At 42.0% G+C, this 70,001-nt stretch overlaps 1 long non-coding RNA gene across 2 annotated transcripts; it reads left to right on the forward strand.

Moving 5' to 3' along the window:
* Positions 1-242: 242 nt before the first annotated feature.
* Positions 243-24,871, forward strand: LOC135453235 (uncharacterized). 2 transcript variants are annotated; one of them, XR_010441800.1, is made up of 7 exons: positions 243-369; positions 9,859-10,054; positions 17,013-17,124; positions 17,854-18,051; positions 19,833-19,993; positions 22,301-22,604; positions 24,723-24,871. It is a non-coding gene; the product is annotated as an uncharacterized LOC135453235 (long non-coding RNA). The 2 variants fall into 2 exon arrangements; XR_010441799.1 differs by lacking the exon at positions 24,723-24,871 and having other exon boundaries at positions 22,301-22,819.
* The last annotated feature ends 45,130 nt before the right edge of the window (positions 24,872-70,001 follow it).

Consider the following 70,001-nt stretch of genomic DNA (forward strand, 5'->3'; position numbering starts at 1 on the left):
CCCGCCAGTTTCTGCACAAGGTGGATTTGCTCCCAAATTACTTTTTTGGAGTTTTTTGCATTTTTTCTCCAGAGCAGCAGAGGGTGAGCACTGAGCTGGGAACACACAGGCACCAGATACAAAGGTGTTGTCAAAGATGTAAAGGACCTGGTAACGAGGCCCCTATTTCTGATGTCAGCTCTGAGTTCCCAGGTGATGGAACTCAGCTGTGCTGAGTTTTCAAGGGTTGCCTGTTATAAAAGCTGAACTCCAGAAAGGCAGCTTGAGGTGTTGGATGCTGCTTTAAGGGCTCTCTGAGCTGACTGGAACAAGTCAGCCTTGCTCTGGATAGTCATAGGTCTCAAAATGCCTGAACTACATATAATACAGGTATTTTCCTTTTTTCTTTGTATTTTCCCATTATTTTTTCCTTCTGAACTCACATTGTTTCAGTATTTATCGAATATTGAAATATTGCTCCTTTGATATTATTGAATATTGAAATATTATTCCTTCTCTTCACACATGCTCAGATAAAATATCAGAGAAGAGTTTTTATCTTTCTTTCATGGTCATTTTTGAGGTTCTTTATATGGGTTTATTTTCTTATTTAAGACTTGACTCAATTCTCCAAGGATAAATCTTTCATGACTCACCTTCCTTGCCTGATTTATGTGGAACCAATCATTGCATTATCTTCTCTAATTACCTATTATCTTTATTAACTTTTATTTTCCAAGATAAAAAATATGTATGTTTACAAAAGTGCTTGGCAGTGCTGGAAGATAAAGATGGGAAAAGGAATGAGAATTAACACAGTTTTCTGGACAGTCATTTGTGAAAGCATTCATTTACACGAGCCTCCAGCAGAACTTGACTTGGAAGAGTTCTCAGTAAGAGATAAATATTGGAAAAAATTTTATTACATTTTAGTAATGGCACACTGGAAGCTGGGCTTCCCCCAGAAGAGTAGATTTAGCAATTAGCACAGAAATTGTGGGTAGATTGGCTTTGAAACTGCCCAAGCCTCAGGCAAAGTCCACAATGGCCCTGGCCTGCTCCCACCTTGCAGTGCTCACAGAAACCCTGACTGCCCTGCTGCTGTGACCTGCTCATTCAAAAAGCCACCAGAAAACGCTTTGCCCTTGCCTTTCCCCACTCATCAAAGGTTCTTTCTTCTCTGCCCTCCTCAAAGCCTAAAACCAGAAGGAAATTATGCACTCTCCCTAATTAATGTGGTGACTTTTACAGAAATAATTTGTGTCTCCGTGTCCTTCACTGCTGTGAGGCTCCCGTGCTCATTGGGTTTGCTCCTTCCCGGTCTGAAATGTTCGGCTGCTGCTTCCAGAGGTGGCCAGAACTGTGCTGAGTACTCCCAAGGGTCAGATGCTGAATTTCCAGAACTGGTGGGGTCTGAGTTTCTGCTGGAAGGAAAGGAACAGGGAAGGAAAATCCCAGCCCTGATGTCCAGCGTCACCCAACACCTCAAACACCACCAGCAACCACTGGGGTGCCTCCCACGTCCCTGCTGATTATTTATAAGGTTGTTTTTGTATAAAAATAGCTTGCAGGATCTGACTCAAGCTGAGAGCTGCTAATAAGATGCTGAATGAGCAATTGTTTAATGGTCTGACACAGTGGAAATTATTGTTTTCCCTGCTTCATGCTGTTAGCACTGATCCATCAAGGTTTGATGAGGTGGAGCTGCAGGTCCCTTTCAGACGTGCTCAAACTTTCTTTTTCCCAGGGGATGAGAGGTGTGTGCCCTGACCTGATACAAAATCTACACTAAAAACCACAAATTTCCTGTATCAGCCATTAAATGAGCAGTGTTTAAGCAGCAGTTGTGTTCTGAAATGCTCCTTCAAGGACTTGTTGGATCAGTTATGTTAAAATTGCACAGCAATAGTGTCTGTAATAGACTTGTGCTGGGAGAGGAACTTGCCCTCCTTAATGTATTCATGGAAAGCTACAGCTGTGGGTTTTGCTTTTATTCAGGTCAAGCAGGGGGAATCACTGCTGAATCAATGTACCTAACTTCTCCAACGCCCAAATTTACAAAGAATACATTCCTTCTAAAATTTCTATCTGCTTTTTTTTTTTTATTCAGTCTCACCAGAGCAAATTCACATAAGGTGAGCTTCTAAAAATACTGATTTTCTGCTCCCCTTGACTGCACAAGATATTCAAAAATTAATGGAAAAGTGACACCCGTCTGGCTTCCAGGGCATCACATTTATGACTGCATAAATTCTCCCAGGTCAGCTCAAAACCAGTTCAGGGTTAAAATCTCATCTAGTCACCTAGATTAAAAACTAATTTCTCCAAAGTATATCTTATATTAGAGCCTTTTCATGCAAATAAATAGCCAAGGGCCTCATTCTCTCCTTCTCTATTAGTTGTGCATGTCATGAATTTGAACAGAACATTTTGTCCTGTACTCTAATTACATGCATTATAAAGAAAAATCTATTCCTTGCATACATATTATTAGGAGCAGTGTGGAGGCACCATTCCATCAGGGTGGCCGTCATGGTGGCTCATGCTGATATTGACACTTTAATCATTTTGTTTCATAGGAGATTAAAAGTCATATGATGGCTGCTCCTCTGTGGAGCAGCCAGCGAAGCCAATTGGAGTCAATCTGTGCCTAAGTGCCTTTGCTGCTCTGAAAACAGAGCTGCAGTTTACAAAATATATTAGGTAATTATCAGTGGCTATGGAAGAATGATATAAAAAAATACTGGCCTGATGGCAGAGTAAATAGGGTTACTGTTAACAAAAAGTAAAAGCTTATTTTGCTCACAGCTGTGCTGCAGCACATGCACATGAGGGCTAACTTGGTTGTTTCCTAATGTATTCATGTGCATGATCATTAGCAGCTTCAATTCCTTTCACTTTATCTCACTGGAGAAGGATGGAGCAATTGATACACCAGACAGCCACCTAACACCTATTGCAATTACTGCTGCCTTTAATCACCTCCTTGGAAAGATGCTGAGAATTTCAATAAACATAGCAAAATATTAGACCTCTACCCTTTTGTTTATTTTGGTTTACAACAGCCTGAATTAGCTTCCCAAGGCAGGATGGGATTTAGCCTCTGTCTTTCAAGGTGCAGCCTGGGAATAAGGAGGGTTGAGCTCTTTCCATTTTTGGCTTCTCACAACACAAAGGGGTTTTAGAGCAGTGGATAATGCTCTCTGAAGATCAGTCCCCTGCAAACCATCACATGGGGGGCACCACAGATCTCCTTTTGCTTGGAGAAATGTTGGTTAGAATGAAATCCCAAAGGATCCTTCACGTCTCGAAGGACAGGACTGTATTCCTAAGAAGGCAGCATCTGAAATTCAGTGTGGGTCTTGTGTGAGTGCAGCTCCAGGGTGAATGTGAATAACTCTGTACCTGCACCAGGTGATATGGGAGATATGATATGTGTGTGTGATATATAACCTGACTGTCTCCATTGCTGTTGGTTCAATTTATTTCTAGTCTGGGACAGCACAAGAACCTGGTTATTTTTATTTTTTTTTAAATCACTCAATTTAGTCTTTTTCTCTAGTATGTTTCAGACATGATAAATACCCTGTACCTTCCAATGATGACCTTAAAAGTTGAGCAAGATCAATAACTGTCCACCAAGAAATTTGTAACTTGACTCCCTTGAGTGCTTTTCCTTCGATGGAGCATCTTGAAAAGTGTAAACCAGTGTTCAGTAACTGCCTTGTTACTGTGAGAGTGCTGTATTTGAGCCACAGATTTAAAAAACCCCATACCAATAATTGATAAAATCTCTTGTCTCTGGCTGAAATTCCTCTTGGAGTGGATAAAATGTAATTATTTTTTATCTTAAATCCCTCTTGGTGCAGTGCCAGGAAGGCACATTTCAGTACAAAAAGGGGAATCAGCACTGTTAAAGATTTTCACAGGTTCGTGGGGTTTTTATTGTGCAGTGTCAGGTGTGGATGGTCCAGGGAGGCTCCTGTCCCTGTGTGCCAGCTCTTGCTGTCCCTCTGAACATGTTCAGCAAAGCCCTGGCACAAGGGCTCACCAGGAGCTGGGGAGAAAGTTTTATTGCACACTGAATGTCTTCCTGCTGGAAGAAATATTCTGGCTGCAGCTCCCGAGCATTAACCTTTCACTTGGCTAAATCAGGCAGAATTGCCTCTGTGCTGTCAGTGTTTGCACATAGGAGCAGTAATTATGAGAGCAGGATCACTCCTACTCTCTAGCAGAGTGCAGTCCTTGAGTAAATGAATTGTGATTGGGAAACAATTGGATGCTGGAGATGTTTCTAAGGAGAGCACCTTATTGACATTATTTTCAAACTAACAGGACACATCCTTGCAGTGCAAATATTGCTTTCTTTTGCAAATGTGAAAGAGTTATTACTTACTGCTCTGTGAGAGGACAGACCTGCCACTGAGATAATGGCAACTTAGTGTTTTATTGTGAATCCTTCCACACAGACCCGGTGATGTTTATGATAGCAATTGCATAGACAACCCATTCTTCATTTCCAGCATAACTAAATTACAAGTGACAGCAATATAAAGCATGATATTTAATTGCCTCAATGAGCATTGACTTCCCTGAGCACGTATGATGCACTCCCTGGCTGGCACTCTCCAGGGCTATGTGTCATTCTGAGGGGCTGAGTTTTGGGGGTCCCAGCTTGACTCACTGGCAAGAGTTCTGGAAAAGCCTATTGTGAGAGAGTCTTTAAAACTGAACCTTTTGTGGAGGGTTTTGGGTGCTGTTCTCCATCCCCCTCTCCCAGGCTGTGCTCAGAGTGACCTTGGCAGGCACAGCAGAGGGGAGGAGGCATTGTCCCTCAAGGGCTGTGGTGAACCCCCTGCAAACCAGGAACGTGGGGAAGGCAAAACAAGGCAAAACCAGTGTGGCATTCACATTCTCTGAAAAAAATCCCTTCACTCAGGATTTTTCTCCTGGAAGCTGAGAAGCCTCAGAGAAAAGGGAAACAATTTTTATCTCATTTGCTTCTCCTGTGTTGTGCTCACATGGGGAATGTGTTTGGAGATAGTTTACCCACAGGTGATTGTTTCATTGCATTCTGGTGTGAGTTGTTTTCACTCATTGGCCAGTTGGGGCCAAGCTGTGTCAGGACTCTGGAAAGAGTCACAAGTGTTCATTATCTTTCTAGCATTCAGAAATTATCCATTCTGTATTATTTAGTTTAATATAGTGTAGTATTCTTTAATATAATAAAGTATTATAAAGTAATAAATTAGCCTTCTGACAACATGGAGTGTTGCAGAATGAGGCCTTTGTCGGGGATGAGCCATTTGTCGGTGAGGGGAGACTCGGACACTCAATATGAGTGATAAGCCAGTTCCATTTATTGAAGAGAGCATCAGACACTTATAGAGCAAGTAATAAGCTTATGAATATTCTGTAAGCCAAGCGATCTATTGGTTAAACTGTACCATCAACTCTTCCTCATTCCTTTGGGCCTACGTTCTTTATTTCCCACATCTCTCTGTCCACTTGTTATCATACCAGCTAGGCCCAAGAACACGCTATCTTGCAGGTGCAGGACTTGGAATTAGCCACGGCCTTGTACTTTTCCAGTCTCTAGTCAGCTAAATTCCCAACAATGGAGTCAGATGCATCATTCCTGCCTTTGTTGGGACTTTCCCAGCTAATACAATAAACCAGCTTAGAGGAGATGAGAAACTCTGTTGTGGGAGGTTTTCAGGAGCAAATCAGCCAAGGATCTGCACAGATCCTGTGAGAGGTTCCCTTCCCAGAGCCATTGATTTGGGCTCTGTGGAATTCCACACTGCTCCTTCAAGGATTCCCTTCCCTGACAGCAATTCCAAGTAGCCAAACGCATGCATAAGTGCTAAGAAATACATCTGGAAATTTAGAAATACATTTGCCCCTTTTAACCTGGTGGCCTGGGGGTGCCTCTGACATATCTGCAATCAGTGCAGCCAACTCTATTTTACAAATATTTCTCTAAGTCGATAAATCAGACATATCTCTTATTCATCCCAGACCCTTTAGGTCCTTCTGCAAGTAGAAATTCTTAGTATTTGGGAGCCCAAATCATAATAAAGCCTTCAGCTGTTTTTTTTATGAATTGGAAATTACTGGAGCTATAACTTTTAAGAGAGCACTGAAGTTTTAGCTGATGTCCTAAATTATTTAAAATCAGATAAAGTGTAGTACCAGTAATTATTTTCAAATTTAAAATGACACTTTTAGAGAATGTGTTGATGATGTCTTATGTTCAGGCTGTGCATGGCATGTACACAACACTGTACAGGTATAAAATTTTAGTGGCATCATTTAATAAATTCTAGTGTTTCTTTCTCTGTTACTACACCTGATATAAATATCTGATGTATTTTTATCTATATCAGATAAAGTCACACCTAAATATCTTAATTGGAAAATATTCCTATGTCAGCTTGTCTTACCAAGACCTCATTAAATGTGGATGCATGGTGGCCCATTTTGGCATGTGGATATATAAGATAATTTTATTTCAAGAGCACAGAGTTCCATAAATGTCCTCTAAGATTTATCTGCCCTAGAGACTGAGTTAGTTTTTGATTGATTTCTAGAATTCCTGAGTTAAAGATGCTTTAAAGTGATAAGCCCAGCTTGTACAAACACTTGGGATCCTATTAGACACAGAAGTAAAACACAAATAGTTTTAAACTGACTGATGTGGGTTCATTGTTTACAGATTTCTACATGGAAGGGATTTGTCCTTTTCTGCTCATTTCAGAGAGAAGAATTTCCTTCTGGCAGAATTGCTGTGGCCCTTATTGTGTTACTGGTGTGAAGTCCAGTCTGAGGACAGGTGAAGTGCCCAGCACTCATCATTGCAGTCACCAGTGCATTGTGAAAACATTGGGTGCCACTAGGATTGCACTTTTTTTGTCATGAAAATGAGGCATCAAAAATCTCCTGTGTCACAGACAATGTTCTGTTCTGACTGATGCTTTGCAGTTTTCTGACTTATTCCACTATTTTGTAATTCGATTCTCTGACTACTGTGCTCTCTTTTTGATTCAAAACAGGAAAGGTTAGAAAGTGGGTGGCAATTGCAAGCAGTCTGTGGGAAGAAAAATGTAGAATTTTTTATCAGTTGGATGTAGATCCACTGATTTTTTTGGATTCCTTTGGTTTAGTCAAGGTTGGACATATCTGCTGAGGACATGTTGCTAGAATGCAAACCAAATTCACACCACAGAGATTATTATCCAGAGAGATGTAGGCTGAGTGTGTCTGTGACAAATCTTGTCATGAGGAGGAGAAACAGAAGGAATTCACTGTGTCTGAATTCCAGGAGTCTTCAAAGAATGTTTTGACCCTAATGCTGTTTTCTTCTTTTTTGATGCTTAAGAGAGCTTCATCTTTCTTTCTAAGAAATAATCTTGGAGAGATGAATGGATTCAACCTTCTACTGAATTTTTCATCCCCATGTTCTACAGAGCAAAGAGATGATCCAGCTGCTACTCAGGAAAGTTTATTTGATGTAAAAACTACCTGGCTAAACCTCTAAACCTGAGGTTTAGAGGAAACGGTATTTGGAACACTGTTGCTGGGTTTCATCCTCAGCATTTCCCCCACTCTTAAAGTGGAGCTGCCTTATTTGGTTGGTGAAATTAATTAAAATGAATTGTTTTGGCAGCTGTGGTGCTCCATGCCTCACTTGGCTCAGCTGCAATGTCAGAGCATGGTGAGGGGGAAAGCCTGGCACAGAGAGATGGGAGGATTCATTCTTCCTTCAAACCCATCAGGTGATAAAAGATCCACCTTTTTTATGACTATCATTGGTGTGAATCTCCACATCAATAACACATCAATATTGGATATGAGCCATGCACTGCAGGCCAGAGGTGCAGGCAGGTTGTTTTTCACAGCAAAGCAATCCTGGCTGTGGTTAAGTGACCGTCTGGGCTGGGTTGGAGCATCCCTAGGACAGCACAGAGCAGCAGTTTGCTGGCAGAGTCTGATTCTGTGCATTCAGAGCCTTGGTTTCACAGCCTCAATCCTAGCAGCTCCTAGAAATTCTGAGTCTGGGAATCCTCTCCCATTTTTCTTCAAGATACCACTACCTTCAAGCAGAGAAATGCACTCAGGTTGAAAAATGCTCCTTATGGAAGGAATCTGCATTTTACATTATCTTCTTACTGAGGAGAAAGGCCTTTAGTTGGTGCTGGCTAAAGCTTCTTCAAATGGACAGCAAAGGTTTCTCTTGTCATGGAGGGACATTTAGCTGGTGCAGAAACACATTTGCAGGCTTGCTGTGAGCTGAAAGGGACATTTTGGGGTAATTCTGTAGGGGAGAGGCTGAGGGCATCTTCACCTCCCCTGACCAGGGCAATAGATCTCAGTGTAAGAAATAGATCTCAGTGTAATAAAAGAGATGCCCACAGAGATGGCTCCCACCTCTGATCTTGGTGGCTCTTGTCCAGTGGCTGAGTGAGAAACTTGCAATGAAGAATTTTATTGTCATTGTCATGGCTCTGCTTGCCATGGCTGATTCCCTTCAAGTTTTATAAAGCCTCAGCTCCAGACAGACACTCAGCCCTGGCTGTAGCTACAATGGCTGATGTCATTTGGCATTTATTTCTCAACATCTTCATCTGGTTGAAGACTTAAAACACTAAAATGATTTGTTCTTTGAAGCACTGACAGACTTGGTCATGAAATCATGGCACATGCCATAAATCCCCAGTGCGTGCCATTGTCAGAGCAGTTCTGCAGTTTTTATTTTCATCAGGATAAGAGAAGTGGTATGACCTGAAATCCTGGTGAGTAAGACCAATGGTGCTTTGTTGGACAGGCTGCTAGAAATGAAAAGACAAAAAATTCTTATTTCTTGTTTATTGTTTTATTTGCTGCTTTTAGTTAAGCCACCAGGAATTGTTGTGAGTTACAGTGAACAGCCCCAGTGCTGCTGCTGTCTCCTTGGCACTGCATCCCTGTCTCTGCTCTGGGGGTGTCAGAGGATGCAGTTTTTGCAGCCCACTTGGTCATTTTGATTTGTTACCCCTCAGCTGGGATCTCAGTTTCAGCTCACAGAACTGAGAAAGAATTTTTAAAGGTGGCATGTGAGCAAATTTTCTTGGCATTTAAACATGCATGTAATTTCTACAGGGCTTTGGAAGATTTTGCTGTAGCTTACAAATGTTGTAACTTAAAATGCCAACCTGATTGTAATTACAATGGTCCCTTTCTCATGTAAGCTGCAGAGGAAAATAATTCAATTTAATAAAATCACTCACTGCTTAAACAAATGGGGGAATAATTAAATGTAATGGATACTGTGGCTTCTGTACCAGTCTGTGAAGTCTCTAACGAAATCTGCAACTCCATTGTGAGGCAATGACAGATTAAAAATGAAAAAGAAAAGAACAGTAGTCATTACTTTTGTGATCTTCAACAAAAATGTGCTCTGCTCCATCTGCTAGTTCTGCAGCTGTGGTTAACTAATAAACAGTATTCCCAGCCCTGCACTAACTGCATTTGATGTGGCTGGTGCACAAACAAAGATGTCTTGGCAGAATAAGGTGCTTTATGATTTGTTAAAGAAGAGCAGCCTTGTCAGTTTTAGATTCAATGGAAGCAAAGGGGAAAGCTTTGCCTTTGACGTATGGAAAAGCAAACAAGCCAAAAAACATTTTACTCACAATTTTCTGAAACTGTAAAACATAATATAGAGTAATAGTAAGAACGTGCTGGAGGCTATGGAGGATTAACATCAGCTTTTAGAGCACCCACAAGCTGTGATTTTCATTTTCCTTTCCATTTCCAGGGGCTCTGTTGCATAAAACCAAAGACACCCCTGAAATGCTTCAGAAAACTTCCCAACTTACTCCAAAACCTTTGTCTTAGGTCTCTCATTGCTGTGGGTGGGAGGCAGCTGGCACAGACTCCTGGATCTGAAGGAAGCAGAGCTGCCTTTGGCCTTTTCCCTCTTGCTCCATGCTCACAGCCTCAGTGGAGATCCCAGAATTGTGAAGGCTGTGTCCAGGAGCCTTGCTGAACTGCAAGACACACGTGGCGTCCACTGAGAGCAGAACTTCAAAAGGTAGGTTCTATGCTATGCTTCTCACAATGCCAGCCTTTCTAAGGAAGTGATTGCTTTTCAGAGATTTTACCTCCCACGGCCTTGACAGGAATCACAAGTAACATAATACTGCGAAGCAGAATCTCTTTTACACAGATCAGCTGTGTGTTCTGTAGTTTAATCTTAATTACCAAAGTTTAAACCACTTGCATGTCTTGGTTCAGGGACACAGCAGATAACGCAGGTGCAAGGTTTCTCCTGCTCGTGTTATGCATGGATTGAAAGGTTGGTTTCAGAAGTTAATTACTCCATTGTTGTCACAGAGTTGTGCCTGAGCATCAGTGAGGTTTTCTCCTCACTGGCAGATATTGCTTTGCCAGAGTGGCTGTGAGATGTGCTGGCAGCCACAGGGCGGGTTCAAGCCTGGCACCAGGCTTTGAAATGCTGCTCTTTGAAATGAAAGGGAAAATGCTTCTCACAGAAAACTGCTCTGTCTGAAATACTGCAGTGCTGGCAACAGCAAAACGAGGAGGTGTAATTCTGCTGTCCCTTGCACTCCTTCTTCAACCCAGACAGAGAGGATTTATGTAACACCCAGTCTAAATGGAGATTTGGGTATTTCTTCTGAGAAAGAATGATTGTTGCCATCCTCAGAAACCAAAGTATTTACACTGACCTAGCAACATAATGAGGCATGAATAAATATTTGTTAGTACCTGACAGAAGTGAACAAGGGACTTTTACTACTTTTTGTAGAAGAGGTGTGACTGAAACAGGGGACAGTGAGTGACCAGGGCAGAGCAGGACAAGGTTCTGTGTTTGCTGGGGGCATTTGTGCCCCTCCCCAGCTGTCTGGGGCAGGACTGCCTTGAGAAAACTCTGCTGTTTCCCTCCCAAATGCTTCATTAATCTCCAAGCCTTCAGCTGCTTGCACCTGATTTTCTTTGCCCTTATGAATAGCTTTATTCAGCTCAGTGAGCCAGGACAAGTTTCGGACCCAGACTGCAGCTCCTGGGCTCTCTGTGGGTGCACAGAGATCCCCACGAGCAGACCCTGCCTGAGGTGACAGGGCCTCAACAAATACAGATGACATTGAAATTCTGAAATCAGGAGGCAGATGGGGAGAAAGTCTATTAAAAAAAAAAAAAGGCAAGCTGAGAGATGTTTATATTTATCAATATATAAATAACAAGGTGTAAATGTATATATATATATATGCAGCACAGACCCACACAGACAGTCACATCAGGCCTTGGTTAGTTGGTAAATTGTAAGTGAACCTCAGCAGTGCCCAGCTCCTTGGTGATGTACATCCAGCAAATTCACATCAGATGGACACACAGCCCAGAGCCTTTCTTGGGACACAGCATGGAAAAGCAGAAAAAAGGAGATTGGTCTTTCTTCTCTTGTGAGTTTCTCTCTTTTGCTCTCTCAAATGTAAAATTACAGCTCCTCCAGTCCACTAAAAACTACCCCACAGATGAGGCCACATTTTTGTCCATGTGGCTCCTCTGCAGCTGGCATCTGTGCCTCCCCAAAACACATCTCAGAGGATCCAGCCTGGTGTATGTAAACAACACAATGATAAAGCTAATCTGGGGGAATGCACAAATGAACTGTGTTCTCTTCAGCCAGGAGCTTGCTTATAACTTTCTAAAATTGTGCTCCAGCATTAATTGAAATCATAAATCCCAATCACATTCAAAGCATAACTACTGTATGCCAGAGGCTCACTCCAGTTCTTAATCACATTCTTCTGGGGAATTTTCTTGCTGCTTCTTCCTTCCCCCAGGAGTGGCCATATTTATTATTGCAGTTCAAATACCTGGAGATATTTCAGTTGAAAAGCCGTATAACATCTCTCTAAGCATGTCAATACGTGTTCAGCTTAATATGAATGCCTGTGCCATTCCCACTGGAGAAAAGTAAAAAATGTCAGGGAAATATATTTAACTTGATTCTGCACAGAAGCCTGCAGATATCTTGTATCTAAAGAATATTTAAATTCTGTTTTGTTAAGACAGGGTACTTACATTATGCAGTGGAGCAGCCAGGAGGTTATAGTCTCCACTAGACAATTTGCCAGACAAGAAAGATGGCTTAGTTGCAATGTTGACAGCTTTATTCTTGTGGTTTTGGCAGAAAAATAGGCAAAAAAGATTGCAGAGGCGGCAGGATAGAATACAACATGTAAGTTCAGAAAAATATTAACTGGTTGTAAAATGAGTGGGTGGATGCTCTAAAGGTGGTGGCATTTCAGTTATATAACAACTTATTGCAACGTTTTTATGGCCAAATTATGCTCTTTTTCTGTGCTGTAATTTTGCATCTGCTGCCCAGCTCCAGTGGAGAGGGACAAAAATGTTTATTTGGAGGAAGGAAAGGGCAGTAGCCATTCATCATAGTCCCCTGAATCATCCCACTGGTCTCAGTGAAGATCCCCCTGAGAATTGTATTCCATTTCTAATATATTATACACTGTGATTTTGCAGATTTGCTTTTATTTCCTGGAGCAGCCACTTGAATAAAGCCCCTGCAAGCACCCTGAGCTGAATGAGGGTTTAGGAGCAGTAAAGTGATGCTGAATGTTGGGCACAGCAGGGGAGTGGCCATGGCAGTTGTATTAACCCACAGGGGTTAAAATCATCATCGTTAATATCATCATCATTATCAGTTATATTAACCCACAGGGGTTAAAATCATCATCGTTAATATCATCATCATTATCAGTTCTATTAACCCACAGGGGTTAATACCATCATCTTTAATATCATCATCATTATCAGTTCTATTAACCCACAGGGGTTAATACCATCATCTTTCAGGCTGATGAGGACCAGGCAGAGCTCCACAGCCACGTTCCTGGGCCATCCCATTCTCCTGAGCATGGCAGAGCCAATTCCTCCACAGCCAGAGCAAATTCCAAGGTGTGCACAGTGGTGGTTGTACTCAAGGGTTGAGTCTCTCATCCTACTCACAGCTCTAATCCAAATTTTCTCAGCAATCCCTTGTGCACATCATGAGGGACTTCCCTGGCACTGTGGTCTCTATTCTAAATAGCCTTAGTCTTGAATAAAAGGAAAGAAAATAAGTATGAATACTCCCATTTCAGAACTGGGAACTGATGTGTATTTTCCTTTTCTTCTCCCTTTCACAAGTGTGGAGGCTTTTAGTGGAGGACCCTTGGAGCAGCAGTAAAACTTTATGGGGAAGATTGTTTTGTCTGTTCTTCAGCTGGGGCCCCCAGAGGTAAATTTTATACTCTGAATAAACAGGATCTTGGAGCAGAGTCTGCTGCATTGTGCAATATCCAGAGGAATAATCTCCACAACCTTGGAATGAGTCTGAGTTGTTGCTCCAAGTCCAGGATTTCAAGAGCCACCAGTACCAGCTCAGTCCCCTGAAACTCAATCTTTAACTTCCCAGTGCTACTCAGTGCATCCAGCCTGATTATCTCAAGAACTGCCCTGTTTTCCTGGGATAAATTGAATAGGAAAGGCTTTCCAAAGAAAAAAATATATACATGATTTGGAGTGGGATAATGATAACCCCTAGGTGGTGAGATAATTCAGAGTTTTGTAACTTAATGTTAAAATTGGGTCACAGAGGTAAGCGTGGCAAAGCTGAAGACCTTGGACAAGAGCAGGGATTTAATCACCAGGCTGCCACATTGCTAAATCCAAAATGTGACAGCCTGGGCAGTCTCCTCAAAGACATTGTGGTTTTCTGTCTCAAGGATTCAAAGGTTGTGTGGGAATTTACTACAGCAGGAAGGTCAGAAATAATGCAAGATGCAAGGTTCAGTGACCAGCACAGGAGACAACAGGGGAAAAGTGAATAAAGTGTAATCCAGGAGACCAGGGACAATTTATACTAAAGACTCAAGACTGATAAAGAAAGAAACTAAAAAAATAGAGGCTTGAAAATTGTCAGCAGAGTAAGAGAAAATACCCAAACCAATTCCTACAACTGGAGAGAAGGGTCTGCCTGCTTTGATGTGCTCCTATAGCTCAGTTCCCAGGAGGGTGAGACACAGCTGATGGGGGATAGATGTCTAGAAAATAGGTTTGTTTTCCCCTGTGGAAAACATGGAGCTTTTCCTCCAAAACCAAAATATTTTTGCAATTAAGAAGAGACATAACATTTCCAGTGTACTTTCAGTGGAAGAAATCTGGCAGGTTTGAGATAACATTTTTGTATGACTTTTCTTAACAAAAATTTATCAAAAAATATTGACACAGATCCTCTGGGAGCTGAGCTGCTGGCAGAGTAAATATGAGAAGGGAGCACAGCTTTCAAGGAGAAAGAGCACCAAAGGTCATTTTCCTGGTGCCAATCTCCCTGATATCATTCCAACCAACCACCTGAACCAGTTTTTTTTTTTATTACCACTAGAATTTTATAGTCTGGAGCAAACTTATTTACTGAGCTCTTCTCTGTGCTTTTACACCAGTGTTTTTTGGTTTGGACATATTTCCATTGCATGAACATTTTATTTCCCATTTTTACCAGTATGCTGTGTGCAGTTTGGCTTAGAGAAACTTGTTTTTTCAATAAAACATCTATAGAATGTTATTACCAGGCATTTAATGGAGCATTTTCACAGTGATGGAGTTTTGTCAGAAAAGCAGAAATTGATTTTGTCTGTGTGTAAACCTGATGGGTGTGAATACTTCTGCCCTGTCACAAAATAAAAAGAGCATTTGAACTTCTCTGTCAGGTAAACTGCTCACAACAATGGATTTTTTAGCAGACACATGGGCTTGAATTTCTCCATAAAAACCTCAGAAAACTTTCAGGGAATATTAGAGATTTTTTTCCCCTCCATTCATCCTCATGCAGCTCAAGTGCTAGCTGTGCAGTTGGGATAATTTTTTAGCAGTGTTCAAGACCAATTCTCATGGGACCATTTTCCCCTCAGTTATTCTGAGTTTGTCCAAAACAAAAGAGGAAAAAATATTCAATAACCAGGGAAGGGAGCTGTGACAGGAGTGCCTATTTTCAAGGGTTATCACTTTTTATTCCTGTGCCTTACAAAGATTTGCTCCTCTAAATGAGGTTAACTGGATCTTTCATGATTTTACAGCTATTCTGAAGCTGTAAATTCTGGGATTCTGAGATTGTGAGATACTCAAGGAACAGACAAAATCCAACCAAGAAAATCTCTAGAAACCCCCATGTGGATCAGAAGCTTAGTCTTGCTCCCCATCTTCCTATTCATTAAATACTTTGGTATTTAGTCTCCACATTGTAAAAATATGTTTAAAAAAGCAAATGAATTACACTGTGGTGTATGTTGAGAATTTTCTATGCACAGCAACACAGCATATGAGTGGAAATTGTGTCTTTGTGGCTTTTCTGTGCAGATATTCAGTACCTTTCTCATGTCTGCAAGGGTTTTAAAGCCCAGACCTGATTTAAAAATCCTCCAATTCAACTTTGTGCAGAGATTTCTGTGTTTTACATGGACCCCACCCACTGCTCTGCTCAGAATGTCCCTGAGCATGGGTTTATCCCTCCCCTGATTTTTTCCTTTTTTCTATCATGCTATCAGTTATACCTGACATGGCTAAAACCAGGATTATCATGGAAAGAAGGCACCAGGTAAAGATTATTTTAAGGCAAGTGGAAAGCAATGCAGGAGAGCAAAAAAAATAGGATAAAAATATTTCAAGTGGATTTCTTTCCAGGATTGTTCACTTGGAATCCCAGGGCAGTGTTGCCATGTTTTCTGCATTTTTATAGACAGAAAGGGTGTTTTCAGCACTGGGAGGGTGCAGAGCTTTGGTTTCTGGGCTGTTTGTGATCCCAGCTCACGACTCAGGGGACACATTTGTACTCCAGTGACCTCTAAGCTGCCTTTAGGTTATTGATTGGCTAATAGGGAAAATTGATTTTTAACTAACTCACCGGTTTTTAGGCCTGAACACAGTTGTCACTTCCAGTAAGGGCACTTCACTCCATCATAAAAGTTGTCTCAGGCATCAATTCATCCTGGATGCTGCAAAAGGCAGGGATGTGCCAGCAGGTTTGGCAAGGAGCCCAGGCACAGGAGACATAGCCCAGAAGAGCCCATGGATGAAATGTGTTTAATATCATGTTCTGCCTGTCATACCTGCTCTGGCATTGGCAGGAAACAGCTGGCTGTGCCTAAGGGGCCGTGGGCTGAAAATCAGGAAATTCAGGGATTGTCAGGGACAAGTACCAGGGAATACCAGAGGAAGAAAAATGGGGAGAGGTTTCTCATGTGTCTCACCCGCAGGTCAGACATTCTTGCCGTTGAAATCTAAAGTAAAGAGGCAGCTGGAGATGTAGTAAACAGAAATCATGGTCTGAGCTGGACCTATTGCAATTTTAGTGTCAACAATCTGAACTGGAAGGTTTCACAGGTACAATTGTTGCATCATAGATCAAAAAAGTGCTGCAATATCAAAGTTCCAGGTCTCAGTTCCCTGCTTGTTCTCATCTCACCTGGACCCTTGGGAAGTGCCAGCCAGGCTGAAGGACAGGGTGGCTGAGGTAGAAAACACTGTTTAGTTTTTTATTGTTGTTTCGGTTTTGGGGTTTTTTTCTGTGAAAAAGACCCAAAAGAAAGTGATTTTGGCTTCATCTGAAATAATCGGTTAGCCCAAAGCAGTGTATTTTTATCTTCAGGCTGTTAAATCAAAAAAAATCATTAAATTTTACAGGAAAAAAAAAATTAATCTTGAAATAGAAAATGAAGGAGCATCAGCTAGAAATGACAAAATGAAACATGAGAGAAGCAAAGTGAAATGCATTCCATTTTTAAGAAAAACACTAGAACTAAAGATTGAAAAATTTTCAGAAACATCTTTTTCTCTTTGTTTAATTGAAAATATTTCTCTGTGTCAAACCACACTGGTGAGTAGCTCTGTTCTCTCCTTTCAAACTCATTTTAAAAGAAATTTTCATTTTCTAAGTGAATTTAATATATGCAATTCTTCTTTATCTCTTCTAGGTTCAGTGCATAAACATTAATGTATTTTAATTAACATGATGACATTAATAGCTTCAAGGATTTGATTGAAGTGACTTGATTGTTGAGGATAATAGCAAACTTTGCTATTCTGGTAAGTTCAGTCTGCGGAGCAGCAGCTGTGCAGAGCAACCACTTGGCATCATAAATATCCTAATTTGCAGCACCCCATCTCATAGTTGGGTGTTAAAATATTGAAATCTATAGGTGATCTGGAACATTTAATACTATCACAAGGTGCAGGTATGGAAATCATAGGTCAAATTCTGCAAAAAGTTCCTTGAAATGAACAATAAAATGTGTGTAGATGTACCAGGAATTAAAACAACAACTGCTGATTTGGGATATCCATATAATGTAAATTTAACCTTTAAAAATCCACAGAATGCACAATCAGAAGGAGCCCTAGGCCCTCCATCTTGGCTCAGACACTTTTGTTCCAAGCACAGACATTTCCTGATGAACATTTCTGCACAGGTTTTTTCCTCAGTGCATCTGAGCCGCGTCTCCTCTCGTGACAAACAAGACTGTGAGCTGATAAAAGCCACTCTGGTGCACTTGGCAACCTGGTGCCACAGATGAAAAAGCAGCAGATGAAAACATCTGAATTTAATGAAAATCCTCCAGCAGGATCACTGGGTGTCATGCAAAGATGCTGCTGGGAAAGATGGAATGCTGGAGCCTGAGCTCAGGCTGGCAAAGTCAGGGGGTTACAGAGATCACGGTCTAGAGAAGGGAGCACGACACCTTTTCATTTATACATTGGCACATGCTGAAATTTTCATTCTTGTGTGGTTTTTCCTCCTCTTTCTTGGTCTGTCAGCTTCACAGAACTGAAATTTAAACATCTTGTTGAGCTCACAGTTAGACTGCTGTGCTTCAAGAGAAAATAAAGTAAAAGAAAGTAGAGAGAGTAACAAAGCTCTGAAGTACTCTCCTGGCTTTGGACCACATCTTAGCCTGTAATTTGTGGACACAGGAGCCTGCAAAAGAGGAAAAATCATAGAGCAGATATCTACAGGTAGGATGTGGTTCTATATTTACTTATAGCTGTTCTCAAATATACATGCTGGTCTCCATTGTATAAAGCGTGTGGCTCAGTGCAGCTGGCAGCATGGCAAATTTTAAAGGATGCTTTTCCTTGAAAGCTGTAGATTTTGATTATATATCACAAATTTTGCTGTTGTTATATACTCTGCAGTATCCTCTGGGAGCTGAATGGGACGGCAAATGTGCTACAAGACCATTAAAAAGTAATGCCTTAGTATTGTGTCACACAAAGGAAAACTCCAACTCATTGGTTGATAATTTTGAGAATATATTACCTCTGAAACTGGACATAAATGCACCTGCAGTCTGCAGGCATTGAGTGCTCCCTTACTGTGCAGGAATCTCACTCATTTCTCTGAGACTACCTGAAAATGATAACACTGATCCCTGGGTGAAGAAAAGAGCCTGATTTTACTCTGAAATACAGACATTGACCTCATCACTCCTGGATGATGCTGTAGACAGATGTGAGCTGACTAAAGGGAAGCAAACATCCAGCCCAAGACGTTCCTTTTAATCTCTCATCTGCATTTCTTTCTTGCTTTTCTCTGATGTTTAAGGGTGTTTTATGCTCTTTGTGTGAAGTGTTGCCCTCTGTCAGAAGCAATCAGACATGTAATAGACTGTGGGCAACTCAGCTTAGCTCATTTCTCAAGACTCCAAAAGGCATCAAAAACCTGCTTTTTAAAAGAGGTGGTGTTTACTTGGTGGTTTAGTTTGTTCTCTATAATTCATTGCCTACTAATGTCTTTTTATTTTTAATCTTGCTTATTCTCAGTGGAGGCAGTTGGATGTTATCTGAGGGCAATGGTTACTGTGAGGATGTGGAATAAAGACCCCACAATGGTTTAACCATTAAGGCCTGGAGTTTCAGATTTGGGGGTTTGCAACATTATTCTTTTCTTTTCAGTGAAGCTATCTCTATTCAATCCATCTAAGTAGGCAAACGAGGAAATAACAGGTTTTTTTCTTAGACAAATACTCTTGAATTGTGATGTTTATTAGAGTTTTGTGTTGAGCTTCAAACTGCAACTTCAGTTAAAGGTGCTAAATGCTATGGACTGTCTGAAGCATTACCTGTGTGCTTTCTGTCAGAAGTCACCACACTTTATTTTATCATGTTAAGGGAAGAGAGTTTAAAATTGCATTTTACATGAGACCATTGAACAATTTTAGGCAGGATCAGAAGAGCAGACCACACAGGTAATCAGTGATCCTGCCTAAAATTGTTCAATGGTCTCATGTAAAATGCAATTTTAAACTGTCTTTCCTTAACACGATAAAATAGACAGTGGTGATCCTCTGACAGAAAGCACACAGGTATTAAATAATTTCTGTTATTTTGATCTCACCAAGTTGATAGATTATATATTGCAGTGTTGACTGTGCAGCATAGCTGAGCTACCAGCAGGTGCTGTTCTCATATTCATATTGCATATATATGTGTGTATATACACACCTATTTTTATTCTATTTTCTATTTATACATGCTGAGTTTCTTGCATTTTGCTCATTCCTTTTTGTTAATTATATGGCTGTTGCATTATAGTGAATTTGTGTTTTGGCATCTTTTACAAGAGCATATTTCCTTTTGCAGTTGTTTCCCTAAATGTTAGAACTCCTAAATCTTATTTTTCATGTCCAGTGTTCTGAATTCAGATGTACAGAGCAATACATCCCTGCTGGAGAAACACTTTAGCCATGATTTTCAGTTTTCACCTTTCTATTATTTGTCTGTTCTCATTGACACAGAAGCATGGCTGGCATTTCTGGCATGAACAGAACAGCAGCCCCCCTGAAGTCTTTATCTTTGTTGTCTCCCGCTACCTTCAGCATTCTGATTGAGCCAGTTTATGCATCCTGAAGGCAGAAATCCCTGATGGAAACATTTCACTTCAGCTCATTCATAACAGGTATTGATGAAACCAAACCTCTGGTTGCCTCTCCCAGGGTTCACAGAGCCCCTGCCATTACCCAGCAGCATCTGCACCAGCTCCTCTCTATTGTATTGGCAGGGAGGAATGATGAATCTGACCCCATGCTCTCAGAAGGCCTATTTATTATTTTATTAATAATAAATAGTATAATTACATATTTAGATATTTATATAATTATATTATAAAATATATAATTATATAAATAATATAAATATATAATATTAAAGAATACTATACTATACTAAAGAATACAAAAAGTATTCTTTAGTATAGTATAGTATTCTTTAATATAATATGGTATTGAAGCTAAATGCTAAATAGCTAATAATGAAACAAGCTAAAAAGCTAATAATGAAAACTCGTGGCTCTTTCCAGAGTCCTGACACAGCTTGGCCCTGATTAGCCAATTCACAAAACTCAAAACAATTCACAAAACTCAAAACAATTCACACCAGAATCCAATGAAAAAATCACCTGTGGGTACACACTCTCCAAACACATTCCACATGAGCAGAACACAGGAGAAGCAAATGAAATAAGTATTGTTTTCTTTTTCTCTGAGGCTTCTCAGCTTCCCAGGAGAAAAACCCTGGGTGAAGGGATTTTCCAGAGAATGTGAATGCCCCACTCCTCTTCTCTACACCTGGGGTGTGCTGGGGTTGTGCAGAATGCAGAATGTGCCTGGGCTGCCTCTGCACTGAGACCTCACAGGTGCCCAGGGCAGCCCATTAGGCAGCTGCCTGGTTTGTCACTTTAGAAACATTTTAGGAGGGTTTAAATCCTGCAATTAAACCTCCCTTGCTGCTCACTGCAGTCTTGTTCTCCAAGAAACAGCCTCGGTGGAAAATCCAAATAAATGCAAGTTGCAGGAATGTCCTTTCCCTGGAGCAGGCATTGTCTGTATCTGTGTATCTCTGGAGAGCTTTGTGGGCTCAGTTTTACTGAGCTGCATCAGCACTTCATCTCCTTTGTGTTTCTGTTGTTCCAGTCTGGCATTCAAGTACTTCCTCCAGCAGATTAATTACACAGGAAATATCAAAGAGATTCCTCTGAATCCAGAGTGCAGGTTTTAACCTAAAGTGACTACATAACATTCCTGCTGTGATTCTTTCTGTATACAAATGTGCTCCCTACTCAGAAGGATTTTAATAGGTATAGTTGTGTTTATCATGTCAGTGGAAATTTTGATTTGGAAAAGTATGTTCAGACCTTCAAGTTTTTTGTTGAGATAAACACAAGATGTAGTAACATCAAAGCAACTTACACATGAACTTCACTGGATTCCTCTCTGGAGAAAAAAGGGTGTCAGGAAATGGTTTCAGTCTGATTTAGTGAAAGGTCATCCTTGTCCTTTTCTGACAAACAGAGATTTAAACTCAGTACAGAAAACTATCTTCATTGCTCACATTAAAAACCCCTCATGTCTGAAGATGTCTTGAAATCTGAATAAAAGCACAGTTCACCCAAGACTGGAGCTGCAAACTGAAACAAACACCTGCTAGGACTGAAGGGCCGTTCCCATCACCTTGTCTGCAAAACCCTGTTCTCTCCTTTATTTCTGAGCCATCCAGGGACCCCAAAACCATCTCCCATGATTGTCCCAAAGAGAACCTGTCTGTTTGAAGGCTGCACATTTTGGCTATCTGTAAACTGGCAGTGAACCCACAGACCCACCCAAAGCTCTTTCTCTTCCCATCCCTCTGCAAACCACAGCCCCAGTTCAGGGTATTGGCTTTGGTTTGGTTCCACACAGACTTAAAGGGAAGCCAGAACAGCTCAGACAACACCATCAGGATTGCAAAAGCATCATCATTAAGCAAACCCCAGTTTTGCAAAATCTGCTCATCCCCTTGCTGGTCCTTGTTTTCCCCTGGAGTGTGTCTGGATCTCTCAAGATCACAATCCTCATGCCAAATGCTTTCTGCCTCACCTCCTGTAATTTTTTCTCTTGTAGCACAGGAATGCAGCTGCTCATGAATAAAAGAGCTGCATTGTGGGTGCAGGGGAGATTGCTCTGATACCACAATGCAGTGCTGAAGTTCAAGTGAGATAACTAGAGGTCTTCCTGATTTACCATGCTGCACATAAGGGCAAAGCCTGAAAGAACTAGGGGCTTGTTTCTGACATGGGAAAGGCAGTCTTAAAATAATAAAGATGAGTCTTGCCAAACAACCTCTAGATGGCTCTTGAGGCTTGCTTTGTCAATTAGCAAGTACCTGAAACAAGTCTGCATCAGCCTCGAAAAAGAATTTCTTATTAATCTACTTCTTCTTCTTCTTGCAGAAGATGAAACCCTGGAGTTTTTTGAACACAGTGGGAAAGCCTCCTTTGGTTTTATAAAAAGCAGTGAGACCTCCTCAGCTGAAGAGAGGAAAAATTCCTGTCTTTCTACCCAGAGAGTCCTGATTGTGGATTCCACCTGGGCATATTCTACTGCAGTTGATTCATATTTATTCCCTCAGGTGTGCAAATTATCACTCTTGATTGAAGATTCTCAGGTAAAAAAAGGAGCAGCCACCCATTTCCCTAAGCAGAACTGCTTGGAAGCATCCAATCTACCTGGCTTTCAGAAATTCCTTTTAGAGGGGTACGTCCCTTTTTTCATATTTCAGAGGGCATCTGGTGTTTGCTGATGATTCACAGAGGAGTGGGGAAGAAGGGTGAGGAGGGAAGGAGGAAAAACTTGATCATAGTTTGGAGGCAAATCATCAATCCATGCTGCATCTGAAACAAATCCTGGGAGTTACTTGCTGCTCAAAGTATTACTGAGCAGATCACATTGATACTTGGGATATTTGTAACCCAAAGGGCCACAAAGCAAACTGGGGGATAAAATCTTTTAGGAACTTGGATCTCTCAGACAAAAAATATTTGTACCAAAAAGTGCAATGCAAAACTGAGACCTCACATGGCTCCTACAGAGTTTGCTCCAGCACAGGAATTAGATATTTCTAAAAGCCAGATGTGATGAGAGTTAGATACTTAACTTCAATACTAACTGCTTGAAATTAATTTCTCTTCTGGATTAAAATTTCATCATTAAAATTCTAGGGCAGAGCAAATATTTCTTCCTCCTCTAATCAGATAAATGGTCAAAATATTTTAAAAAACCAAAACACACTTGCACAGATTTGTAACATTCAGTTGGAAAACTCAATAGTGCTTTCAGTATAAAGAAAATTTAAAAGATGATGCCTGCAATGAAAATATATGTGTGCTTCTACCTTTATGTACTAAGAAATTATACACAATTTACTAACACTCTGAAGTTCTCCAGAACTCAAAAACAATGGGTGGCATTTACATTAATCAAGTACCATGCAGAAAATAATTCAATGCATTCTTTGTTGCAAAGGTTAATATTTCAGTGGGTTTTATATTAAGAAAACCTGTAAAATATTTATAAGGTTAAATACAATATAGAAGTGGCCAGCAGAGACAGTTACAGTAATTTCCTATAGTTTTGGGGGAAAAAAATTAAAAAAGGTCTTTATATGTCAAATGTTCCACTTCAATCAGAGGGACAAATCTTTGCCTGCAATTCAGCTGCTGTCCCCAGTGGTGGAATGTGTCTCTGGACAATAAAGAGGGACACACCTTTCCCTTATGAATATACCTATACACTATTTGGCACAAAATCCATGTATAGAACTCTTCTTTATTGGAAAACTTTTGATGGGAGGGCTAGTTTTGAAGAAAGAAGGATGCAGAAGTTGACCACCTTTCTATGCTTGGACTTTAGCTCCCATCCACAAAACCTGTGTTATTATTTAGGGCTGAGTATGTTGAATGCAAGGAAACATCACAAAAAATACTGATAAATTACTGATCAAACTCATAATCTGCATGTATCTTTTGAGATAAACTTGTTCTGGATTATCTCCAGCTGGGAATACCACCCAAGCTGATCTGGGAGCAGCTATCTGTGCTTAAAGCTAAAATTCATGTAGGCATCAATATTTTGGCTTTATCTAAAAAGCATTGTGCCTTGAGACATGAGTTTCATTCTTAAAACAGCATAGAGGATTAGCCAGCAGATGCTCACTAAGAGCAGAATCTCATTTTTTCAAATATTGGGAGAACAGTGTGCCTGGGACCAATTTATAGAAATTCACTCCAATGTCACATTTTTTAATAGGTTATATAAATAGGTATGGAAAAAAAAAAAAGATAATCATGTAACCACAGAGCAATAACATGACCTGCAGATTACAAGGTAATTAAATTTGAGGCTACCAAGTGCAGTGCTCCAGGAATAATTTACCTTGTGGTGTGGGGAGCTGAGATGTTCTGATGCTTCTTGCTAATGCAAAATGAATAAGCACTGGGAGCTCCAGCCTGCCAGGGCTCAGGAATTAAGGAGTTCCCCACCTGTATCCTTCACTCCTGAACACTTGTGATGACAACCCAATTTGGAAAGCAGCAATAACCGTGGGGTAACTGTCTTTAGGAGGCACTTACTGTGTCATTTTATGGTCAGTGAAATGATGGTGGGACTGATTTGAGGCAAGCTGGCTCCATTAGGGCCTGTCACATCCACAGAGACCCCAGTGCATTTTGCTGCTTGTTGCTGCAGTTGGTTCCTGCCTTGAGCCAGGTGTAAAGGACATATGAAGAGATATTTGATAAAGGGTTTAGACAAGGTTTAGGCTGTGCTGTTAATTTCTAGGTGAGTAATCCAATCCCTTCCTTTCATTGCCCCCAGGGAAAACGATACTGAAGTGTTTTAAAATCTAAAGATGTGCTCCCACAAAAGAAGGAGCTGGATCAACGTGGATATATCACTTCATTTGGTAAAAGATACTTCTTGTTTTTTCACTTCTGGCTTGCCTCTGGTCAGGGGCTGAATGGAGAGATGAGTCCAGTTAAAGTAAAATGAAGATGAAGGTGATTACACTGATTTGCTGTGATGTGCTCCCAGCTCCACTACATTTCATTGATTAACTGACAATTTAAATAAACAGCAGTGCAAGCAGATGCATTTAAATAGGAAATGTTTTTTTTTAAACTTAAAAATGTGGAGTCTTTTTGATTGTAAATTGCTGATATAATGTGTTTGCTCAGGCTACAGCAGTTGGTGCTGAAGTCACTGCTTTATGCCCATAAAACAAACAAATTGATGTTGTCTTTGACACCTGGACTCAAGAACAGCCAGTGGCCAGGTTTTTAACTCTTCCCCAAACTCAATGAGACTTAAATGAGTTTAAAGTGCTCTGCTGTCTGCAGGTGTTTCCTGTATCTGGGGCAATGGATATTTTTAGCTTTTTCATTGTTTATGCCTTTGCCAGTGTGTCCCTGAGAAGAGATGAGAGCATCCAGAGTGCTTCCCTGTGAGCAGTCCTAAGGACACATTTATGGGAGTGCTCATGAGCTCCTCCCCAAAGATGAAGTGGGGCTTCTGCACATTGCAATTATTAATCTTCCACAGCTGGATGGCTTCTGTCTGGCTCTGAGCTATCACTCAGCTGTGCTGGTGGAGCCTGAGTGCCTTTCCCCAAACCTTGCAGCTGTAAATGTCAAGAATGCGTAAACCCAGGCTGCAATCTGCACTTGCTTGACAACTCTTACAATGAAAACTCAAAATAATTTTGATGTAAGTGTATCAGAAGCTCCTAGCCTGAATGAGAGAATCCTTATTAGGAAAATCAGGCAGTCTGCATTTTGAAACCTGCTCCTAGGCTCAATTTAAACACTGGCACCTCCAATCCTATCAGTTCAAGTTCAATGACAGCTGGACATGAGCATGTGTGAGTTCCTCTTGTCATGAAAAACAACACAGAGAATTCCTAGAGGTAAAGCTGACCCTCATTTCACTGTGTGCAGGACACTCAGAAGCGCTGAAAAACCTAAAAATACTGATTGAATTCTTGCAATGATGCATTTCTTCCAGTCTCCTGGAAAATAGTGCTGTGAGAAACAAAACTGGTATGTCCAGAGGCACTAAGCTGTTCCTCTGTGTCTAATGATGGAAATTTGACATATACTTTATATACATATATATATATACACACACATATATATGTATATATATATATATATATATCAATGTATACATCATACTTTTTATTGTGATGTTTGAGATGTTTTAATACTTTTTTGGGGTTTTTTTTGCCGTGCTGCTAGAAAAATCCAGCAGCTGGCCAGCTGTCTCTTCAATGTCCTGAAGATTCCCAGCTGATACTGGAAAGGGGAGACAAAGGGAAAATAAGGTAATGTGAAACTCAGCACTGCTGACTTTCTGTTTGGGGCCACATATTGAAAGACAAAAACATTGTTGTCTCCCTTTCCTGAAATGGGAAATCTTTTGGTTTACTTGTGATTTACTTGTGATTTACTTGTGATCTGAATGGGCACTGCCAGCAGATCCCTGCAGGGCTGATCCTGCTCCAGGCAAAGGCAATGCTGCCACACACATCTCCCTGCCCCCTCTTCTTATTTTTTATTTTTTTGTTTTGAAAAATGACAATGAATTCGCACAAAGCCTCAATTACAGAAGATTATGGGCTTCAATTTAGTGTGTGCTGCAAAGCTGTATTAAACGATCAAATGCTAATGAGGAGAAAGGTTCTTCTGGAGAAATAAGGAATTAGCATAAATTAATAGAGTTCCATATGTGCAAGTTTTATGGGGTAACAAAGTATCTCATCACCAAAGCATAAATATTTAATTCCATTCTTGTTGGGGCCAGTACACAGCATTACAGTCGGCACAGAAATATGAATTAAAGCGTGGGAGGGAGCAGAGTGCTGCCCAATTCAGGTTCACAGGGAGGTCACTGTCATGGCTCTGCTGCTCTTTCTCTCTGTTTTCCAGCCTCACAGTTTGAAGCCAGGTCCAAATGGCAAACCAACATATGCATAGCCTTGTCTGCAGTCTGGGGAGTGCTTTGTTGGCTTTTCTTGGTGTGTTACCACATTCCACCCAAGAGTAAATCTGCTGGTTAGCACTGGATCCTCCTGCTCCTACAGCTGAGAGAAAAGGCTTCAGAGGCATTCTCTTTTACAGCACCTTCCCCAGCCATGTGGAAAAGAGCTGCTGCAGGTATAAATTGAGTTGAATTTGTGATTTACATTCAGCCTTGCAGTGTATTTCACATTAATGCCGTGAATGAGTTGCTATAATTAAGATTAATTTTACTGAGGTGAAAAGCAAGCTCAGTCCTATCTGGTACCTTCCTGAACAGCTGTGGCTCTGATTAGCATGGGCTGCTCCAGCCATGCTCTGCACACACAGGGAAGGGTCTTTGTGCCACTGAAATAAACAAATGGCACTCTTGGGCTGGATTCTTCTTGTACAACCCAATTTGTGGGACTCGGGAGAAAAACATGTTCCAGTCCTGCTGTATTTCTCATGCTCTGGTGTTGCATTGCTTGAAGTGTCTCCCTTCAACAGTGCATGTGTGTTCGTGGTTTGTGTTTGCTTTCTCTCCTACAATTGTGTAAATATGGAAGTGTCTAAAGGGGTAAGTTCATTTTTACCCAACATTTGGATATATGTATTTTGCTGTGTTCTGTAATTAGGTGAAACTGTAATTCTAATCTGAAACTATACATGTGAGTGCTTGTTACTTCAGATAGAGAATTGTGGTTTTGAGAGGAGTTTCATCTGATTATCCTCTTACATTTTGCAATAGAAATATGAGCAAATTGTTTAAATCCATGACCACAGACAGATATGTCACCTTCCAAGTCTTTTAGGCCATTAGGTCTTACTTAATCATTTTGTTAATAGGGTTTTTACAAGTTTCCTATAAGCTGGGCTTCAGCAAATAAGGGTTTTTCCTAAATGTTCCAGTGCAAATTCACTTCTTCATTAATATGGCACTCCAGGGCAAGGATCCCATCAGGCTAAAGGCAAACTGGAGACCTGTCCAGCAGAGAGAAAAGGCAATTTCTTTAGGAGCACAGAGCTGGTGGATATGGACCTAAAAATCCACTCAAACCTCTCCGCTCTGGTGCATATTACATCAAGGAGAGCAGGAGATCAGTTCTGGCATTTCTGGTGGTAACACAGAGAGCACAGCTTCTGTCTGATGATATTTTGATTGATCAAAATATCAACAGACAGAAGTTGAGTTTCTCCACTTGGCTCCAGAAGTTTGAGTTGCTGCACTTGGCTTCAAAGGAGGGACTGGTTTTGACTTAGCAGAAGAGAAGCCAGGTCTGATATTACTGCCAAATACACTATGTCCATTGGTTTTCTCACTGTCCATTGGTTCTCTACTTTGACTTTGGCTTTTTTGGACCAGTCCTGGACCAGGAGTGTTGGTGCTGTGTCAGTGATACCTCAGTGATCCCATCACAGCCTGAACACACAGAGGTCCAGGAGAGCAGGTTTCTCTTTGGGGATTGGGGATGAACTTGCTGCCAACAGGCTGCTCATGTTTGCATCCTTGCCTTGCACCAGCTGAAACTAATTCAAATTAGTCCCTTTTGAGGATCATTATGTCAAGAGCTCTGTGTTGATGGCAGAGCCTGGGAGGGCAGAGGAAATGTCAGTGCTGTTTGGAGCACAGAGCTGACACTCAGTGCCTTTCTGCAGGTGAGGTGTTTGACAGCTGTTCTGGGGTGGGTGCCCCCAGCCCCAGGCCTGACAACCACCATGAAGCCAATTACAGTCACAGGCAATTAACGTTCCCCTCCTCAGGTTCTGGTGGAGATGATAGCATAATGCAGGGGATCAGCAGGAAATCTGTGACCTTTGGAAACAGAAGCCTGAGATGGGAGCTGGGCTTGTGTCTACATCAGCTGCGTCCAATTAAGGCATGGAAAGGAGATGGAAAATTACATGTTTCATAAAAGCAACAGGAACAATTTTTCCCTCTCACTTCCAAACACAATAGCTTCTAGCTGACCTGAAAATACCAATCCCTTCCCCACACCCTCCCTGCAGCAGTTACTCAAATCTTGTGGTTGGTCTCTAACAAGAGCTGCAAATTGACGCAGATTTTCTGTGTTGTGCACAGCCCTGAGTGCACCCCGTTCCTCCTGCTCTGAGCTCTGCAGGGACAGCTCTTCCCATGGTGCAAACCGCTGTGAGCCACTGAAATGGAGAGAGAACTTCATCTGCTGCCTTTGAGCTCCTTCCCCAGCGCGGATTTCAGCCTAACAAGGGAAGAAAAGATCCTCCCCAGAGTGATACAGCAAATTAACACATGTACATCTATCCCAGGGTGGGGTTTTTTGGGCTTTACACTTTAGAGAGAGACTGGAAACAAACTATGAGAAATTTCAGTTTAATTACTGGGTGACACAACTTCAGCTTTAGTTTTCCCCTCCTTCCCAGCTGCACCAAAATCAGGGATGTTGTTCTATCCAAGCTCAAGCATTTCTTTCTGTCCTGGTCACAGTGAATAATGTGGGTTTTTTAAATTTTCCTCTGTGTATGTGTGTGAATGGCTCATTTCTGGCATGGGCAGGAGCAGAATCAATGTGCAGAGGTCCAGTTTACCATGCAGAAAGCCAACAAAGAGAAGTTTGAGCAAATAGCTTGGAATTGAAGGAGTTCTTAGCAAAGAAATTGTGTGACAGCAACACCTAGAGTTCAGATATTTCATCTGCTTTGCTCCAGATGCAGAGAATTTGTTTATTTACTTGGAGAAGAGCAGGAAGTTGCCATGAAGCAAACTGGGATTTTAGGCCAAAATATTTTCAGGATAATTGGTCTAAAATGATGTTGTCTGGATAAAGCAGCCTGGAGCTGTGCCTGTGTGGTTTTAAGGTTTTTCCCATCAGGACTCACAATAAAATATGCAAATGGGGAAAACAGAAATTTAAATATATTTTCTAAATTTCACAGCTTATAGTTCAGCTCTGCTATTCTTAAGAATCATGGTTTTAATTTGTTGGGTTGGGATTTTATTGCTTAGCATTTGCCATAGGATATATTGATCTGATCCAACCCATTCCTAAATTAACCTCTGGACTGTCAGGACATAAAATTCCAGATAAGAGTTGCAAAGTAGATATTTCTGAATAATTATCAGTGTCTTTTTGAACATGAGTGTGTATTTTCAGGGGGAATCTCTGATGTTAAATGGTTTAACTTTCCCAAAAGCATTTCCTGTGGTGTGTAAGGCATTGCCTGCCCAGTGCAGGAGGTTTGTAGCACTTTGGGCTTCAGCATGAGCCTGTTTAAGCCAAATGCAGAGTTGGCTGGCTGCTTCTAGCAGCCTTATGCTGAAACATTTCTCCTCTTTAATAATAAAAGTGATGTCATGAGAAGGAGCCTGAGCTACCAGAAAGGGCTGTTCAAGTGCCATGTGTGTGGGGATAACTGCAGAGTGACACATCACCCAAAAGAGGCTGCCAAGAAATCCCCTCTGCACATTTCCAAAATAATTCAGGGTACAGTGAAACATTTCCCTTAAACCCAAGCCCATCCTCGTTTGGTAAGTCAGTTTTGTTCTGATGTTAGCTGATGAGAAGGAAGGGGAGTGATGAGGAAGGGAAGTTTATTTTGGTGTGCCCACAGTGCTGTGGTCAATGAGATATTGCAGATATTTGGAGCATGGAAATGCCCACTGGTCCAGCCCTGGTGGCTGCTTGGTGCCCTTGGGCCACAGATGTTGGGTCCTGGTGTTGATGTCCAATATGTGCAGCTATTGAAGCAGATGGTGAGGAGCAAAATATTCCTGAACTTTTGGAAATATACCACCCTGGAGCCCAGCAAGGGAGGCAGCTGAAATTGGGAAATAATGTAATAGAATATTTTATTTTTCACAAAAGGCTTTAAGGCTGGGAAGAATGCCATTTCTGAAAAAGGGCACTTTGGCTGGCTTCCCCATGCTCTGCACTGCTTTGCTATGACCCTCCCTTTGCACCCCTTTCCTCTTCTAGACTGAGACAGAGGTTTGCACTTCATTTTATACACATGCACACACTCACAAGGCAGTAGCCACTGGTACTGAGTTTGAAACCTTATTAAATGAAATAGTTTAATGAAGAATTTAGCTCAGTCTTTCTGTAGCAAAGGACAAAAATAACTTTCTGCCAGGGTGAAATGTCTGCTTTCTTTGAAGGTGTGTCCATTCAGCCAGGCGTCCATCTGTCCTCTCTCCAACAGCAAAGGAGAAAAAAGACAAGGAAAGAACTGTAAGAATCTTGATTCATCAGAAAACTCAAATATTTTATCAAGTTTGTGAAACTACATGGAAATCAACAGGACTGGTTTCCATTTATTGACAGGAAAACTGTGGGTTGTCACTATATGAAATTTGTGCCTCACAGTTTTCTTCAGGGCAAACATAATGGCATTTTAATACACTTATTTGTTTTGTAATTAATAGCTTTCTGGAGGGATTGAGCTTTTTCTGTGTTTTGGGAGTGGTGGGGCTGCACTTCCTTCTCTCCCCTGCAATGATGTAATTGTAGTGCTGATGGATGGAGCTGAACTGCTTGCAGGATTTTCCCATTACAAAAAAACCAAACCAAATCAAAAAAACCCCCAACCTTTTCTGTTTCAGGGTTATGCATTCACTTTCAGGCAAATTCTTTCCTGAAAGACAAGGCCAGATCTTTGTCTTCTGAAGAGAATAATGGAGAGAGAATAATTGTTCCTACAATTTCTGCTCCTTTAGGGTTCCTGAGATCCAGTAGCCAGGTGGGATGGAAAGGGAGCTCCAAGCAAAACAATGATGATGAACAACCTCAGTGGGCTTGGCTCACCTGGCAGGTGAATTTGCTGAGCTCTGTCCAAGGATGTGCTAATGGGAGCTTGAGGGTAAGCAGCACCAATGAACTAATACAAAGTTTGTGTGTAAAATGTATTTACCAGCTCTGCTGCCAAGAAAAGTCAAGTTAAAAGCATTCTAGATAATTTCTATGATTTCGATTTTCTGAGTTCAGTTTGGGCATAGATTTAATACCAAATTTTGGGTGAATTCTCCAGGATAGTTTAACTCATTTCGATGTAACAAAATTATGTAGTACAGTGAATGATAACTAAATGCTGTTTGGAACAACAACAACAACAAAAATTAATAAATAAGGAAAATATATAATTTTATTGGAGTAGTTCTAAGCACACTCCAAAAAACCACCCCCTAGTCACTAGAAGATTATGGAACACTCTGCTCAGAACAGATGTTTAAATATTTTACCTCTGGAGTTTTGATTTGTTAGTTTTCCCTGCAGGACAGACTTCTCTTGAGACAGAGAACTGTTGCTTGAGTGATCACACAACTGGTTTTGAAATGTGTCTTAGACCTTTTTCACCTGAAACTGCACTGATGTTTTTAAGTTTTACAGACTTAAAAAAAAAATCTACTAGAGAAAATATAGGCATGCAGATCCCAAAGATATTAGCAAAATTGTGAACTATATTTAAGCAGACCAATGCCTTCAAAGTGCATCCTGAACATTAAAACTTTATTTGGGGCTCACTGATATACATAGAACTGGACTTTCCTATTTGTATGTGGGAAAAGGTTCCTGACATGAAAGGTGTTGTTTAAATAAAAGAACATGTAAAATTCCTTCTTTATGTTCAAAGTAGACCAAATGCAATGATTGTCAGCTATTCTTGCTACTTATTGTGGTGCACATAAGTGCTTTGCATTAAAAGATGTGCTCAGTCCAGGACAGAGGGATTTACATGTGGATGGAAACTTCCAATAAAAGTTAATATGCATTTGTAGAAATCCCTTTGCATAGGGATGAGACTGTATTTTGAGCCTTCACCATCTGTTCTGTCCTCTAATGATGAACCCAGCATCATAATATTCAAAATCCACTTCTTCAAATCCAGCTCTACCTGCATTTCTCCTCTATAGAGAAACTGCCTCTGTCTTGTTTACTGAGAGCAAGGTACCCTGAACAACACTGAGAATTGTTATTTTCCCTTGCTGCTCCAATCCCAGAAAGCCCTAGAACTGTTGATTCAGCTGCAATATCAAAATTTAAGCTTAGTGTCCCTCAAAAATGGAGCATGAATATTCACTGAGCTGTGTGTTTAGGAGCTGTGTCATGAGCAGGGCTCTGTAAATGTGCATTTTGCTCTGATGCTGTCAGCCTCATTTCCCTACAGAATTATAGAACCTGCTCTGTTTTGCTGTGATTCTGATAATATAAGTTTAATGGCCACCATTAAAGGGTAAGAAAGGGGAGATTTGTTTAGCTCCTGAAACCTTATAGCCCAATATTGCTGCCTGATGCTGTGCAAGAAGCAAGGAGCTCAGCAGCAACATTAAAGTGCCTGCAACTCTAACACACAGTGACAGAAATGCTTAAATATGTATGCCCACGTCAGAGAGAGCTCATTTCATTTTTACCTCTGGCTCAGGTTTTTATCAAGGGTGACAAAACTGTTGGGAGGGAACAACAGTGACAAGCAGAGCTGGAGCAAGGAGCTGTTTGTGGAGCTCTCCCAGAGGGGCAGCATCCCCTGCTCCCCTTGGGGAGGCAGAGCCACAGCAGAGTGGCATTGCTGGCACAGGAAAGGGTGGTTTTGATGTGCTCAGAGCTGTCTGGAGGCTGGAATCTGTCATGCTGGCACAGACAGAGGGATCTCCCAAAGCTGCACTGAGCACCTTCCCGAGCGCATCACTCCTGTCCTGCGCAGGGATGTGGCACTTACAGGAAATCTGCTGCTGTTCCTCTCCCCTTGCAGTGGGTGTAGGTTTGGAGATGAGAAATGAAGAGTTGGTGGCTCAGACTTGCTTTAAACTCCCTGTTTGCCCTTTCCACTGTGAGTGCTCACTGCCCCTGGCCAAAAGCAAGGGCATCACTGCAAATCTCAGGAGCACAAACTCAGGCTGGAGCAGTGGGGATGGAAGAGATAGATGGCACAGTGCATGCAAGGAAGGTGCTATTTCTCCTTTTTAATCTTATTTTCTTTGTCTCACCCGTTAATCTCCAGAATCCAGAGGAGGCAAAAGTCTCCCAGCCCTGTAGGGACAGAGTGGTGTGTGATGGTGTTCACAGGAGTTCCAGGATGAGGGAAGAGATGAGAATCTTGACTCCATGTTTCAGAAGGCTGATTTATTATTTTATGTTATATATTATATTAAAAGAAAATGATATATTAAAACTATACTAAAAGAATAGAAGAAAAGAGACACCAGAAGGCTAGCAAAGGAAGGAATGGAATGATGACAAAATCTTGTGATTGCTCACAGCCTCGACACAGGTGGCTGTCATTGGTCATCAAATAAAAACAATTCACATGCAGGGTAAACAATTGTCCAAATCACATTCTGAAGGAGCAAAACATGGAGAAGCTGAAACTTCTCAGCTTCTCAGGAGAAAAATCCTAGTGAAAGGATTTTCCATAAAATATGTCTGTGGCAGTGGTGGATTCTCAGTGGCTTCCCACAGGACTGAGGGGGAACAAAAGCAGCCAGGGACCAGCAAATCTGCTCAGGTGAGTAAGAACTCTCCACCCAAGAGCTCCTCTTGATTTCTGTCTTGTCTGCTGGATGCAGAGACCACCCTGCCAATTGCCTGGCTTGGAAATTAAATATTCAAGCTCAGAATTTTCTGGGAGCACTAGGGGATTTAGACACACACTTTGCATTAATTTTAATGGACAAATCACCTAAATTACCTGCTGTGCTTGGGAGAGTCTCAGCCTGAGGTTTTATTTATTATTTATTGAATATTCCCTGAGTAAACAGAACTTAGTAGCACAAAGATGATCTGGCAGGAAGAACAGTCTTAAAATGTAAGCTATTATTCATGCAATTATACTGCATCACTCATTCTTTTTTATTATTGTTTGTATTACTGTAGCACCTTGAGCCTCACAACAGAGACAGAAGTCTCTCCATCTCAGCTTCTGTTTGAACACACATTAGGACCCAAACCCCATCCTAAGTGCTTCCAATTTAAATGGATAAGAAAAAACAAACTGTGAGAAAGGCAGGTGTGGAACAAAACAAGTTTGCTTGTCCAAGGTCATCCAACAGATTGTCAAACAGATCTAAACCCCAGGTATCTCAAACTCTTTGGGCAGTTAGACTTCACTACTTCTCTTCTTTGGCACTATTTTCATGTGTGTGTGCAAGGATGAGATTTGGTACCTGAAGTTTTTTGTTCTGTGCACTCTTTCCCACACATCCTCCTGCTGGAATCAGCTGTGGATGGCCCTGCACCCCCTGTTCCATTTGCTGTGTGTGTCACATCTCCCAAGGGCTGAAAGGGGTGAGAAGCGGTTCTCCTACCTCCTGTCTTTGTTGTTTATTTCTAGCAAGACAATGTATTCTTAATTTCAGTTTTAAGAAGGGGCTGATTCATTTAAAACCTGCTCATATGTCAGTGTGGAGCTGAAGGAACTAAATGGGGTAGAAAAGCTGGAAGAGAAGGAAAGAAGAAAAGCATTGCTAGAGGAAAAGAGCTTCCAGAGGCAAAGCAGGCTCTTCCAGCCCTTGGCAAGAGCATAACCCTGCTAAGCCATTTCTGAAGCCTCCTTTGCTTTTAGCTGACCTCTAATGTCTCTACCCTGCAAGAGACACAAAAGCAGAGGGTGTTATTACTATTCCTGAAGGCACTGGGAGATCTCAGTGCTGCACTGCAGAAACTTAATAATATATTTCCAAATATCAGTCACTGAGATCTCATTAAAGTCATTCTTTCCCAGGCCTCCACCCCATTTTCTATCAAATAGTTATTCCTTGAATTGAACAATTAATAAGTAATGGTGAGATCTGGACTGATCTCATAATACTCTGTAAACTTTTGAAGACTATTTCAATTTATATTTCAGCAGTGCTTTGGGAGAAGGTTTGGTCCTGCACAGAGACAGCCTTTTGATATGAGCAGAGTCTCCTCATCAGGCAATTAAATCAGATGACTTGTGAGAGGCAGGAAAAGGACAGGGGCTGAAACAGGCAATAATGGATCAAATCAAACTAAATCAGTGTGGGCCCTTTGCATAACTGCTCTGGATTAAATGGGGATCTGCAGAGCCCAGAAATCTGGCAGAGCTATAAGTGTTTAAAAAACCCTTCAATACCTGCCCCTGGTCCAGGTCAGAGGAGACATGTAGGAACAGTTCAGAACAAAAGCTTTTTAATGGGAGAAGTCCATAAGCTGCTTCAATACTTCCTGCAGTCATTTTGCCTTTTCCCACCTGGCCCAGCAGTAACAGGGATAACCTGGAGGCCAAAGTGCAGTGCTGGGCTCCCACCCTCATCTCCAACTTGCCCTCCAGATGGCTCAGAGACAGTCTGGCTTCAGCTCTGCTGCCAATCTCCCTCTTTGGGGACTCTAATGATGCCCAAAATCCCAAAATTTACTTATGCTGTTTCCCAGCTATCCATTCCTCATGGGGATGTTTCCATTGCTAAGTCTGGTGGAACCCCACGACACCTGCCAGCAACAGCTGTGCCCCTTCCAGGATGGGACACTGAGGAAAGAATCCTGAGCCAGAGCATGTGCTTACAAAAAGACTGGATGTGGCACTTGGTGCCATGATCTAGTTGAGGTGCTAGAACATGGGTTGGACTCGATGATCTTAAAGGTCTCTTCCAGCCTTGAAATTCTGTGATTCTGTGATCCTGTGGGCACCTACTGCCTCACCAGCCCAGCTTTACACAGGGAGAGACACAAAATAATTACACTGAAAAGCCACTGAACTTCTTCCTTCCCAAACAACAGCTCTCTATTTAGGCAACCTCAGCATGAGGAATGGAACAATCTTTCCTGCTGTCTTTTTTTTTGGCTGTCCCCACGAAGCACCCATGTCACAGGGACAATCTCTGTCCCTTGGTAAGAGAACAATGTTTGGTGTCATTTCTCTCCTATGCCCTGCAGGAAGCAAGAGCAGGATTTGACTCAGATAAAAGTCTCAAATGACCCTTGTAAAAGCAGGGAAGCATGCTGGCTTTCAGAGTAACAGCAGGATGGATAAAGTGCACGTCAATACACCGAGTCTGTGGATTTCAGTATTTCTCTCTGACTTACAAATCACTTTTCAGGTAGGCTCAGCACTCTGGTATAGGGCAGAAATCACAGTGAGGTCATAGAAGCCACCAATTACAAAAGCTCTCTGAACTCCTGGATGGAAAAACCTACTCCTTTTTAAAATGTGCATGCTCAGAATGCCCTGGGTGGAATTCCTGTTTCACTTCACTGCTCTGCAGTACACAGGAGGCAAAATATTGCTTTGTGTGAAATGTCTCTTTTGGAGGCTTTGTGTACCAGGGAGTGACTATCTGCAATACTCTGGGTTGGAAATTAACCCCTCCTGGTTTGTGTGTGCATGTGTTTGCTGTTTCTTTCACATGGAATAGAGAGATGTATGTGCTTAATCCAAATCTCACATCAAGCCTGAGAGCAGGAGGCATAAATCCTTTACCAGTGATAAAGAAACCAAAATAAATGGAGTTCTAGAGAGAATAACCTGGGATTGGGGTGAGTGGCACAAGGCTCACTGCTGGGACTGCTGGCCCACAGCATAAATTATGAAAGCTGTGCTCTTCCTCTACCATGCACTAGATCCCACATTCTTTTTATTGTGCCCATTGTTCTCTTCATATCTTGTCCTGCCCTATTTTTCCCCTTTTTTTCTAAAACCTTGCTAAAAAGAAAATTCTCAATTTTATAAGGCAAAGCAATATATGACAGTTCTATTCCAACCATTATCTCCCAAAATAAATTAGAAAAAAAAAAGTGCCTCCCTTCTGTCACACAGCAACTTCCAAACTGTTACTAACAGCAGACAGAGTCCATAAATCATTCCCAAATTGCCTATCAGGCCACAGTTGGTTTTTTATCTACAAAATAAAGTAGGGCAAATATATAAGGTCTATAAAGTTTAAGGACATAGTATTTACCATTGGTAATTAAAACCAAGTGCTCTACAAGCAGCACACTGCCACAGTGGACTCCAGACTGATGGGGATGGGCACAGCTCCATTAGGCACAATGAGGCAAATCACATTCATTTTAGCTGAAGATCTGTTCCTTACACATCTTATTTTGCTACCAAAAGACCAGGTGGTTCTTTCCTGCCTTGCATTCTGTAATCCCAAATTGATTTCAGTGGGACTATTTGAGTTACAAGGTACTGCTCAGCATGGCTGGGGATGGTTGTACTCAGGGCCTTTGAGTGCAATAGATTTGTTTTTAAAGCCTACAAAAACAGACACTTTTCTTTACATATTCTCTTCAAGGACTATAATGCAAATAGTTGTAACTCTTCACACTGTTTGTCCTTCTTTTATTTAATTTAATTTAATTTTATTTTTATTTCATTTCATTTATATGATAATGGCAACAAACTGAAATAGTCCCAATCATGGAATGAGATAGTGCAATTGGCTGCCTCAGGCACTCATGCCACAGAAGGGTTAAGAGAGTGTGGTGATCGCTGTCCCTCTGTGGGACACATAGCGTGCTAATGTTGGATTTCTGGAGTCACACTGCTCTGTCAGCTCTCTCCCTGTCAAGCAGGTGCTGAGTGAAAAGTTATTCAAGGATGGTGTTATGTACCCTTCATGAATTATGCATCTTAAACAAACTTACACGATCTGAAGCACTCAAGTGGAAGCCTTTTAGCTGCAAGCAGGCCACTGGAGAGCTCAGCTACAGATCTCCAATAATGGTTTAAAGCAGCTCCCTGGAGCACACTGCTCTCCTTCCCTCCTGGACTCAGTGGCCCCTGCTTCACTCTCTTGGCTTCTGCATCTGCAGTGGGGCTTCTGAAATCCCTGCAGGAAAAGTCCGTCTCAAAGCATCTTCAGTGGTTAAAAAGGCCGTGTGCTTTGTCTTCTGATGGGCTTGGGGGAGAAGTGCTGCCTTGGCTGAGTTTCATTCTGAAGGACTGAAAAGGAGACACAAATTCTGCCAAGGTCACTGTTTTCCTTAGCTTTCATGAAAAGATAATGAATGTTGTTTTAATGTTTGCTTTCAATGAAAGGGAGCCTTGCTGTGTCTTCATTGCTGCTCTGAGGTGGTTGGGGAAATGCACTGTGTCACCTAATCAGCCTGTGACAATATTACCTGGCACTAATGAATTGTTTCCTCTTCAGAGTGGCTTATTTGGGTGCAAGATATGGCATTTCATTTCTGATCCTTTCATGATGTTAATCTGGTGGGAAGATGGGTGGACTGCCTACTCACACTCCATAAATCACAGATTTTCAGCACCTGGTGCTCCTCAAGCAGAGAGAAAGTGTAACTTTTATTTGTTTCATTCACCTTTGTCACCTGTGAGGCCAGGCTGGAAGAGGGCTGCTTTGTCTAGACACTAAGCTATGATTTCACTGTGGATTCACCACCAAACTTGCATTGGATGGGGCTTTATTGCACTCAGAGCCTGAGATAAGGTGGTGCACAGAAAGCAGCAGCACACAAAGCAGGACATTATAAATATATCTATAATATATCTCATTACAGCTCCAGGAGCTGCAGTCACTGGGACTCAGTGGTGTTAACCCTACATCTGGCTTCTCCCTGGCTCTCAGGAGCTCCTTCATCCATCCCTCTGTGCAGAGAGCAGCAGCAGCACCTGTTAACCAGGGCAGGGTTTATCCCAGCTGTCCCCATCCTGGGCAGCCACAGGCAGTGGGGGCATTGCTGCTGATTTTTAGGGGTAGAAGCAAGGCCATGGCATTGATCCCACAGTGACAGCATGTGGGCAACCCCTCCTCCTCAGGTGTTGGTACTCAGCCTGGAGAAGAGGAGACTCAAAGATGCCCTCATCACTTTCTACAACTTCTTGAAGGGTAGTTGTAGTCAGGTAGAGGTTTCTTTCTCCAGGCAGCACTGACAGAACCAGAGGACACAGCCTCAAGCTGTGCCAATAGAAATACAGGTTGGATATTAGGAAAAAGTTTATCATGGAAAGAGTGATAAAGTTGTGGAATTTTCTGCCCAGGGAGGTGTTGGAGTCCCCATCCCTGGGGGTGTTTAACAGAGCCTGGATGTGGCTCTGGGTGCCAGGGTTTAGTTGAGGTGTTGGGGCTGGGTTGAACTCCATGATCTTGAAGGTCTCTCCCAGCCCAGGGATTCTGTGTTAGGGAGTGATCTGGGGTCTGACCAATCCTGTGTGGCCCAATCCCCCTGCTCCTGCCCACTCTGTACCCTATAAAGGCTAAAAAGGGTGTGGGTACTCTCCTTTTGCTTTCAGGTGCCTTCTCTGAGCTGGGGCTTGTCCATGTTTGTGTCTCCTGGCCCAGCTTCTTCCTGCAAGAAGAAGCAAACTCTGGTGCAAAAGGTCAGATTTTATTTATATTTATTTTATTTTTATTTTTGATTGGGTTCAGTAGTGCTGTGGCTGAAGTTCTTTGGGACCATGTGGCTTTCAGAGGTGAGCAGTCAATAACCCTTGGACAGTGGCTTCCTTGGAGGAGCACCTTTGTGGGGCCTTGAGAATGCAAGTTGGAGATGTGAAACTTCATGCAAACAGCTTTGCATATGTTTGGGAGCAGGGAAATGTTCAGAATAATTATTTTGTTTTGTCACTACTTTTGAGGAACTGGTATTAGTAGGTTGAATTGTTATGAAAACTTTTTGAAGTAGCATCATTTCCATCTTGTCAAACATTTTTGTGAACAAAATCGTCATGGGGTGTTTTGAAATTAACATGTTGTTTAAAAAAAATTCTTTCCAAACTGTGCTTTTTCTTTTTCTTTCCTTCTTTTTTTCCTTTTATTTTTTGTGTAAAACTACAGAGTGGAGAAAAAATGCATTTTCTTTAATGGTTTGTATTGCAGTGGGTAATGGGCCTTTTCCACATTTTATGCTATGTCTAAGACAGGGTTTGTGTAAATCTGACCAAAAAAAGTAAGGAGGAAAAGAGAAATTTGAGATGCTTCAGTGCAAAAACAATTGCTTGGTTACATCTTGCAAAACACATTGTTAATACCTAGAAAATATACAGAATGTTTGCATGTCTGTCTGTAGGGACTTTGTTCTGTGCTTAGAGTAAGCAAGGGCTTGTCAGCCCTGTAAGAAAGATTTGATTTTGGGAATCCTGGTTAAGAAAGGGGGTTTGTGCCTGAGTTTCTGCCTCCTGGATCCAACTTCTGACTGCTTGGGGCAGGGCAGCAAAATGAGATTGACCAGGCTTAGGTGAGTTGATTCAAAGGATGTTGCTACAGCTCAGCAATTTTAAGGTTCTGGTTTGAGAAATAAAGGTTTTGGAAGAGAGGATTCACTTTTTGTGCTGTAAATTTGCTGGACTGGATTTGTGTTTTTCCTTTTATCCTCAGGGAGATGCAGTGGTTAAATGATGAGGACTGCACTTAAAAGCTGGCATTACTTATGAAAATCACAGCTTATTCCCTGCCTGTGTGCACATTTAACAGGCTTGGTTTTGTCTTTAGAGTTTGTTTAGTCATAAAAACTATTTTTGCTTCTGGCCGAACTTTCTTGAAATCAAGTTTTTTGTGGGTGCTGCAGCCTCAAGTGTGATGGAGACTGCTGCATTTCTGGTGTAATTAGCCTTTGTTAGTGCAGTTTGGACTGAAGGGCATAAAAAATTGTCTAAATGTTTATAATGAGTGTGCTGAGTGGCTGAGGAAATGCATTCTTTCATTGGCTTAACTGCATATCCAGCCTTTATGGAAATGTGATTTAAAATGAAACTTCAACACCTTGAAAAAAAGTGAATGACACAGAGAGAATTCAGGTTATGAGACTCAAGACGCACACTTTTCCAAAGTGAATCTGAGCTGGTCCAGCTGGCCAAGCAAGGGTTTAATTGCCAGCATGTCCTTAAGAGCAGAGCGAGCTTTATTGAGTGTGAATGTTTTTTAGAGGAGTCAGGAGAACAAAGGAGCTCGGTTTGACCCCGTGAGATCCCCTTTAATCAGAGCTTTGATCAGCCTTTTCCCCACAGAGCTGGAGCACAGCTCAGACACCCAGGGGGCTGCTCTGGGGCTCTCCCTGCACCAGCCCTGCCCTCTGCTCTCCCTCATTGCCACTGCTGAGCACTCACACAGGGATTACAGCTGGAAAATCTCTGTGAAGCAAGCCATTTGGATAATGAGCCTGCGAGTTGAGTCCCGAGGACTTTTAAAAAAGTGGATTTGAAAAGTCTGATTTGCTCAATGGTAAAAATACAAAAAAGAATTTTGAAAAGCAATTACTGCAATTATTTAAGAGTGGCAGTAAGCTGGCAAGCCTTGACTTTTTTTGGGAGGAATCTGCTGCCCACACTGTTAAGAAGTCTGTTTTTATAGAGCGGGGAGACAAGGAAATGGCAGTGTTTGTCGCTGTGAGTGTGACTTGGCCCTGATGTCCCTCCCTGGCTCCCCCACTGCTCACAGCTGCTCTGCTCTGACATTTTGCCTTGGATGCTGTTCATATCTGCTTAGCACTGGACACTTACTAAAAGGTTAAAGTCATTTCTCCAGCTGCCCTTTGACCAGATTCTGTTTGAGGCTCCATGAGCCAGACTGTGGCCGAGCCCCTGGTGGGGACTTTGACTTTTCCACCCAGGTGGGAACCTCAGCAAGGATGGCTCTGCTGAGGCCACAGTTTGACCTTTTAGCTGAACACGCCCTGTCTGTTCTTATTTCATCCTGCTCGTGCTCCCAGAGCTGGTTAAGCCATTATGAGAGACATTAGAAAGCCAACCTGCAGCTAGATCATCACAGCAAATCAAGGGAAATTGTAATTACATAATGAAATTAGGTCCCAGTCCCCAGTTACCTGGCTAATCCCATGGAGCAGTGTGGGGCTGCTCCTCCCATCTCCCTTGGACATCACTGAGAGCAAGCCTGCAGTATTCTTCTGAGAGTTTAATTGGGTTCTTCCTTCAGATAAAATTCTAATTTAAAACCAGCTATTTTAGGTTTATATGGTAAGAAAAAAAAAAAGAAAAAATATGCATCCATAAGACCAAAAAATTATTATTAATTTTCACAGAAGGGTTTAAGTAAATTTTTAAGTATATGAAGTGTCCCTGGTCTAATTTGAGGCCCTCAGAAAAACCATTCCAAAGTATCTTTTAAAACCAACTCACTGAATAGCATTAAATCTCTGAAAAGACAGGCTTATACAGAATTAGACTGGATTTAATTGAGCTTACCTTAATTCACTTTGGGAACAAAAATCAAATTATTGCTCTTTTAGTCATGAATAATGATCCCTACAAAAAAGTAAATATGATTCAACAAATTCATTTTATGCTGGTGTCTACTTTTAATGTGGATTCATTTCCACAGTTTTGCAATGTAGACAAGCTCTACACCAAGGTAAATTTGGAATAAATCAGAAGTTATTTAATGATTTCAAGATTCAGGCAGACAAACACAGCTGACCTGAGCTATGCATGTTGGCCCTTGCATGGAGCAGGAGTTTGCTCAAAATGACCTTAAAAAATCAGTCCCTCTCCAAAATACTGATGTGCACGGGTGTAACTGAGCGTATTGTGTTGTTTTTTTCTCACTGTCAACTTATTTTTAGAGCAGAATTTTTGTAATGGGGCTGCTAATATTTAAATAGAAGCACAGATACCTTTTTTTGAGTTTTCAGAAATATTTTTTAATAGAGAGATAGAAACTACATATTTATGGGCCTAAACTGGCATCTTATCATATGATGATTTCTCATCTAGGTTTTTAAAGTCCTGAACTTTGTTTTAAATTTAAGCAAACTTAATCTATCAGAATAAATCTGCTTCATTATGTATAAAGCCTTGGCTTTATTTGGCATGTACAAATAAAAAAATGAAAAAAAAAAAAGATTGATAAGCCTTTTAAAGTGCTCTGGGGATAACATAGTCTATTTAAATCAATAGGAAAAGAGACAGAAAATCTAGTTTTTAGAGGTTTTGGATTTACAAGAACCCTCAGGGAAGAATTTTTGGTAGCACTGTGTTGCTGACTTACAGAAGTGCTTTATAAATCTCAGCTGTTATCTCCAGTAAAGTCTCACAAATGCAGGCTGCTGGGCTTGATTTACCCAGACTGGCTGGATTTCACATGGATTTTTCACAGACATTCCCTGGGAAAGGTGCTGAGCCCTGCTCAGCTCCCCTGGAAGGTTTGAGTTGCTGCCTTCACATCCTCTGACTAAACCTTTAAATCTCTTCAGAGTTACACCTGCTTGCCCTTATTTAACACTGGGAAAATGGATTATTTTTGAGGTAGAAACCTGATTTCCATTCACCCCAGCACAGAGATGTCCTTGGGTGTCACCCAGGCCAACTCTCACCTGGACAAGACCCTGCAATGCCTCCAAACTCTGCTCTGGCCACAGGAGCTGCCAGTGAAATGTGAAAGTTGAATTAAATCATTAGCATTTCACTGAAACACTTCATATGACCTAGAGAAAAATAATTAGGTTGGCTTTCAGGCCTTTTATTCCTTTAAATACCTTGAGTGCAAGTGTCAGATATTGGTTGCAAACAAAAAGAATAATGAAAAATGGCCAGTTTGGGAGCATGTGAGTTCGTCCTGAGAGTGCACAGTGCTGGAAGGAGCCAGAACAACCTTCCTGGTGAAAATCCTCTAGTCCAACCCTTTAACCAGGACCATTCCTATTTTGGGACCTTTGGGAAAGGAGCCACTTTAAACAACACAAACATGGAGCAACCAAGAAACTGAAAAGAACATAATTTCCTTTACTCTGCTGAAAATTACCCTTCTGTGCATCCTGGAGAATCTGGCTTACAGGGAACCAATCTTCCCCTAGAAAAATCATTAAATGGTGGCTGACCTGAATGAAATAGGACATTTGGTTTTTTTTACCAGCTGAGAATTCTTTAGATGAAGAAGATATCTGTGCTTACAATAGTCTTCCCACCAGACCTCATTTATTCCTCTCAGGGCACACCACACCCATTTTTAGATGCATTGAGCTGATTGTCTATTTTTTAATTGCATCAGTAATATTTAATATGTGCTGAAGCAGTATTAAAATTTAAATTATTTCAACAAGCTAGTAATTTATTTTCCACCTGGCAGACAGACAGTCTCTCATGCATAAGAGTAGCCAAGAAGAGAGATGTGAGAGATGCTGTATTGGATGTACTTTAGGACTCAAGCACCTTCTGCAGTCCTGGAGGGTGAAGAACAGACACTTTGATGTAGTCATTGTGGTTTATTGATCCTATTAACATTATCTTGTGGTAAAATCAATGCTGGAGTTTGTCTTGCAGGAGACATGTAAATGAGAAGATGAAAAAGCATGCCAAGGCAAATGGTTTCCTGATGGAAAAAGAGATATGAAAAGAAATAATGGGAGGGAAGGGTGTGCTAAGCAAAGACAGATCCTGGGGACAGGGCAGTGAGCACAGGACCTTGCCAGGAGCTGTCCTTGCAATGGAAATGTGCTGTGCCTCCCTGTCCTGTGTCTGGTGAATCCCTCAGCCACACAGAGCATTGGGAAAAGCCAAACACCTTGGGCAGGAGAGACAAAAAAATGAAAGAAAAATCTTGGGAATACCTTGAACTCATTTCAATGGGTTTTTAGAATCAGGTTTTCAAGTAACTGAAATCCCAGCAATAACTTGGAATAAAATAGTAATTTCTTCCTCCATTGCAATAATTGAATATTTTCTTTCTTAATATGACCAACTCTTTGCAGTCACCATGAATTCATGCAGCCATTTGGCTGAAGGATGCTGCATTTTTAAAGGGAGATTTAAGGACTTTAAAGGAGCGCAGGATGTATCTGGGAAATGAGATCTGGAGGTAGCTCCAACAGCATCTTTACCTTTGTTTGTGGCTGCAGTGGGGCAGCATCACTCACAGGCAGCAGTGGAGGCTCAGGGATGCCCTCAAGTTGACGGGGCCAAAATAAACCTGAGTTCTGTGGTAGCTGAGACTGAAAATAATGAAACATCAGCATCCTCTGCATTCATTTGGAGAGATTGGTGGTTCCTTTCTTTCAGAAGTTTGGGAGTTTTGTTCTTCACACACCAAGAAGTCCACCTCTATAACAATGTGTTCTTAATGGCCAATTAGTGAGTTTCCAAGCCACAATCCATATTACAGAATGACAAATTAGAAGTTTGGTGTGAGATCATTTTCCTTCTGCAGTACATTTAAATTAGCGTGGCTTCATTTGCTGGGCAGTTTGGTCAGAGCTGTCTTTGCATGACTGAGTGTATAACTATGTTAGTTTTTTTAAAGTTCATTTGATCTGTTAAATATGAACTTATCCAATTCTCTGCTCTGTCAGTTCAGCCAGGTTATTAATGAAAGGTAAAATAATATTTCTGGTAGAAATTTCATTGATGGCACACAAATTGTACATTAAATCCTTATCCCTCCCGTCATCTCATCACTATTTACCAACCATCACCTAAAAAACAACCAAGGAAGAAGAGAAGAGTTGTACTGTGTGAAAAGTGTCCTGTCCCTGGCAGCATCCAGGTGCAAATGGTGAAGAGCACAAGGATCTGGACCTTTAGGAGAAAACCTGCCTGTCAGTGAGTTCCCTCTTCCCCTTTTGAATCTATTTATATTCATGATCTTTAAAATATATTTTTGTCAGAACCTTTTTTGGGCATGTTTCTTGAGGTTGTATTTCCTTTGGTTACTTTCATACCTGCTCCCCGCTGCACTCATCAGGCCATCTAGAGCCCCTGCTTTTATGAGAAATAGGGAATAATCTTTCCTGCCCAGCTTTGATTCATCATTCATTGTGGATTTGTATTGTGTCCTCGCTCAGTTATTTATTTTTAATTTTACTACATGACCAAGGGAGCCCTTGTGCAGACCTTCTGCCTGTGGCTCCTGCAGATGCTGATGGTCTCCAGGTGTGTATTGAGGACCTGGAGCTGCAGGATTTTGATCCTGGAGCAAACCTTGCTCACCCTGTGCTCTGAACCTGAACCCAGGCAGGATCAGGCCACAATGTTCTGTTTTCTGCATCTCTCCAATAAAAGACCCACAGAATCCCATAGCTCAAAAACCCCACAATGACTAAACAAATAGATGGACTCATTAGCAAGCACAGACTCCATTGGCAGTTTAACATGAGGAGCAATTTAATTGGGGCCTAGACTGCTTTGTGTAGCTTCGTTAATGTAATTGAGTAATGCATATTGATTTTTCATGGGGCCCAAATCTTCTTTTCTTCATCTTGTCTAAGAAAGCCTGTTAAGGAATTATTAATCACATTATAATTGCTTTAAGATCTATGCTCTAATTAAAACCATAAATTCTTTATTACATCTTTATTTTAATTAGACATCCAGAAAGACAATAATTTTTACAAGAAAACTCGTGCAATCAAATTACCCCACGTAGCAATGCTTCAAAGGGCCTGTGCTTAGGACACACAGACTCCAACAGGACTTTGTAAATGAAGACATGCAGGATTCTAGTCATAATCAGAGTTAGATGCCCCCTGAATATAATTAAATAACTTTACAAAAAGATCTTCAGTATGCAACAAAACTGGGTTCATCCACAGGAGTCAGACTTTTCTTTTTCTTTTTGTTTTTCTTTTGTCTTTCAAAAATGTAGGCACTGAGAAGCACGTTCTGAAATTTTAAAAGCCTAATGAAAGGTTTAAAATATAATCCTACTGTAATGAAAATAAGCTTATTATCATAACCCCCTTCTGGTATTTTCTTCTGGGTGTCTTTGTTCCAGCTGTGATAGGTATTCTTTTGTTGCCAAAAGGAATTAAAAATAAGCATATTTCCTCATCTGTGTGGAAGGACTTGGTATTTCTCTCATTTATGTTGGGAAACCCAATTCTGGAGATCAGAGCCTAGCTTAGAATTGGTGTGGTTGAGTTTTAGTTTTTGAACTGTGGATGCTATGTGTCTTTTTTACTAGAATTTGAAGATTCTCTAAAAGCACACTCTTTTTTTTAATATTAAAGTTATGTCTATAATGTGAAATAGCGTTGTGCTTTGAAATACTTGCTAGCCCACAATTTACTTGGTTTGGAGTCCAAAATCCTATCAGAAAGGTTAAAGACTCAGACTGAAACATTTCTTACTATCCAAGCATGATTGAGAGTTCACCTTATTCCAGCTAGGGATAAAATGCCTCAGAATGTTCAAAATATTCACAGAGAGAAAACCTTTTGGATTCCCCACCTGAGGGTGGGGTTTGTGCCAGAAATCTTTATCACAATTTTGGAATCTCTGCCTGCCATGGGTGATTTAGTCATGGCCAAAATCTCATTGCAGCCAGAACCTGTGCCAAACAAAACATGTTTTTATGTGTATTTATGGAGAAATGTGCAGATTTATTCCTTATTACCAGGCAGGTTTTAAACTGTGGCTGTCAGCAGAGCACCAGGTGTAAATCAGGGATGTGCTGCTACAACAATGAATGGGTATAACCCATTTTCCTTGAAGGATCTGGAGTGTCTCCTTCCAAATCCCAGAGCAGCACTCCAGGGTGTGCTGCTATTTAGGCTGACAAGGTCTGACTGAAAAGGCAGCTCACAGCCTAGCAGCTGGTAAATGGTGGAAAAATGGGTTTATTTGCCACTAACTCCCCCACTCATCACAGGGAAAAGTCCAAGTACACAGGCAGAGCACTGCCAGACACATCACTTGTCAGGTAATGTCTTAGTAGCTGCAGTAAGGTGTTGCTGGAGGTTTTGTGGTAGTGGCAATTGGATGTGAGGCTCTGGCTCAGCTGTGACCCTCACCTGTGCTGGCACTGCCTCCCTATCTCAGATAAATTCAGGAACTGCAGCCCCAGGGAGCTCTGATGTCAGCTGAGACATAGAAAGAGGGGCTGCACACATTCCGACACTGTCTCTCCTCTCTTCTGCCTCCCTTTTTGAGCACCTATCACTGTTCCCCAGCATTTTTTACAGTTCTGTGTAGCTATAACTTTAATTTAACTTCTGCTTATTTGTGGACTAAACTGCTGATGGCTTCTCATCTCTAAGGCATGGCAGAGACTGACAGAGTAAATGAGCTCAGGGTTTGGGTGCCTCATCCTCAAAGCATTGCTTTTACCTGGAACCTGACACCAAATTTACTCTCATGGAGACCTTTGTGATAGAGCACTTTGAATCAGGAAAGCTTGATACAGTGGAGGGAAAAAATGTGAATGAAAGGGTTTGAAAAATGTGTACAAATTCCCTAGAAACACCTGACCTGGCAGTGCAGAGCAGTGCCTCAGAAGGATGATATAGTACTGGCTTCCACCTGAGTGAAAATGGAATTACAGGGGTGGGAGGATGCAGGAAAGCCTCTGTTTGAGATGCAGAGGGCTGCCTGGCACAGGCAGATTAGCAAATAGATCTAACAGCCTTTCCAGGAGAGCTCTCCTCTGCCTCAAACCTTTTCTGTGAAGTTTGCAAGACAGATCTGCCCTGGCTCCTGCTTTAGAGAGCAGGAACACGATGGGATTTCTTTTTTTAGACTTGAATTCTGAGGCTTTGCTTTCCTGATCTGTCTTTGCTTAGGATGAAAACAGCACACAGATCATGGTGCCAGCTGCTCACACAAGGTGATTTTACCTGCCCACTGATTGTCCTCAGCACCAACAATGGGACACAGTCAGTGTGGCACTCAGGGATTAATACAAGGTAATTTTACCTGCCCCACTGATTGTCCTCAGCACCAACAATGGGACACAGTCAGTGTGGCACTCAGGGATTAATACAAGGTAATTTTACCTGCCCACTGATTGTCCTCAGCACCAACAATGGGACACAGTCAGTGTGGCACTCAGGGATTAAGTTGTTTTAAGTCATTGTGTGTTTCTTACCTCCATGCAAACTTGCTCCAGGGCAATTGATGCCAGGGAGCTTCACACTCCCACCTCACCACTGACATCTCTCCTCCCTTCCCAGCCTCTGCTCTGTGCTTTTCTCCTGAGCTGCCACCTGATCAGAGGCAGAATGCGTCCCTTTATTTCTGTGTTTGTCCCTGGTGAGACAGCACAGGAGATGGCCAAAGCTGCTTTGGTGGTGATGCTCAGGGCAGGGAAAGCTGTTTGCCAGCGGGACCAGTCTGCCCAGCCTGCTGCCTCCTACACTGGAAGAGCAATTTTAGCTGTGAAACCCCAGAATTGAGCACTTTGTGCATGAATAAGCCCTCAGCTGTCAGTTTTGGGGGGCTTGAGATCCATAACTACAACTTTACCATTGCTGAGGATGGGCTGCTCTGTGGAGGCTGTGCTGTAGCTGGGTGAGTAAAACGCAGTAAAGGCAACAAGAGGAAAAGGCAGCTAGAGTGCAGCAAGCGTTTTGCCCATCAATTACCCCCAATTCTTCACCCAGAAAGATTAAAGGCTGTTTGTTTGCAGTTATGTGTAATGTCATGCTCTGTTTGTCATCTCATCAGCTCTCCTGGGATCACAAGACAGGCCTGAATGCTGCAGTGCCACCTTTCACAAAACAGCCCACTAAAACTAATTAATAGTGCACCCTAGTTAACACATGCAAACTTGGCATTATTAGTCTAATTAAAAGGATTTTAACAATCTGAGTTTCCTTCTCTCTCCCCCTCACAAATTCCAACATATGCAAGTCAAGTAAATTAAAGCCATTAATCACCATTGGTGCCAATGATATAGGTGCTTATAATACAGCCTTGTCTCTGAAGAGAGGCACTAACAGACCTCGTTATGTTTAATTTCACTCCTTAGCAAAGGATAATAAATACAAATTGTAACATCACAATAAAATATTTAATTATTCACGAGTTTGGTAAGGAACATAATTAGCTTACTGGTATGTGTCTTCATTTGGGTGATAATGGATCCAATTTAGGAGCTTAACCATTTCTGGGTAAAGGCTGAAACTGGGAGGTTTGCTGGGACATTATTGCTGAAATATAGAGAGAATGAGCCCATTTCCACAATCTCCATTACCTCCTGTGTGGAGATCCCAGCTCAAACTGGGAAAACTGGAGCTCTCCTGCCTGTGAACAGGCTTGGGTTGATCTCTTCAGTCATGTACAGATAAGGAAAGCTGGGGGCTGATAGTGTTTCCACAGATGATACTGGAGTAATCCCAAAGAACAACATTTTAGGCTTAATAATGGTGTATTTTTAATGTGCCGCAGGATTACTCTGCTTTGGGTTTTGCAGGTTTGAAATTGGGTTTTTGCTGGTTTGAAATTTGGGTGTTTTTACTCAGCTCCATGAAAGATGAGGCACAGCTGTCACAAGGGGTTTGGTTTGGCCCCATTTGCAAAGGGGAATGGGCTGGATGGAGATCATGCTTGTCCTTCTCACCTCCATCCCTGGACACAGGGCTGAAAATAATGAAAATACCCTGGGAGCTGCTGCTGCAGTAGGGGTGCAGGAGTTAACCTGGTGTAGGAGGCACCCGAGCTGGCAATTGAGCTGCTGCTGTTTGCTTTTATGGGACCCTAATTTTATTTATTTTATGTTCTCCTTATTGCACGTATTTAGGTGACAGATGTGTGCGTTCCTTAATCTCTTTCTCATTACCCTGTGAAATTGTGGCTGTGTTCTGACAGCTTTCAGACAAAGATAAAAGAGGGGAGAGGAACTTCAAACATATGGAAATTTGCAGATAGCCTGGGCTGACTCCTGGTGAGGAGATCACTGAGCACAGTTAGAGGAATTAGTTAGGGCTGGTGGCCTTTGAGTTCTGGTGCCTGCCTGCAATGTGAGGGGAGGCACTGCCCCAGCAGCCACGATCCCAGCTTTTGATTCTGTATCCTCCAGGAGAGAAGGGAGCTTAGGAGTGGATTAATGCTCTGAACAGATTAGTCCAAATTGTGTTTCCAATGCATGTGCCATGCACCCCCACACTGTAACCTTTGCTTAAGAAAAGCAAAAACCACCAGGAAGCCCAGGATGTCTGGGCACCTGTGTGATGCAGCCAGTACAATTCAAATTTCCTGTGCAAGGTAATTAACAGCGAATTGCTTGGTTTGGCAGAATATGCTGTCTCACCACAAAGGGCTTGGGAGCTTTATACCAAAATGAATAAGAACAAGGTAGTGTATTTTTGCTTCATCTGAATTATTTTGCTTTATTTGCCATACCCATTTTCTTTACCCTATCACCTTTACCCTCTGTACCCCTTCCCCATTTCCAGCCTAAACAGATTTTCAAAGAAACCCTTAAACCATAAATTTTATCATCTCTCTAAAGAAGACATTCGAATTAGTGCAAGAGAGTGTGAATATAATCTTGCAGGCAATGTAATAAATGCAGTGTGTTATTTCTTTCTCCACTAATTCTCCTGAGCAAGATTTACTGCCTTGGCGAGGTTTTTTTAAAATAAATTAAATATAACATGAACTAGATAGTTGTTCACACAGAGCTAGAGCTGGAGAGGCTCATTAATCACTGGTTTAAATCCCAGAGTATCCAGTCATCCTAATTAATGATTCAGTGCTGAACTTTACTCTGGCAGAGGCAGCAGCACCAGGCTGTTACCCAGCTCAGCTGATAGGGGCTGAGAGAGGCAGAGGAGAGGCAGCAGCACTGAGGGCTGGGGAGGCTGAGCTGCTGCCTGGGCAGCTCTGCACCCCTGTGTGCCAGAATCAGCTGTCCCTGTCACCAGAGCCATGCTGGCACCATTTGGCTGCTGCTCACCACTGGGTGAGCTGCACCCAGTGCTGCTCCCCAAACACAGCAGGCTCCTGAGATGTGCGAGGGTGTGATGGTGGTCACAGGGGGCTTTGGATGAGGGAAGAGACAAGGATCTGACTCCATGTTTCAGAAGGCTTCATTTATTTTTTTATGATATATATTACATTAAAACTATACTAAAAGAATATTTATTTCAGAAGGCTAAACTAAGAATAGAAAGGAATGAATCAACAAAGGTCTGTGGCTCAGACTGAGAGAGAGCCAGCTCACTGTGATTGGCCATTAATTCCAAACATCCACATGAGACCAATCATGGACTTGTTGCATTCCACAGCAGCAGATAACCATTGTTTACATTTTGTCTCTGAGGCCTCTCAGCTTCTCAGGAGGAAAAAATCTTAAAGAAAGATTTTCAATAAAAAGATGTCTGTGACACTGGGGAGCATCCTGCAGTCCAACCTGGGCATTTCTGTCTCCAGCAGGAGCTCCAGGGACTGCTGAAGTGGAAGGGAGCAGATTTATGGGCAGGGAGGGATTCTGGATTCTGGAAGCTGCTGGCTCCCCTTGGCAGGGGTGCAGCACCTCAGGGGACAGCCCAGGACAATTCCTGGTGCCTGAGGTCTCCCCTGATTCCTCTCTGGGCTCCTGGTGCTCCATGCGTGGGAGCAGAGCGGCTTCTGTGCAACCAGTGAATGGTTAAAGGTTGTGGAATGGAAGCTCGCTCTCGCAATAGGAAAATCATAAATCATAATCCCATTATTCAAATTAATTTACCTGCTCTTTAGGGTTCCATTTGTTCTGTATTTCATTTATCTGTGTTTCTGAGACAAATAATTCACTCCGTTCCGTTGCCTTTTTTTTTCATGTAGTGCTTTAGCTTGTAATTTTTTTGCATTCCTCACAAATTCCAGGGAAAAGACATTGTCTGTTAGTTTTGTTGCAGGTGTTTATTGTATACTGGCAAGAAACTCCACTAGGGAAGTGTTTCATCCTGCCTTGGAGAGTGAGAGACCCACTCAGGCCCTAGATTAGCAAAGCAACAAATTACCAACCCCTTTGCTCTTCTGCAGCCCTGCTGCCTAAAGTTAATTAATTAGGAGGTCTTGAAGGGATGAACTTTGCTGACTTTGGGGATAGCAGAGGTTTTGTTCCTCTTTTGTTTTGTTACAGGCAAATTCTTACAGGAAAAAGTGAGCCTGAACTCAGTCTCAGCACATGGAAAACCTGCATAAAATGAGTTTTGCAGTTGCATCATTATTTTAGACTTGAAGTTTTTCTCAACTGTTGTTGTAATTAATTTAACCACAAGAGCTCTTAGGGCTCTACTTGCCTAATTCTTAACATAGAATCAGGGGTTTACAGCAGCAAATAATTTTAATTCTTGTTGATTTTTAGCCTGGCTAGAGGAAGCTGGGAAATTTTAGCATATGTAATTTGAATTGTTTCATGAAACATTTAACAAGAGCCTATTTCATTCTTCACTAAGGCAAGTTGATATAAGAAGGATGATGTTATGGTTAATGTAAATCATAATTATTACCAGGTGCATCACTGAACTGGGAAATTGTGCTAAAAATGTAAGTTTTGCTCCATTTCATATTGAAAAATTACTTTGCAGCCTGACAGCCATTAATCTCTGTTACAGGAATGTTATTCTTTATTTTGGTGAATTACAGAGCTAAGGCATAACAAGGCATAAATTACCAGGGCCACAGGAGTCCACTTTGCTGAGCTGGGCTCAAGCAAACCCTGGTGATGAGAAGAACCAAACCCCACCTGGAGGCACCTCAGCTCCACACAGAGCCCTCAGCTCCTCTGCTCCCCAAAACTTTTATTTTGGACAAACCTAAAATGCTTTGCCAGGCCAGCATCCCATTTTGTATCCCCCACCAGGCTGTACCATGGTGGGATTTGTGGGCTGGGTGCTCTTCTGTTGGCTAAATCCTAAAAATAGGTTTTCTCATAAAAGAGGAAGAATTTAATCCAACAGCTTCACTCCAAAGCAGGATGGGATATCTGTGTGTGGTACTCAGCTCTGAAGGGGGGATGCAAAACTCTGTTGCTTTATTTGTTCCCAGGGGGTGAATTTGCTATTCCATGGTAGGAGCTTGAAGTGCATCCTAACTTGTAATAAAGATGCTTTTCCAAAGTGATTATCCCTTTTGGGCTGGGTGGATGGGGAAGCAGGGCTTTAATACTGTGTGTGGTAATGTCTGTCCCACTAACAGGGCAGTACTTGTACAAGGGAATTTTTATCAGAAAACACCTCAACCTCCTCAGAGCAAAGTGCTGCTCACCTCAGCTTATGCCACACCATCAGAAATACAGAGCCCTAGTATTTTGTGCTTTATAAGCAGCAGAAACAACTAAACATGAGTTTCCCAGCACTGAATTATTCAATAGGAGTGTGTAGGTTTTTGAGATGATTCTCCACAAGGCTTTTCATCTGCTTCCACTGAAGCAGTTTGGGTTGACCCTGCTCTATTTGCTGTGAATCCAGCTTCCAGGCTGATTCCATGGAAGGTATGAAATTCAGAATACACTTCACTTTTTGATAGTTATGTCTTTCTGCATACAAATGATGACTCTTCCCTTCCTCTCACTTTTGGCAGCTGCTCCAAATCAGGGTAATCATTGTCACTCTTCACAGCAGTGTTTTAAAAAACAGCACAGGGCTGTCCATCAGCACCTAAGGAGGTGAATCTCAGTGCCCCGTCTGAAATGCCTGTATTTCCCATTTTGTAGAAGCTCCTTATACTCAAATCACTGCCCAAAAGCCCTAAGAGCCCCTCCAAAGCTTTTTATTCATTGTGCAAACAATATTTCTCAGGAGAATCTTTATTAAATCCACCCTCACATTTTTTTCTGCACACTTCATCCTTGACAACTTCCCAGGACAGGATGAGCAGTTTTGATAACATAACTGAGGGATAGACCAGAGCAAAGTCTGCCTGCCTTTAGTGACCGTTTGTAATTTTGGCTGTCAGGGAAAGGAGCTGGACTGGACACATGGGCATCTCTGCTCTCCTCACTTGCAAAATGCAATATTGGAAGTGTTAGAAGTGCACAGCAAAGCTGAAGTGCAGCCTGTGAAAATGATGATACCAGCAAATGGGAAAGCATTTAATACAGGATGTGTTGGTCAGGTTGACAGCACTGTGAGAGCCTTGGCAAGCCTGAGATGTGTGTCCTGACAGTGCAGAGTCAGCAGGAAAATCCTGATGGCTCTGTTCAAAGCAATGGCTCAACAGATGCAGCTCCTGTTGCATGCAGGGTTTGCTGCAATGAGGAGCTGCCCTCTACCTCAGCAAGGCAAGAAGTGAAATTAAATATGTTTCCCTAAAGTTGGTGCTCAGCCCAAATGGTGCTCACAGGCTCATTAGGAACTAACCTGATTAAATTTGATTTGCCTAGGAATGCAATTCTGGGCAGCTAGCTACAAATGATTGCTGAAAAATTATTGGCATTTTCCATGCCTTAGCATCTGGCATATTGTTCTATAGAAAGCTTATTTCTCCTGGAAAATGTTGAAGTAAAAGTGGTTTTGCCTGCACCACAAACATTTCTCTATGTGCCATTTTCTGGGCTCTTAAAAGAAATGTAATGTCTCAGCCAGAAAGAACAGATGTGAGGAAATTGCAAAATGGATGCCAAGCATCATGAATTAACTCTGCTGGTCAGATGTTCAACACCCCTGGATGATTGTGTGCTAATCTAAGAGCAGAGTAAATCAATCATTATCCAGGCTTGGGATATCTAGGTAGACCATGGGAAGCCTCTTGATTAATATGCACATCCTCACCTAGATGATGGTTAGCTCTGCAATTCATGGTTAAACTGAAGGCAGAAAGAATTGCTTTTTAATAACCTTGATAATAACCCTTCTGATAGCTCCATTTAGGCATCATTATTGAATAATAGCCTGTGCATGTCATCGAGTCACTCTGACATTAGAACAGAAAATACACAAATACCCTGGTCATACCACTGATCAAAACAAGAGACAGATCCTCTTCTGGGGCACGTTAACTCAGTTCCCCTGGTATTAACAGAATGGAGTTGAATTTCTAAGCAAGGCAAAGTGAGGCTTAAATTTTTGATGCAGTATGTAAAAGATTTTATAGATTCTTTAAAAAGCTTTAATGGCTTCTCTGCTGTCATTCTGGCATTTCAGCATCAAAACTTGTGCTCAGTGGGTTTGGGATAGACTCAAAGGTGCAGATGGATGAGCACCAGAGCTGGGGGGAGCTGAGCCACTGCAGACCACCAAGCTGTGAATTAATCAAGGATATTACAGGGTGGTGAACCAAATTTTCATGTCCCCATGATTTACAGAGCCATTTATCACAGCTGCTTTTGTGGCAAAGTTCAGCAAGGCTGGGGAGGTGTGGTACACACAGACAGAGAACCAAAATTTGGGATATTCCTGCACCTCACAGAGGCAGGAGATGATTTACTGGAACATGCTGCCATCAGCTCACAGTAACACCACAGTGAATTACAGCAACTGCTCATTGTCTGCTCCTGCATCTGAGCTTGCTCCCACCCTGGACAATCTCTGCTGGTTCCACTGGAACAAGGCAGAGTCCAGCACAAAGCACTGATATTCTGCACAGTTAGCATAACTTCAGCCATGCATGGCATGTGAAATGCTCATTTCACTGAGGTTTTTGTTTGTTGTTTCTTCCATTAAACCAATTACTAGTTAATCATTTTGTATAAAAGAACACAATGTGACACTAAAAGATCTGATCCATGCAAGCCTTTCATGTATAACAGCTTTGGTTTAATTTCATTTGTAGGATTAACAAACAAACCAGCCTAACAGCAAAACTGGGATTAATGAAAACAGAAATGAAGACAAATCATTGTCACCCATGTTCAAGCAGTGTTAAATTGCGTAAGTTTTGTTTAAATTTTCAGCTCTGGTGGCATTAACCTAAGAGGAATCTTCATACCAGATACACAGCAAAGAAAACTAAAATGATACAATCATATTATAGGCTGTTTCTGTCAAGCTAACACTCCATGGTCCCTGTCAAGCCCCTTTTCCTTTTCTTTTTGTGGTAATAATGCATTTGTTATGGTATCAGCCCCCTGTGTGTGCACCCATCCCCTGAAATTCTCCAGCATGGAGCATTTATTGGCTGGGCAGAGAGGTGAGACCTGGGTGAGCAGTAAAAATCAGTGACAGGAGAACAAAGAAGTGGATGTGACTTTAGAGACTTTAGGGATGTGACAGCATTCCCACTGCCTTATAATTCGTAGACCCTAAAGATTGCTGCCAAGGAGCTTGTAAACCACATTTCACTGCTTGGAAATGTGTCAACCACTGATAGCAGCTTTCCAAGGAGATCAGGGCTGTCCTCCAGCTCCAGATGTGCAGGATGAGGGAGGAGGAGGAGGAGAAGAGTCAATGTGCTGAGCTTGCTCAGCATCTGCAGACCAAGCCCTTCTTTGGGATGCCTTGTGCACCAAAGGAGAGGGAGCAAGAGGTGCCAAATAAAGCCAATGAGGTGATGGAAAGGAGCAATGTTCAAATCACTTCAGCTCTTCCAGATGTGTTAATCAGGGCAAGATGCACTTTTCCTGATTTAGGAAATGAAGGATACTTTTGCTCAAAGTTCTGTCCTGAGTGGCTCCTTACAGGCTGTAAGATGGCAAAGAAATGCTGCAGAAGAGCCAGATTTTTTTTGAAAGAGCTTTTTCAGGGTAAATATTTCTTGTTGCCCTTGTTCAGAGCACTCTGGCTCTGCAAGGATGTACAGCAGCTATTGCTCCTGAGCTGCCAAGTCCCTCACAACCTGCTGTGGGCTGGTGCTTTGCAAATGCCAGTGCAGAACTCCCTAAAGAAGCAAATCCCTGCCTAAGTAAATCAAAGCTGTAAAGTGAAATATGTCTATAAATCACAGCACACTTTCATAACTCCATTCATATATGAACAATATCTGAGGGTCCCTATATTAACAAGCTGAGGTGAACAGCTTTGTGGACAAATCTGTATTAGCTGCCAAGAAAATGTGATTTATCCAAAAACTCCGCAACACAGAAAACTGAAGCTCTCTTCCAGGTGGCTTTTTTTCCCCCATCCCTACTACTTATGGCAGAAAGGAATATTTGGAGATGTCTGACAAGCCAATTAACTGTCAATTAGCTGTTTGATGTGCCCAGCACTGGTCACTGTGCAGCTGGACAGACTGACACAGGCCTGGAACCAGGAGCTCACTTTCAGCATCTTCCTTCCAAGTGGGTGTCAGGATTCATCCAGGAGTAAAAAACAAATTTTAGTGAAGAAGGCCCCTTGGGCTTTGCACTTGCAGTGCCCCCTCAGCCTTGTGTTTGGGTGGATTTTGAAGGATTTTTGCTTCTCCAAGTTTTACTTTGCCAAACTTCAGAACTCATGGGAGCCAGAGTGAGAAGGATTTCAGCGTGAACCCATCACTGCTTACTGGGTTGGGGGATTTTGTTCTATTGCTTCTAGTAGTGCTTAGTTACAGTTACATTAATTCCCAACAGTGCTGAGGCAAAACAACACAGTTTGCTGTAAAAAACCCCACAAATTTTAAATAGAGTACCTTGAGTTCTTTATTTGTCTTCTCCTGTGAATACACAGTCAGAGCTTTTTCTTATGCATTGGTTGTACATTACAGATCCCCTGTATCAGTGGTGTTTAATCAGCTACCCTGTAGAAGGAAAAGGGACACAAACCTGCCAGTATTAGCATCACAGGAGCTAAATATACTCCTTTCTTGCTCCCTCTCTCTCAATGGAAGCTGACTTTTAATTTCCAAGCTTCATGCCTTCAAAAAGCCAGATTATGCCCATTTGTCTGCATGCTGGCATTGTTCAATAGCTCAAATATTTTTTCTCCTTCTCTAGGACTTGTTCCCCTTATGGAATGGGCTTTACAATTTTCCAGTGGTTTAAACCAGTATTTGCTGCATTATGTTTTTTCCACATTTCCTAAAGCTTCTCTTTAAAGATGAAGATAAAAATGAATCCTTCTCAACGATGAGTTGGTCTCCTCTCACTTGTTAGTGTGATGGTTCTGAGGTGCTGATAGAGGGCAGTTAATCCTTATGGAACAGGGAGAGGGAGATTCCCTCTGCAGGTCCCTGGGTCTGCCTCAGTTTCCCCTCCCTTTCTGCAGTGTCTGATGGGGCTGCTTTGCAAAGCAGCTGTGTAGTGCCCACAGTAACTGTAAAATGCAGCTAAGCCAACAACTTGAAGCTGTGTCTGTGCATTGTTTTCAAAGCAATATTGGACTTTAAATTCTTACCTTCAGATGTTAATCCTTAATGGGAGAAAAGATGGAGCTTGGCTTCCACAACTCAATTTGTGAAATAGTGGCCACATGTTCCCTTCATCCGCTCATTGCTTTTATTTCATAAAATGCAAAATTGCAATTCCCCTGCCTACTTCTTTCTCCTATGCAGTCTTCCCATTTGAAAAGCTATTATCCAAAAACCCTTCAAGGAATGGGTTTGTCTCTTCCATGAAGTCTTACTGCAAAGGGTTACAACTTTCCAAGGGTTGAGATGAGGTTCATTATGAGTTTAAACTTTTGGTCCATTTTGACTTCTAGAACCTGGATTCTTACCTAGGCCACCTTTCAGTACACCCTGAAGGGTGTTGAGATATGTGCTGGCCATCCACACCTTCTGCCCTGCTGCTTTGGGCAGCAGAAGACAACTTGTAGTCCTGCTTGTAGTCACTACATTATGTGTGATTTTGCACATAGCTGCAGAAAGATGAAATCCCTTTTTATTTCCATGCTTTTGTTTTGGAGGATTTTCAGGTTTCTGTTAGTCTGTGCAATGAGAAATGAGCACCAGTGAGTATGCAGGTCTCTAGTTTAGCCCTACAAGGAGGAACACCTAAAATTCAGCCCCTCATTTGTATACCTGGAAAAAAAAATTGTTTTTCTGCCACAGTGGCAGCTGTTGAATTGGAGTGGAAAAGGATTTATTAAAGGTGGTAAGCAAGAAATTTGGAGAGGATGGAGAAAACTATGCAGCCCTCAAGGGGACCAGGTGAGACATCTACTCTGGTTAGAGGAGACAGAAACCTCTCACTGCCATTCCTCCTGTGCTGGTTTCCTTTTGGTAAGATCTGATTTTCCCCCAGTTTCTCCAGAGCCTGGGGAAGCCACAGGGAAGGCAGAAGGACACACATCTGGAGTGGTGCAGCAGCTGGGACATGCTCAATGCTGCAGGGGATCTGGTATCATGTGAATGGCTGTGACCTTTTCAGTATTCCAGATTTTGATTGATTGACCATTTCCCTTCTTTCCCATGCTGTAAACAGGGGAGCTGTGAAATGGGTGGCCAAAATAAACACAGACTTACGTAGGCTAAGACAAATTTATATTGAATTTATGAGAGAGAAAATTTTGCTAACTCATTCTACCCATAAAAATTATAAAGAGGAAAGAAAGTGACATAAAATCAATCCATTTCCATGACAAAGCTCATTATGAGAAGAGAAAATATAGTCCCATACTAACTTGTTCTCATTACTGTTCTAAGATTTATCATGTCAGGTGCAATGTGCAAGGGAGGAAAGAAAAACCTTCCTTACCCTTACCTTTAAAAAAACCCAACAGACAAAATAAGCCAAACCACTCTCATCATGTCCAGTGAACAAATATTTTATCAAGCCTCATAAGGGGCATGATTAACTCAAAGGTGGGACCTTGAGGAGCCCTTCATGGCTGGATGTTCCAGGGCAGCTCACCATGTCCTGGCTGTCACTGCCAAACCAGCTCTTCCCTTGGGGTCAGTGAAAACTGGCACTCTGGAAAGAAGATGCTGCTTGAGGGCTTGACCAGATGAAGGAAACCTTGGTTAACACCCCTTAGCTGGTGGGAGCAGGATTTGGAGTGGGAAAAAGCTCATGGAAAAAAACAACCCCAGGCCTGAGTTGCTCAGAGCTGGGAAAGGGAATGGCCACGTTCAGGCCAGCCCCAAGGTCAGTCTGCTGCATTTAACCTGCAGTTCTCATTCTCATCTCAGCTTAAACACAGCAACAAGCCCAGGACAGGAGCCCAAAGCTGATTTTTGCAGATGGGCTGTGCTGCATTTGCCATGCAAGCCCACAGCCCTGGCTCTGAGGGGCCATTCCAGAGTCTGCTCTCATCCTCTCATGCATTGCTCCCTGTGTGCTGCTGAACAGATGCAGTTCATTTTGGAGCTGACATCTGGTGCTGTCAGAGTACATAACTGGTGCTGATTTGCAATGCCAGCTGAATCCTCTGACCTTTTTGGTGCATTGATAAGGGATGATGGTCTGTGTGTGCTCTGTGGATACACCAGGCAGTGTGAGCTGCGTGTGTTTGTTTGCTGGGATGACAAGGAAGGAGTAAACACACAAAACAAAGCCTGCCAGTAAAATCCCACTGGTCAGCTGAAGGAGGGAAGAGATGACAGATAAATGGAGGGTGTAATGCCATGATAAACACAGGCATTTCCTCAAATCAGGATCACAACTGTTTCTCAGTCAGTCTTCTCCTCATCCATGCAGATAACATTCCCAGCCATCTCCTCCTACCTGTGGAAGATGGCACAGAAATGCTGGGGTGCTTTAGTTGGATGTTGCCTTCATCATCCCAAAATCTGGGAGAGATTCACTGCAACTGGAAGAAAAATTCAGTGATAACCATACATCACATCATAAAATGAATCCTGAGCTGTCCTTGAAGCTTAACCTAGCATGACTTGAGTGGGAATTTTATTTGGGGCCATGCAGCACTCTGTGGCAAGCTTCACTCTGGAAGGAGGGGCTCTCAGGCCAGGTTGGGCTTGCTTTCCCATCAATTTTTCTGGGATTTATATTGTTGTATGGCTGTAGTTGATTAAGGCTTTTAGTTTGCTTATTTTGTCTCAGTTTGTGGTGTGGCCAGACTGGGACCTGGAGGATGGAGAGAGAGGCTCTTTAGGGATGTGCTTTGCTTTACTTGGCTGTTAGCATCCAGCTCTCCCTCACCCCAAAGCCTGCTGGCACTGGAAATGCAGGATCTAACAGTGCAGACCTCAGCTCTCAGCTGAGAAGGGCACCTGCTGCACTTGCTGTGTGCACTTGTTATTCCTGCCCCAGTATTGTTATTTATCACATAGGTCATGAGGATTTTTGCTGTAGGATTTCAACTGCAGCATGAAAAATCTACTAAACTGGTTTTTGCAGCCACTCTAGCTCACCCTTGCAATGTACCACCTAAGCCCTGGAAACACATAACACTTGCTGGTGCAATGAGCACTGATGCTCACCAGGGTTTTGTGATCCCATGGTGGGTTCCAGGGCAGATTAATGAAATCCTGCACCTGCAAGGAGCTCATCCAGCAGCTCCTGTTCATCCCCAGCACAACCTATTTTGTGCCTGTCAAGAGTCTGCAAGAGCAAAGCTGTAGCTGGTGATTCCCATCATTCTGAAGTGGCACGTTATAGACTTAGGAGCTCATGTCCAGTCTCAACTTGCTTCCTTTAAAACCTGGCTCCTGGAAGTCTCCCCAGCTGCATCTTGTGCTGGGATCATGCCAGACACCTCATGCATGGATTCCCTGCTCCCCATGGCTGGGTACAGAGTGTGGAAGCATTGCTGGCTGTCCCCATAAATCACCCCTGAGTGAAATCACTGCTGAGTGTGTCCATGGTGGGTTTTTGTTCTCACAGCACTGAGCAGACATCTGAGCCAGGGGACCCTGAGGCACCACATTCAGCTATTCCACCTAATGCTCTATTGTTGCAAAAAGGTAAAACCTTACAAAAGGAAGACCTTGTAAAGTCATAGCTCAGGCCTGTTACTTTTTCTAAGTAGAAGAGGATTGTGAGAAAGAAACTCAGCTGAATTTGAGGTAGAAAACCAATTTATTTAACCATTATGTGTTCACATCATGGTGTGTGGTGGTTGGTTAGATCGTGTTTGTTGTGATTTAAAACTGTGTAACTGAGAAAGGCCTGGCTGCTTAAAAAGGCCTGGTTTTTGCAATAAAGCAGCTCTCCTTTGCACCTGACAGCATCACCACAGACCCTCAACCACACTCCACTGTTAAATGCATCCAGGAGAGAAATACCTTGTGCTGCAGCACTTTCTCATGTCACCCACCAAGGGCTGGCTTGCAAAGCTACCACTGTTGGTGCTAGCTGATGGAGAACCTCAGCCCAGGAGCAGGGAAGTGGCACCAAGAAGCCCCAGCCAGTCCAGCAGCACGTAGGTGAGCAGAGGGGCTGGCTCAGCCTGGGCTGCCAAAAGCCACAGCTGACTCAAAACAAATCTCCTTTGTTCTCCCTCCTTGTTTCATGCAGTAAATAAAAATAAATCCTCCAAGGAGCTGAGCATTTAGGCTCAGCATGTTCCTGCTTGCTCAGAGCACATCAGTCTCTTGTTCTTCCTGGCTAATCAGATAGAGCGGAAACGAAAACATTCTAAATTTGTTGTTCCCTTTTATTCTATACATAATCACTGCTTCGTGTTTGCTTCTAAATAGCTGCATAAATACACATTAAATGCAGTGACATCTCTTTTGGGACTCAGTCCAGTGTTTCCTGGTTATTTTCTCGCTTTTAAAGAAAAGCAGGGGATGGTGTGAGCATCCCATGGGGACAGGTGTGAGCATCCCGTGGGGGAGGATGAGAGCATCCCACGGGAAAGGTGCAAGCATCCCGGGGGAAAGGTTTTAGCATCCCGTGGGGAAAGGTGTGAGCATCCCGGGGAGAAAGGTGTGGGTATCCCGGAGGGACAATGTGAGCATCCCGGGGGGAAAAGGTTTGAGCATCCCGCGGGGCGGGAGGAGCGCAGGGCGGCCGCAAGCGCGGGGCAAGGCTGATCTCTAGCGGTTCCCTCCGGCTGCAACGCTCCAAACTTGCCCAGATTTTTTTTTTTTTCACTCTCAAGTAACACATCAGAATGTGTTTTCTCCCGCCAAAGCCGTTTCTGTTTTAGTACTACGTTTCTGTTTTAGCCCTGTGTGTATCTCTTGGAGAAGTGCTCCTCTAGAGTACCAGGCTTCTTGGCAAAGTTTGTTTGGATGAAAAAGGAAAATGTTGGTTTTCAATCTTTCTAGAATTTTTCAAATTGTTTTCCAAAGTGATTGTTTTGCTTTATTCTCTGCTGAATACTTGTTTTTTATTTACTTCCATGTCATGTCTAGCCTAGCTCCTCCTATGACTGATGGAAGGAGAAAAGGTGGAGGAAGCAGAAGTAAATGCCAGATGAATTTTTCTTTTGTTTTATGTGGTTTTCTCCCTCGTTCCAACAAAAAATAAGTGGTGGCCCTTCATGCATAATATTTGCAGGGTGAAAGTGTGCAGGTCTTGCACAATGTAGAAGCTCATGCCTTGAGCTGGTCAGGGCTGGGCTTGCATTTCTAATAATTATAATAATATTTCTAATAATTGTAAATTTGTATTTCTAATAATTTATATATTAATTATATAGTTTTGTATATTAATATATGTATATGTATTTATGTATTTAATTTTATATCATTTTATTTTTTTAATTTGTTTTATTTTATTTAATATTTAATTTTATATATGTATATATATTTATACATGTATAAATATATATACATATATAAAATTAAATATTAAATAAATATTATATTTAAATATTATATATTATATATTTATATTTAAATTTATATATTATATTTAAATATTATGTTTAAATATTATATATATATTACATATATATGTATATTTATATGTTTGTTTTGTTTTTATGTTTTTTAATATATGGTATCTGTTGTGTGCATGCAGCACATGCACAGGTGTGTGTGCAGTGTCCAGACACATCTGCACATCTGGATGTTCTGCACACTGGCCAGAGCTGTCCTAACTGGATACCTGGGGCCTGGGCTCATGGCTCACAATGGCCCTGAAGCAAAAGCTGGTGCAGGCCGTGTCCCTGGGCTGCCTCCAGCTGTCCCAGCTTTGTCCCCTCCTGCACTGGCTCTCGGGATCCACACTCACATTTCTGTTCACACCATGCAAAGCAGGAGTAGAAGCTGCTGCTCCCAGCAGTGCTCACAGCCTGAGAGTGTTGAGGGCAAAGCCCTGCTCTGCTCATGTGCTGACTGCCATTTCTCACAGGTAATGGCTGCTGCTAAATCAGCCCCAAATTGGCTCTCCAAACAGTGCTTAACTGCTTACATGCTTAGAAGTAAACCACGTTTAGCTGCCTTTAACGCTTTTCCATCTTTATTTTTATGCATTAAGATCAATTTCATGAACTTTCCTAGGTAAGATGATTGCCATCGGCAGGAAGAATGTAGTAAATTAATTATAGATGTGTGTTAAATTACTTTCATTACCACTCTGAGTTCTGGGAGGGAGTTGTGTGAGCAGGATGACTGATGAAACAGTGTTTTTACATATTCCCCCAGTAATGGATATTTTTACTTGGCTGCCAGTGCTGTTTCTCAGCTCGGAGAAGCTGGAATTGCGCATTTCGGAAAATGCAGGTTCACTCTAAAATTGATCTCCAAAGATTGCCAGAAAGCTGTGGCTCAGACAGGCTGGCTGGAACACAAACTCTCTGCTGAGGGCCTTGTGAAGCACAAAGGTGAGCTGAGGCAGGACTCATCCTGTTTACCTCAGACACACCCAAACCCAAGGGAGTCACTCGAATTTGGGGTGTTGTTCCTGCACACTGACAAAGGCATAACAGCCAAGACAAAAGTCAGCATATGTGGAAAGTTATTTTCCATATTCACCTTATAACAACCTTGGTGCAGGGTATTTTCTAGGGATTGATGGTCAGGCCAGTTTAATAGCTCTCTGCTGAACTTCAGGCTATCAACTTTCCACAGTGTGTCATTAATCCCTGGAAAATATCTAGGTTTATAGCAGATATGAGTGAAAAATAATACACATGTGAAGGTAACTATAGTGTTATATATACTGGGGTTGGGGAAGGTAAGTGTTTAATCATGTGCTGGCCCTAATTGCTAACTCCAGATGCACTTCAGAATACAAGTAAATGAGGTACAGCTTAGTTACACTGTAATTACAAAGCAGCTTCACTGCACTTCTATTTATATGGTGTATAATTACTGTCTTCTCTGGCTGAAAGCTGAAATCATAATATCATTGTTCCTCATGTGTCATACTGAAATGCACTACAAAATACTGTATTTTAAAGGATTTCTGTAACAGGTAAATCAGAGGACAAATACCTCCTCAGTAAGCTAATGCTATTTATTTCTACCCACTGCAGTCACACTATTTTTTGATTAAAAAAACCAAAAAGTCTAAAGAAATAAGAAATATGAATCAACATACATCATGTCTCAGGTCATGAGCTGTTAACAAATTTTATTACACGGTTTGTCCTGCTTGGAAGAGTGAAAAGTGGAGCCCAGACATGGAGAGCAACCTGTGTTTCCTCCCCAGTCTCTGTCTGTGATCTGGGGGTGATGCTGAAAAGAGCTCCCTCCTCCCTTCCCATTGCCACTGCCACCTCTGGGATCAAAGGTGCACCATCAAAGATGCTTGAGGACCCCTTCTGATACCAGGTTTGAGTGACTCAGTCCTTTAACACATCAATCCAGACACTCCAGAGGAATGCAGCCCCTGCATGCCAGCCTTCAGCAGGGGGATTTTCCCTTAGATCTGTCCCAGTGCTGGCTGTGGGTGTGTGCATGTGCACACAAGGTAGGCAGGGCTGTCACATCTCAGAGATTTCCCTGCCCACGCTGCCTCTGCAGGAGCAGGGCTGTGGAGGTTTCCATCAGATTTGTAAAAGTGCCAAAAAAACCCCTCCACAGTCTGCTGGGAGAATAATTAGAGTTGGCAAGTTTGCTCAACAAGCAGTTCTTGTACACTGTATTAATGGGTGAGAGGTAGAGTCTGTGGTTTTTTCACTTAATAATGCATGGAACCTCCTAGATATTCCAAGGATCTCTCTCTGGAGCTGTGCTTTGTGATCACAGGCATAACTAATGGTCAGGAGTGATTACATACTGATTAAAACTACTTAAGAATCTCATCTGTCCAGGAAGGGAATGCCAGGCTCTGCAGCAGGAGGCAAGAGCTCGTCCCTGTTTCATTTCAATCACACCCATCCATCTGAAAGACTCTGCTTTGCACATCAAACAGGATCCAGGACTCACAGGGAATCTGATGTGTCAGAATTAGACCTTGAAGCTGCCATCTTTGGTGAATTATCTTCCCCTTCTTGGAAGCCAATGGATTTGGCCAGGGAAGTGTAGAAGCAGATTCTTGTCTGGTGCCTGTCCCAAACAGCAGAGTTCCCACAGGAGGTGAGAGTTTCTTCACGTGACACATTTTGTGTCTTCTGTCTTCTGAATCCAAAACCTCTGGAGAGCCCATGGGAAGCCTGTGTTTCTCTGCCTCACTTTTTCCATGGATTTAGTCTGAAAAACCTGTAGAAAAATGACAAATTCATGGGCTAAGGAGTTGGACCATGGGCTGGGATGTTGGGCCATGGGTTGGACCATTCAGAGATGATGATGATGGTGTGGGGGTGGGCAGTACCCACTGAGATGTTAGCACCATTAGACTGTCAGATACTTTATCTGAAGTAGATGCATACTCTGCAGGACAAAGGGTTGTACACTGTATAAAAGGGAATTTTGTCACTGGTCTCGACCACAGTGACACAGAACATCCCATTTACCCATGGATGTTCATTTTTTGGTGTCAGGATGTAAATGAGCCCCTTTCCAAATCCAAGCTGAAGCACAGCAATACTTTAGTGAGCGTCAGAGAGGACAGCAAATCAAATCTGTGTTCCTGAGCCACGCTGCCATTGTGGGAAGCTCTGCTGACAGTTATGAATGTCACTCATCAAAACACCCTCACACAGTTCTGATAAGTCCAAATAATAGTATTTTATAGACAATGTCACTGTCACTGCAGAGGGCACAAAAGTCATCTTTTAAATTCATTTCAGATGTAATCTGAATGCACCTGTGTTGTCTATGAAGTGTTTTCTGAACACAGCCAAATAAATTTGGTGTCAGCTGCCATGGGAACTGTCCTTCTGAATAATCTCCTGTGTTGTCTAAAATGATTGCATATTTCAAATACATAGGTTGGCACTTCATTTGTTTGTTTGTTTGCTTGCTTACTAATTTTTAACAGAGTTACTACCAAGTTGCCTCTACTCATTTGTGGTTCCAGACTTCTAAAGTCTCCTTGTGTGTTTTGCATTCTCTAGATGTGGTTCATTCATTCAATTTAAATTATTTTTATATGTGGGGCAAAGCAGCACCTGGCCCAAGGTGTGATGGCAGAAAATATCCCCTTCTAGTATGCTGACACTCCATCATGTGGCAGAGGCACTGCTTTTAAAAAGGCAGGGAGAAATATACACAAATTTTGCCGCACCAAAGTAGTGAAATATTTGAATTTTACCTCCAATGCCTTTGAATTTGGAAAGCTAAATATAGAGAGGGTAGAAGTGAGGGGAACTGTAAACAAAAAATGAGTACATGGGATAAATCTAAATCCAATCTGTGGCACTTGTCACACCTCCCCATCAAACACCACTCTGTTGGCTTCTTTTGTGGTTGTTGGGAATGATGGTCCAGCATCCAAATCAGGCTCTTGATGAGGTCTGAGCAGCCCTGGAAACAATGGCAATTACTTCTAATAAGGTCACAAGCTAATGAAATATAAAAAGAAAAGTCTCATAACTGCACTCCAAAGAAAGTGTTTGCAATCATCCCTGCACATCTGATATCCCAAATATCCCCCCTGTGCCTAGCACGCATATTTATGGCACAACTCTCACACCTCTTGACTTCCTCACACAGGTGCTTTCCAACCCTAAGTAAATATGAATTTTGTGTTCAATTTGCCACACAAATCACTAAATTAGATGCACAGGCATCTTCTACTGCGTCACAAGAGCTTTTTGTAATGGTTATTTCATACTGCACTAGTTATTTTTAATAACTGAAGACGTTCTTAGGAAAGTTTGAGAGCTTTCCAAGAAAGGATTACAGCTTGAGTCTGCAAGGTGTTGAATTCATAGGATTTGAGTCAGGAAAGCATTTCTAGGGCTTATGAGTAGAGAATTATTTGGCATTGCTTTGCTGCAGTGATTAGTGGGATGTCATGCTCAGAGGTTTGAGTGTAGGGTGGCAGCAGGAGCAGGTAGCAGGGAGCTGCCACCCACCACTGAACCAACATTGCCTTAAAATTGTCTGGCTTTATATACCAACCAGCCACAACCACCAAAATTGCCTTAAAATTGTCTGGCTTCCTACCTGACAGAAATAGTGCCATAAACTTAAAGGCTGTGTAGGTTTCTTTGACAGGAGAGTGAGTAGGTTAAATGGAATACCTGCTTTGTGTTAGAAGAATTCTGAAGCCTTAAAGACCTACTTATCCAATGAAACATTTTTTGCCCTCGGGGGCAGTTTCACAAAGGCGTCTTCTCCAGAGGATTTTCACAGGTAGTTGAACAGAACACATTTTTTAAAAATCTTATTTGTATTAACAGTGTTTTATGACCTAAAATCTTGCTTGGGGTTTCTGAGAGACGAGGAGCCTGAGTATCAGCTCCAGCCATATGGACAGCTGGGGATCTGGGTCATTGCACTGAAGATTAATTTGGACAAA

Source organism: Zonotrichia leucophrys, chromosome 12, assembly GCF_028769735.1.
Source record: "Zonotrichia leucophrys gambelii isolate GWCS_2022_RI chromosome 12, RI_Zleu_2.0, whole genome shotgun sequence".
Classification (NCBI taxonomy): domain Eukaryota; kingdom Metazoa; phylum Chordata; class Aves; order Passeriformes; family Passerellidae; genus Zonotrichia; species Zonotrichia leucophrys.